This window comes from Saccostrea echinata, unplaced genomic scaffold, assembly GCF_033153115.1.
Source record: "Saccostrea echinata isolate AGI-Se365-2 ecotype Australia unplaced genomic scaffold, CSIRO_AGI_Sech_v1 ptg000038l, whole genome shotgun sequence".
NCBI classification, from domain to species: domain Eukaryota; kingdom Metazoa; phylum Mollusca; class Bivalvia; order Ostreida; family Ostreidae; genus Saccostrea; species Saccostrea echinata.
In genome coordinates, this window is record NW_026889787.1 from 724,851 (window position 1) to 778,798 (window position 53,948).

Below are 53,948 nucleotides of genomic sequence, written 5' to 3' on the forward strand. Positions count from 1 at the left end.
TTTTTCATTTTCTAATGAATGTAAGTGTTCATAATAAAGTTTGAAAAAGTGCTTCACGTCTGGCTATTTCCACCGGAAGTATGTTTCGTCCAAACCGGAAGTGGTCGAAAATTGAGTATTTTTAACGAAACTTTTAGGGATGATTCCTACAAGCTCGATGTGGAAATTTAAGTCGTTTTGAGCACTTCCGTTCACACCGGAAGTGAATTTAGAAAACCGGAAGTTGTTAAGAATTGATAGACCTCACTCTTTTTTGTGCTTCTAAACATATTTTTATAAATTCATGTGCCTCTTTACCTCATCTTTAGTGGTCTTCTCGAAAAACCGGACGGAAGACCTACTCGTTGCTCGCAACGAGAGATCATATAGTTTTATTTCATTTTTTGCTTTTGTTTCGGTATAATAACACAGTTAAAAAGTATATAATTGATGGGGTTGGCAACTACCTCAATGATATAATTTAACTGTATACTAACCTTTGCAACCTTCCATACTTACGTTTGCCAATTTGTCGTGGTCGGCCTGATTTATGGCGATTTTCCAAAATTTATGAATTTTGAAATTGTCTTATCACCCTGTAAATAAACGACAAGGACTTGTTTACCGCCTGTGCTACATGTATGTCTGCAATTTTTTTCACCATTTCTGTAAATCTATACCATGACCTCTTTCAACGCTATCGACAGTTCTTCATTTGCTCGACATCAAAATGTAAACAATATATGCAGTAGACGAAAATATGACGTATGAAATCACATGACCAAGTCTTGATCTATTTGTGCCTAAAGAAATCCCTATGACGTTGACGATAAAGAATAAAAAATAAAGCTTTACGATAGGTCAGACGCAGCAAAATTTCTTCGGGCTCCATGATTTTGTCAGCATTTTTGTCCCCCCAACTGTATCTATTCAAAGGGAAATCTGACTACAAAGCCATCTTTCCATAAGAAAAAAATATTAAATAGCTATTTCTTCAGAGGACTGAGGTAGAGTTACTATTTAACCAAATGGGGAAGGGGGGGGGTGAGGGGGGTAACTCTGGGGAAAGGTTAGTGTAGATCACAAAACATTTGCGAAACTTTATTTTTGCGAGATTACCATTACATGTATAAGCGGGACATAGTTTTCACAAATTAATTTTTTATGCTATATAACCTTTACTTATACAAATAAACGCGAGAATTAAATTTTCGTAATTTCATAATAAAGTTCTCACGAATAAAACATGGTTTATAGTACTTAACATCACTGGTACTGTTGTTTTGTTAAGTAAGCTTTTTCATATCGAGGTTCAACCTTGCATTTTCAATTATTATACACTTAAAGTATATTAATGAGGGAGTTAGCAAGATTCCAGTTCCCCAAGGCCAGTCCTGGTCGAGGGGAACTCGAATCATGCTAACTCCCTCAGTGGTATACTTTTTAACTGTTTTATTATACCGATACAAAAGTAAAAAAAAAAAATAGAGGATTACGAATGACGGGGAATTAGCTTTCGGAGCGTTTGACTAACGCACGGGGATTAGTCCATTAACATATTATACCAATACAAAAGTAAAATCTGGAGGACTACATACATGTTTAACCGGGAATTAGCTTCCGAGGCAGGGATTAGCTCATTTGAGTTACGCACGTTGATTAATCCATTCACGGCGAATTCTAGGGAATTATTCTCAATTTAACATGTAATTTTTTATAGGGAAAAAAATCAGTATATTAGGTATAATAAATGTGTTTAAATAGTATTTTACGAATTTAATATATGTTTATTTATTTTAACACGTTTTCTCTCTTGTAGACTGCATAGGTGCACGTGATTATAGCTTGTGGATGACAAGGATATCAGGTGAGTATACATTTACAGTCAGAAAACAAATCAATATGTTAGTAATGGTTACATGAGGTGTTTTTCTTTTCTCAGGTAATCTGATTAATCACCAGGATGTTATATCTTTATGAATATTTCAGTGTTTTTATACTTAAGGTACAATGTTTCGATATTGTGTATCATTTATAATGAAATGATTAGATCGCAAAGATTCCACAAACATTACGTTAACAAGGGTGCCTATTCAAAAACTAATTAAAGTCACGCGCGGATCAGAAAATGGGGATGGTGTTTAGAAAACCTTTATCATTTTCATAGTTAAACGGTCCTAAATCAAACCAAAAAAAGACCTTAGAAAGCCCTCCCAAGAGAAACCCCTTAAAGTGGTAAGGAGTCATATCTGAAGTGTGTGCATGTGAGAGAGAGAGAGAGGGGTGGGTGTGTGTGTGAGGGTGTGTGTGTGTGTGTAAGGGAGGGTGAGGGTGTGTGTGTGAGTGTTTGTTTTGTTTTGTTGCCCCCCCCTCCCCCTCTTTTGGCTTGACATCTGTTATAAAATGGATGTTGACCCCGTGGAAAAATTCTTTGAATTCTGCCTATTTGTCAGGGCTCAAATACATTGCATTTGTGTATGATTACCGTATATACTCGTCTATAAGACGGGTTGCTTATAATTAGGTTGATTTTTTCAAGTTATTTTGGAGACCTTTTCCAATGATCCTCTTACAAGTCGGTACATTTTTTTATTAATATACATGTTTTTCATTTTTTTCCGGGGGCGGGGGTGACATCGGTAATTGATCTTTTATTAACAATTTGATTAAATATAAGATCGATCATTAAAGATACTTATATGCATAAACTAACCCTTAGTCTTCATTTCTTGAATAAAATAAAGATAAAAACCTACAAAATCCACTATAGTAACAGTTTAACCTGAGCTATTTATCAAATTAGTACGACTTTCTTATCAAAGCAAAAACATTATTTCAAAGGATTCATATTGTATAAACAATACTGTTTTAGCACAATGTAAATTAGAAAAAAGGACACTAAAAACATTTTTTTAAACTGATATTTATATGAATTTATCAATGAAATACTACAGATGATTAATGATTCATAAATTTTCAGCAAAGTTCTCCACGGCACACTCAGGGGAACAATTATTGATAATAAGTTTTTAAATTCTATAGATGACTTCTTTACACTGACTGATGAAGAGATGTCCGTCTTATATTGTTTTCTGTGTTCTGACTCCGGTCCTCCTGACTTCACTGACACAGAGTGGCTGGACTTGCTTAATGAGATACGTAAGGAAGTGTACGGTAAATATACTAATGTTACAAGTGAGGAAGCACAGCAGAAGCTGGACAGACTGAAGTCACGTGATTTCCTTTGGGAAGATCAAGACAAGATAACGGAGGACACAAAGGATGAGACAATGTATAGGATAGCGTCAAAAGGTTGGACTATGCCATTCTATTATAGTAGTTATGACACAGCCAGTGTGTACCTGAGATCAGGAGGATACAGCAGAAAACCTGGAGAGAAGTGTGTCATAAGTAATAGAAGTTATTGTGATTCCTTACTGATACGCCGTCTTCAGATGAACGTACTGACTCACGTCACCATGGAGGACACACGTATATATGATGAGATATACCAGATATGTAAGTCAGTGTAAAGTAATCTGATTATTTTTCTATTCGGAAAATGTTTCAAATGAATGAATTTATTAAATTCAAAAGAGTGATATAGTTATTAATTACACAGAGTGATTATATTTTTTATAGCTATTATAGATATTGATTCATTGGTCGTACACTTAAGTTAAGATTTGTAAACTAAATATTTTTTGAAATATTTATGTAGGTTTATATTCGATCTTGTTCGTGATAACAATTACTTTCATTTATAATTGAGTATACTGTTTATAAATTTATAACACATTATACATCTTCATCTGCAGTGAATGTCTCAAACCAAAAACTAGAATACAGTGACGATAAAAGAGAAGAATTTCTAATGGATCAAAGAAGAGAAGGGGAGGCTGTACATTACAGAAAAAAATCACAGGACAGTGTAGATCACGTGACGTGGCTCTGGAGATACGGGAGACCTGACATCGTGAGATCCTGTATAGGTCTCCTTCCACACAGGGATATTTACATCATCGACAACAAAGCTTACAGAAAACCAAGTAAGAAGAAAGATATAATGATGTTTTATCTAATATACATAAATATTAGGCTTAACTCTTTACAAGTTTACACGTACACTTTACATAGAAACTCCTTTCAACTGTTTCAGTATTACATGACAATCATTTTAAACTTTAGTTTCATAATTAATATCGGACTAAGTGGCGATTTTTCAGGTCGCTAGTTGCACTGTTTACCACTTACCAGTTATTATAAAGAATATGTTCGATGTCTGGTTCCTTGTCATTTTGGAATCAACAAGCTTCATGTATTGTGGTTATGGTTCTTACACAAAAAGGGGGGTGAATTAGGTGTGTTGGAAAACACCAAACCTGGTAACACACAATTTCTTAAAATTATACCATAATTGTACCATATTTTTGTATTACAGAGGTATAAAATAACTTCAGACAGATTTTCAGACAGATTGTTGATTTCGCAGTATTTGTTCATAGAAATTAATTTGCCTATAAAAGAGTGTTTATAATGCTGAAGTGATATGTGAATGAAAAAATCAAGGTACGTTATTGGTCGATTTTCGTCGAACCTTGAAATATATTGATGTTTACCTGGTGCAAAAGTAGAGAACATTATGTTTCTAACGATATATGACTTACTTATGTTTGATTACATATAACACATCGCAAATAGTGCTGAAAAGTGATGTTCAAGCAATGGTAACGTCAGTTCCAACGTTCCTTTTGCTAGACGACGTCAATGACGTACATATCTCCAGTCGCTTGCGTCATATAAAGGTCCTGCATATGTGTATAGAAATGAAGTACATGTAAGATTTTCTGCACACTAAAGATCAATCCATACAAAGATATTTTGAGAACTTTATTTGCAGTTAAGTTTACATTTTGACATTTGGGCCATGGCTGAGATGTCGTGGGGATGACAGGTTATTTACATGTGTAATGTATATAAAATCGTCAGACTGCCTGCATGTGACAAAAAACAGACTCATTACTTGAACTCTTTCTAGGAGCTCGACTCGAGTTACTGTTTTCTTATCTCTCTCTCTCTCTCCCTCTCTCTCTCTCTCTCTCTCTCTCTCTCTCTCTCTCTCTCAATATTTCATTAAGTACACCGTTACCTATATTCCTACGTACATTCTGTACATAGTTTTTTCCCTTTATTAAATATATATATTAATTTTGTTTTTAATTTCAACTATAGTTTTAATTTAACGTACATTGTATCATTTACTCAATGTGATGTGGTTCCTTTATATTAGAAAATAGACTCTATTTCTAATTAAATGCGTGTCTATGAGAAAACCATGCAAAATCCAAATTTTATTATGAAATGCATTGCGATCATTTTGACTGATTTTATTGTTTCTGATTAGCATCATGTGTCCTCTAATAAATCCCAGTATCAAAACTGTCAGGTACCTTTGGGGATCCCTATTATAGCCCTATATTCTATTTTTAGCACATTTTATGAAAATATTTGTGAAAAACACCCACAGAGAAAGAGAAAAAAATTGCAGGAAAAAATGCACTTTTATTCAAATGTTACATATTAAATACATTTAAAGGAAGTGCTCTAACTAGAAATATTTTATTTAATTTCATTTATCAACACTGATTCTGTAAAAGTGGGGTCTAAAATTAGATTAAATCAATGTGTTTAAAATACCAGTATCTTTAGAATGCTGTAAAAACCCAAGAAACGCTTAAAACATTATAAATATCAGTTTAATTGCAAAAATCCTTCAAAATCAATATATAGTTAAAAGGAATTTGGTTGCAAATGACATTATGCTAATTTAAAAATAGATTGAAGTTGGCTGAAACTATTAGAAAAATTATCTCCCTTAGTGGAACTCTCCTTATTTAAAGGAATTAAAAGTATGGTGTCTTAATGGCAGACGAAAAGATGAAGTGTTGATTTGAGGACAATATTATGATGAAAGATCTCTAGCTTTGTTGAAAGATTGTAAAATAGATTCAGCTGAATACACAAGGTATTTTAAATGCAGCACAGAAGACATTTCTGTCCCTGAAACACTTCTTATCGTTAACCATCTTGAACCATGCATCTGTTATGGGACTTGCACAGGTACTTGGGTCTTGGTTTATAAATATGTATGTACCTTATTGATATGTAAAAAAAAAAGTAAAGGTATGCAGGCTCCGTAATGGCGTCTGCTCAACTCGCTTGTTTACATGGCTTGTTCTTTGAAAATAACGCTGCACCTACCGATTTTTATGCACCGGACGTCTCGGAACACTGATTACTTATTGTAAAAACCCTCACATCTTGCAAATAATTCCTAAAACATGAGTTTTAAACACATTTTCAAACTTTTCGTTAACGTGCCCGGAACTAAGTGCAAATACTAAAAACCGATTCAAACCGACAAATTCCGGCCATTCAGACACTTCAAAAGTCCAGAGGCGTTCCGGGAAATTTAAATATAACTTCAATTATCCCAGAACTATTTTTAGTTTTCTCGGAACGCCTCTAGAATTTTGAAGTGTCTGAATGGCCGGAATTTGTCGTTTTGAATCGGTTTTTAGTATTTGCACTTAGTTCCGGGCACGTTAACGAAAAGTTTGAAAATGTGTTTAAAACTCATGTTTTAGGAATTATTTGCAAGATGTGAGGGTTTTTACAATAAGTAATCAGTGTTCCGAGACGTCCGGTGCATAAAAATCGGTAGGTGCAGCGTTATTTTCAAAGAACAAGCCATGTAAACAAGCGAGTTGAGCAGACGCCATTACGGAGCCTGCATACCTTTACTTTTTAGCTCACCTGAACCGAAGGCTCAAGTGAGCTTTTCTGATCACATTTTGTCTGTAGTCCGTCTGTCCGTCTGTCCGTCCGTCTGTCTGTAAACTTTTCACATTTTCGACTTCTTCTCAAGAACCACTGGGCCAATTTCAACCAAACTTGCCACAAAGTATCCTTGGGTGGAGGGGATTCAAGTTTGTTCAAATGAAGGGCCACGCCCTCTTTCAAGGGGAGATAATAAAGAATTAGTGAAAAATTAATAGCATCTTTTAAAAATCTTCTTCTCAAGAACCACAAAGCCAGGGAAGATGAAACTCATGTGGAAGCATCCTCAGGTAGTGTAGATTCAAGTTTGTTCAAATCATGACCCCCGGGGGTAGGGCGGGGCCACAATGGAGGATCAAAGTTTTACATAGAAATATATGGGGAAAAACCTTTAAAAATCTTCTTCTCAAGAACAGCAAAGCCATGATGAGTCATATTTATATGGAAGCATCCTCAGGTAGTGTAGATTCAAGTTTGTTCAAATCATGACCCCCGGGGGTAGGGCGGGGCCACAATGGAGGATCAAAGTTTTACATAGAAATATATGGGAAAAACCTTTAAAAATCTTCTTCTCAAGAACAGCAAAGCCATGATGAGTCATATTTAAATGGAAGCATCCTCAGGTAGTGTAAATTCAAGTTTGTTCAAATCATGACCCCCGGGGGTAGGGCGGGGCCACAATGGAGGATCAACTTTTTACATAGAAATATATGGGAAAAACCTTTAAAAATCTTCTCCTCAAGAACAGCAAACCCATGATGAGTCATATTTATATGGAAGCATCCTCAGGTAGTGTAGATTCAAGTTTGTTCAAATCATGACCCCTGGGGGTAGGGCGGGGCCCCAAAGGAGGATCAAAGTTTTACATAGAAATATATGGGAAAAACCTTTAAAAATCTTCTTCTCAAGAACAGCAAAGCCATGATGAGTCATATTTATATGGAAGCATCCTCAAGTAGTGTAGATTCAAGTTTGTTCAAATCATGACCCCCGGGGGTAGGACGGGGCCACAATGGAGGATCAAAGTTTTACATAGAAATATATAGGAAAAATCTTTAAAAATCTTCTTCTTAATAACAGCAAAGCCCTAATTGATCATATTGATATGGAAGCATCCTAAGGTAGTATAGATTTAAGTATGTCCAAATCATGACCCCTGGGGGTAGGGTGGGGCCCCAAAGGAGGATAAAAGTTTTACATAGAGATATATAGGAAAAATCTTTAAAAATCTTCTTCTCAAGAACAGCAAAGCCCTGATTGATCATATTTATGTGGAAGTATACTCAGGTAGTGTAGATTCAAGTTTGTTCAAATGTTGCCCCCCTGGGGTTGGGTGGGGCCACAATGGAGGATCAAAGTCTGAAATAGAAATATATAGGAAGATTTCTTCTGATGAAGAACTGCAAAGCCATGATTAGTCATTTTGATATGGAAGCATCATCAGGTAGTGTAAATTCAATTTTGTTCAAATGATGACCCCCGAGGGTAGGGTGGGGCCCAATAGGGGGATAGAAAATTTTACATAAGAACACATAGAAAAAATATTTCTTCTCAAGAACAGAAAAGCTATGTTTAGTCATATTGATATGGAAGCATCTTCAGGTAGTGTAGATTCAAGTTTGTTCAAATGATGACCCCCGAGAGTAGGACGGGGCCACAATGGAGGATCGAATGTAACATAAGAACATATAGAAAAAATATTTCTTCTCAAGAACAGAAAAGCTATGTTTAGTCATATTGATATGGAAGCATCCTCAGGTAGTGTAGATTCCAGTTTGTTCAAATGATGACCCCTGGGATAGGGAGGAGCCACAAGGGGGGATCAAATTTTTACAAAGGAATATATCAGAAAATTTTTTTAAAATCTTCTCAAGTACAACAAAGCCATTTGTTATTTTGACATGGAAGCATCATCAGGTAGTTTAAAATTCAAGCCCCCCCCCCCCCCCCCCACCCGGAATCTTTTCAATACTGAACTGATTTGTGCTTTTGCCTATCCACTGTGCTCAGGTGAGCGATGTGGCCCATGGGCCTCTTGTTTTACATATCAATAAGGTACATACATATTTATAAACCAAGACCCAAGTACCTGTGGGGACTTGGACCGTCTAATTTCTGTAAACACTGGTAAACATACCTACATCAGTGTACATGTACATGTATGTGTCAAACACAGAAATATACTTGGTCTACACTGGAAAATGAAAAAAAAGAACATGTTGTCACCCATACCTGATAGGGGAGACGCAATTATGCAAACCCGTTAACCGAGAGGGTCAAGCTGAATGAGGTTTTGCCTGTTGGAACTGGTAAGAACATTATGCAGTTTTTGTGTGTCCCTCAAGGAATTAAAAACTTAAGGAATTTTGTTAAACCATTGAAATTAACTTAATTTCTGACCTTAAAGTTTTCAGAGAGACACTGTACATGTACATGATATTTGGGTTGTCCATAAGAAATGAAACAGATTTTTAAAAAAAAGCATGTTGGGGGTTCCTCCCCTTAACGAGGGTTGAGAGGGCAATACCAGAGTAATTGGGGAATTATGTCATTATAGGTGAAGAAATTCCCCAGCCCCACAGGTCTTAAGGACAACCCTATACATGTAAATATAATATCACAAAGTTATATCATAATTGGAAATATTTACCGACTTTGTCTTTATAGTTTGTGAAAACCTATTGATATCAAGTTTATACAACTTACATGTCCAATCTATAATGATTTATATTTATCAACTTATTTGATTCCTAATTGTTACAGGTATATGCAAAAGATGTATAGAAACACACACTAAAAAATCAGTATGGAAGTAAAGCTGAAGGAAGAGCTTAAAGGTACATATACATATACTGTGTGTTTATAATTATATATGTAAAAGTTTTATCAAATTATTTCTAAAATTCACTCAGTAGCTTATACATCAAGTTTCACTTATGAAGCAAAATTACCTGCTTTTATTATTTTATAGCTGAAATACATGCAAAAAGTGAAAACTCTTGAGCAGCAGTCCACTTGTTAATTCTTGTTCTCATTCAATTATATTTAGTACTCACATAAATTAAGGATTCTACAGTAAATGTTGATGAATGGCTTTTACACTCAATAGTTTCATCATATTGATAGATTTCACATGTAAATGATCCAATCCTGTTTGGAAATAAAATTTCAATTGCATATTATTTTGAATTAGTTCTAAAAATAAAATCTCAAGTGTGATTTCTGTTTCATTTTATGTGTACATAACTGGTTATAAGTATTCATGTAACTATGAGGATTATTAAGTATTGTATAGTTAATATTAAAATTAATGTTTATTCTTTAGCAGAAATGTGTTCCTATTGACAAGGCAACAAATGAATCAAACCAAACAAGTGATCACTTACTGTAATATAATATAATATTTTTAAGGTACTACATAATGATAAAGATAATGTCAATGTTTAATATCTCAAAAAATAAAATTAACAAATATGTTTCCTGTCCACACTGAAAAATATAACTAAGTGGACATTGTTATCATGCAGTTCAATGACATGAACCAGAGTTTGTACATGTGGTTAACATTTTATAATGTATACATAGAAGTTACTGTAATCATGATACTATACATGTAACTGCTCATTCACATTATTGATAAGTAAAATAACAAAGAACAATTTATGTGAAGTTAGGTCCAAATGGTGAAGATGCCTGAATATTTTACTGATATACTGAAAAGTCCAGTCCATATAGTTCAAGATTTGAGCTTTCAAATTATTTAATTATGATTCATTCATAATGTTTCAGCATTAGCATTTAAGCATTAATTGTAATGTATAAGGGTATATATACTTCATGGCTTTTTCAATTATTTTACAGAGCAAAGAGTGGAGGAAAATGGAAGAAGTCATGGACCAGAAAACATATGACCTAATACCTGTGGGTAACAACCCCCCCCCCCCCCCAATAAATGTTTTTCAATTATTTATAAATAACTTGTACAGGCAAGTATGTGTGTTTTTATGTAAACAGCTTATTTCGTTGTCCCTTTTTTGTTGTACTGTAAGTGGGGATATTAATTTTGGTCTGTCCGTTTGTCATTCTGTCTATACATGTATGTACTATAACACTTTAATTTGGGAACATCTGCATGTTTTTTTTTTTGTCCAGTTCTTCCATCCTCATCTTTTTCCATAAGTGGGGGCCACAATTTTCTGAATTAGCTTGTTTTATATTTGGATCATTTGCAGGTTTGCATTAAACTGAAGTAGCCATTTAAGGCATTTGGATCTCTTACAAAATAGGAAATAAAGGTGATTCAGGCTAGCATTGCCAAGGTCCCTTTGTTGTAAAATTGAAATTATTCCCTAATTCCCAATGTCATTTAGAACATCAAAATACATGATCTTTTGCTTTTGGATATAAATGAAAATTTACTGTACTAAAATGTCTTCTTTGATTATTATGATTATTGCAGTATCAATTATAAACTGTAATTCAAACATCAATTTGTCATTGCTTTTACAGATTTTGAATTCATATCATCAATGCATCTAAATTGGTCAAAAGATGAAAGATCTCAGCATAAATTGTTCAATCATGCAAAACATATCCTGTCAAATGGAGATTACCCTCCCTTAAAGTGTCAAGTATCTCAGAAACTGGACTATTTGCAATACTGTACAGGAATATTTTACATACATCAGCACATTCAACAATAGGGCCTGTTGCACCATGCCAAGGTACAGAGTTGATGCTTCAAGCTGTCGACAGCATTCCAAAGGAAAAGGATCAAACGGTTTTTTAGCTCACCTGAGCTGAAGGCTCAAGTGAACTTTTCTGATCGAAATTTGTCTGTTGTCTATCGTCGTCGTTGTAGACTTTTCACATTTTCATCTTCTTTACATGAACCACTGGGCCAATTTCAACCAAACTTGCCACAAAGTATCCTTGGGTAAAGGGAATTCAAGTTTCTTCAAATGAAGGGCCACAACATCTTCCAAGGGGAGATAATCATGAATTTGTGAAAAATTGATGGCATCATTTAAAAATCTTCTTCTCAAGAACCACAGTGCTTGAAAATATGAAACTTATAAGGAAGCATCCTCAGGTAGTGTAGATTCAAATTTGTTCAAATCATGACCCCCGGGGGTAAGGTGGGGCCACAATGGGCGATCAAAGTTTTACATAGGAATATATAGGAAAACTCTTTAAAAATCTTCTTCTCAAGAACAACAAAGCCATGATTGGTCATATTTATATGAAAGCATCAATCATTTAGCGTCAATTCAAGTTTGTTCAAATCATGACCCCCAGGGGTAGGGTGGGGCCACAATGGGCAATCAAAGTTTTTCATAGGAATATATTGGAAAAATCTTTAAAAATCTTCTTTTCAAGAACAAAAAAGCCATGATTGGTCATTTTTATATGGAATCATCCTCAGCTAGTGAAGATTCATGTTTGTTCAAATCATGACCCCCAGGGGAAGGGTGGGGCCACAATTGGCGATCAAAGTCTTACTTAGGAATATATAGGAAAAAGCCTTTAAAAATCTTCTTCTCAGGAACAGCAAAGCCATGATTGGTCATATTTATATGGAAGCATCCTCAAGTAGTGTAGGTTCAAGTTTGTTCCAATCATGACCCCCGGGGGTAGGGTGGGGCCAGAATGGGCGATCAAAGTTTTGCATATAATACATAGGAAAAATTTGTAAAAATCTTCTTCTCAAGAACAGCAAAGCCATGATTGGTCATTTTTATATGGGTGCATCCTCAGGTAGTGAAGATTCAAGTTTGTTCCAGTCATGACCCCTCCCCCCTCCCCCCAGGGGTAGGGTGGGGCCTCAATGGGCGATCAAAGTTTTACATAGGAATACATAGGGAAAAGCCTTTTAAAATCTTCTCCTCAAGAACAGCAAAGCCATAATTAGTCATATTTAAATGGAAGCATCCTCAGGTAATGTAGATTCAAATTTTGTTCAAATCATGACCCCCCCCCCCCCCGGAGATTAAGGGGCCCATAACAGGGGATCATAGTTAGAGAAAGGAATACAAATGACATATCAATAAAAATTGTCTTCTTAAGAACAGCATAGCTATTATTTGTCAAATTAATTCAAAAGCATCCCTTTGAAGTATAGATTCAAGTTCAAATCAACCCCCCCCCCCCCCTCAAACCACTTTTATATCAAAACTTTTCAAGACTGAACTGATTTCTGCTTTTTCCTAGCCTGAGTGCTCAGGTGAGCGATGTGGCCCCTGGGCCTCTTGTTTTTTTTCATGACAGTTTTGGGACTCCTTGATTTTCCTAGACACTAATTAATGTTTCATATATTTTGCTTTCTTTCAGTGTAGTAGCTTCAAACATGTTTTTATTTTTTGTTTTTGTTTTTTTGACAATTTAAAATTAGAGATCATCTTATTAATAAAAATTTTTATAATGTTGCTGTCTTTAAATTTTCTTGTAAAAGTAACATGTACATGATACATTTGGTATTTTTCAAATGCAGTTGAAGGAACTTAATTGAGCATTGTCAAATACTTCATTTAAATACTGGTTGTGTTTTTATGACTTTATGGTATTAAAAAAGACATAAACTTTGTTATGTTCATTCATTTGTATAATTTTAGGGCAAACAAAATCAGCATTTGTATAAAATGTGTTGCATGTTTAAAAACAACTTTTGCAGTGAAGAACTGTATGAAATTTGGACAACACTGTGAAAAAGTGGATTTTATTTACTGATGTGTTCACACTTTTGAACACTCTCTCTGTTAAACTTGCAATTTTATGTATTTGCAGTTTTTGCAATGTGCATTTTCATGCTAAGGGATCCTGTAAAATGAGCCCGAGAGCTACATGTACAGCCAGTTCATTGCTATAATACATTAAGCCTTGTCAAAAACTCATGATTTTTAGCTCTACTGGTTAGAGACCAGAAGAGCTTATGCGATAGTAAGGTGTTGGTCGTCTGTCTGTCTGTCAACAAAAGCTACTCCTCCTACAGTTTTGGTCTGATTTCAATGTTACTTGGCACACAAGTAGACTACACTGAGATACATAATTTTTTTTTATCAGATTTTGATTTTGATGAACAGTGTTGCCATGGTTACTAAAATAGAAATTTCTGTAAAATTCTTTTAAAATCTACTCCTCCTTTAGTTTTAGTCACAGTTCCATGAAAAGAGACCAAATCAAGGATCATTATTCTATTTGTTGCTGTTGCAAAGTTTCAAGTCCAACTGCTACTTATGTTGTCCTTTATTAGAAGTACAAACCAGTAGAGCTACAGTCTCAAAAAAAACTTCTGGTTAAACAAATATTCAAATCATGCATCTTTGTGACATTCTGGATAAATATAAGCTAATTTCAGTCATGAAGATTGAAGGTCATGTGCCTGAAATGATTTAATGTTCAAAATGTAATCGCTCCAGTAGTCCAGTATGCCTTTCTACCCATATACCGGGTATAGTTTAATTTTGCTAGGGTGAAAAAATCAACTAATTCAAATGTGCCACCAAATTGCCTGTTATTTTTACTAAAATATCTTAAAACAAATACTTCTTGATAAAAAATATAATCACTGAAGTGTCTCTTGAAATTCTATGCCTGTTTTTTCTACAGAATATCCCTTAGAATTATTGTGACCTTTTTGCACTTGCAGTTCTGCACTTAGAAGAGTGAAAACTCCATTAATTTGAATTTGCAACCAAAATCCCATTAATACTAAATAAAATATTTAAAAACAATCACTTTTTAAAAATATTAAATCAATGGAAGCGTTTCTTGGAATTTTATAGCTGTTTTTCTGCAGACTATTCAAATATCTTTATGCCTTACAATTATCGTGACCTTTTTGCACTCGTAGCTCTTCACATTCAAAAAGGTATGTGGAATAAATTCTGTAAATATTTTTTTCAAAGGTTTTAATTCCTTAAATCCATTAATTTTGAAGATATTATGGAAATTTTTTATACACAAATAGAATATGCACAAAAGGTGTCATTTTTCCATATTGGGTATAGAAATAGGCCGACGATAAACTAATTCTCCTTGTATCCATGGTAACAAATCAAATGACGTCACCAAACTTACGCAGTAAGTAAGTGACCTTGATCTCACTTTGTATGCAAAGTTTCAAGAAATTTTGAAAAACTTGCTTTCATAGCATTCTGCATGGTTTTTTCGTAGACACGCATTTAATACTAAACTTATATTGGTTGTTCGGTATATATGTATACATGTTTATTTTAATTTTTTTACTGATTACATATAAAACATAAAATTGGAGCTCGAGGTCAGGGAAAGCGGAAAACAATAAATGATAGTAACTATAATACTAGTACTTGAAATTAATTAAAGCATATCATAAAGACAGTTTTAATACCGATAATACAAATAACATAATTTCAGAAACAGTCAACATTCATTCCTGCCGTTGGACTACGATTCATAAACAACACGTGCAGTATCATCAAAATGGTCCGCTGTTTCCAATGTATAATTATTTTGATATATTCAAAAGATACAATTGGACTTGAAACTCAACCCCAACTAGTATTTAAGAACTACGCACGCTAACTCTCGATTTCCGCTTACATTTTAAACCCATTTAATTCAATACTAATGGCATATTGTCTATAAAATCTTTTTGAAATGAAAAGAAGAGTTCAATGTTAATTGATTTATTATTTTGATAACAGTGTCAAATAGTAAATTACAATTAATTTCAACTCTTTTTATACGGGGGGGGGGGGGGATGTTAGACGATGTTTTCCATTGAAATCAGACACCAGACATTAAATATTCTTAGATATGGATAAAAGTCTCTTAAATCTTTTTATATATAACTCATGTAAAATTAAACAAATATGATTGATAAAATACAATGTTTTAGTTTTAATCCCCTGTCCCCTTTGAAATTGGTGAAAAACTTATCTTTTTTTTTTCTTTTTCTTTTTTTAATTTTTGGTCTCTAAGCATACACCCCTCCCCCTCGAAACAACAAAAGCTTTGGTATGCATTTGTTAAATAACAATTTGTAATACCTGTTAAAAGGAAATTTTGTTTCATGGGGGAGATGTGGGAGATTTTTTTTAAATTCCGTTTTCCATTGATTTCTATAGTGGAAAACACTTCTTTTTTTAGCCAAAATTATAGAGTTATCTCTCTTTGTTTTCCTTAATAAGTTATGTTTTGCGAAAATCCATATAAACATTTTTATAAATATGAAAAAATCATGCAAATATATTTACTTTTGAAAATTTACTTTGAGGTAGGCGGCAGAACAATACTATTATTCACAGTTCTTTAGTGACACTAACAAAATTTACTCATGGTACGTCAATTATTTTTATTTTATTTGTTATAATTCTTTTTAATCTTTTTTTCTTCATTTTGTTTTTCATTTTAAACTGTTGAATAAAATAACTCTATGTACACACAACTCGATAGTCAATCTTACACGCACGTCAATTATTTGCATTCATTGAAATAAAACTTTCAGGTTATGAATCGCAACAGGAATACATGTAAAGACCAATTCTATATTGTAAGCAGGCCCGTGGTACTGCCCCCTTTTTAGCTCACCTGAGCTGAAAGCTCAAGTGAGCTTTTCTGATCACATTTTGTCTGTAGTCCGTCCGTCTAGCTGTCCGTCCGTCTGTCTGTAAACTTTTCACATTTTCGACTTCTTCTCCAGAACCGCTGGGCCAATTTAACCAAACTTGCCACAAAGCATCCTTGGGTGAAGGGGATTCAAGTTTGTTCAAATGAAGGGCCACGCCCTCTTTGAAGGGGAGATAATAATGAATTAGTGAAAAATTAATAGCATCGTTTAAAAATCTTCTTCTCAAGAACCACAGGGCCAGAAAAGATGAAACTCATGTGGAAGCATCTTCAGGTAGTGTAGATTCAAGTTTGTTCAAATCATGAGCCCCGGGGGTAGGGCGGGGCTACAATGGGGGATAAAAGTTTTACACAGAAATATATAGGAAAAACCTTTAAAAATCTTCTTCTCAAGAACAGCAAATCCATGATGAGTCATATTTATAAGGAAGCAGATTCAAGTTTGTTAAAATCATAACCCCCGGGGTAGGGCGGGGCCACAATGAAGAATCAAGTTTTTACATAGAAATTTATAGGAAAAATCTTTAAAAAATCTTCTTCTCAGGAGCAGCAAAGCCATGATGAGTCATATTTACATGGACGCATCCTCAGATAGTGTAGATTCAAAATTTTACAAATCATGACCCCCGGGTGTAGGGCGGGGCCACAATGGAGGATCAAAGTTTTACATAGAAATATATAGGAAAAGTCTTTAAAAATCTTCTTCTCAGTAATAGCAATGCCCTGATTGATCATATGTATGTGGAAGCATCCTCAAGTAATGTAGATTCAATTTTGTTAAAATGATGACCCCCGGGGATAGGGTGGGGCCACAATAGGGGATCAAAAATTTTACATAGGAACATAGGAAAATATCTTCTTCTCAAGAACTGAAAATCATTTTAGTCATTTTTATATGGAAGCATCCTCAGACAGTGTAAATTCAACTTTGTTCAAATGATGACCCCCTGAGGGTAGGGTGGGGCCCAATGAGGGATCAAAAGTTTTAATAAGAACATATAGAAAAAATATTTCTTATCAAGAACAGAAAAGCTATGTTTAGTCATATTGATATGGAAGCATCCTCAATTAGTGTAGATTCAAGTTTGTTCAAATCTTCCCAAGTACAACCAAGCCATTTTTTATATTGACATGGAAGCATCATCAGGTAGTTTAAAATTCAAGCCCAAGCCCCGGTAATCTTTTCAATACTGAACTGATTTTTGCTTTTGCCTAGCCAATGTGCTCAGGTGAGCGATGTGGTCCATAAGCCTCTTGTTTAAGACAAGTTTTCCTGTTGATTTAGTATGGAATTTTTCATCCAAAAGCCGTTCCCCAGCCCTATATTTTTTCATTGCATTACGATCGATTCTAACCCCTCCACCGTTTATATGCTCCGGCTTGAAATCTGACGTTGAAAATGGCGGCTGCGTTGCTGCGACGGCACAGGCGGCGCACTGGACTATGCTCAAATGTTCTTCACTTGAATCCACTCCTTTAGCAACGCATGAGCATTAACTAAATGTCTACGTCGTAGCATGCCACGGGGGTGTGTCTATTGATTTTCACTTTGGAAGTAAAATGTACACAAAATCCATAACTTGCGACGGTGAGATGACTGGTACAGTGTACTACATGTAAATATATTTTGGTCCTCAGTATATTAAACGACAGAAGCGGTTTTTCTAAGTATGTGAAGAAGTGAAACTAAAAATTAGAGCCCGGTCGAAAGAATCGGGGAGAAATCGTTGTGCGTGTAAAACTGAGATCGTGCTACTCCATTAGAGGGGACAGCCAAGAAAAAAAGAAAAACCTTAGAAATATAGGGAATATTTAATCTTTATTATTGGATACTTGCATGTGTACAAACTCTGTGCGCATTTTTTGATATTAAATCATACCTACCGTACATGTATATATTAAAAATCAAGATGTTTCACATTATATCTTTAATCATTCTGTTGAATCAAAGAATTTGATTTGGTAATTAAGGTATTTCCAACCGGGACTTGTTTCGTATAGAGGGCACCCCCTCCTTTCTCTTTTCACAAGGTGTGTAACTTAATTTCACCCCCCGCTCCCAACACTTCAAGCTCGTATTAAATTATCAATTATAAATCTTATTTAACATGAACTCTGTAATTCTTCTGTCCCCCACCCATCACGTGCACATGCCACATAGTTTTCTGTAGTTTGCTTTGAGAGACTTTTTTCCCTTTCTGTTAAATTGAATCGTTCCAGACGTCTATCGTCGAATTTCTTTATTGTATGTAAACTACTCATTTATTCATCGAATATTACCTCAAGACATTTTAAGGACTTTACGGAAGGTACATCAACTTCTTGTAATGTACATGTACGATAAAATTAGGGACTTTCGAGCTTTTCATTTTGAGCAAAATAAATGAGAAAAAAAAAACCTTTGCAGAAAGATGGAAAACCTATTTCTTGGGGGAGGAGAGGGGATAGTTATGACAAGGTACTTTCCTAATTCAATTTTCTTCAGACACATGACTCTTATTACCATGTTACAAGGGGTTTGTGTTCCCTTATGGGGGGGGGGGGGAGGTTACAAGGTTCATTTTTCGTTCCTTTACATAGAAACTTGATTACGCGGAAAATTCAACGGGGGGAAGGGGATGGGAAAAGGACTCTGAGTTAAGAGGCGGATCTAATGCCCTGTTCAAAAGGAGAGTTTTAATTCGAAGTAAATTAATACAAAGTAAAATAATGCGAATTAATCTAATGCAAAATATTTACATTTGTAAATGTTTTCCCATAAATAACACTATTTGAACAAGTCATTTTTACACCTGTGTAAAAACAAGTTCGTCATGTGACCATTAATTGATTGTTTAGTCATAAACGATCTACGTAATTTCATAGTGACGTCATAAGTGATCGACACGTTCAACGCATTCAATTGATATCGTTGAGGTTTGAAAGAAAACATTAATCAATTTATGGGTTTAAAACTATAGACCGAACTATTTGTAATAAATCACAGTAAATATTAGTAATAATGTATCGTTTTAAAACTTTTATCGGGATGTAAATACGGGTTGACACGTGATCAAATCTACCATATCGAGCTTTATGGGATTTTATCACATGACCAACCCGTATTTATAATTACATCCCAATAAAAGTTTAAAAATGATACCTTATTTCTTAATTAAATTGCGTTTACACGACAGCTAATGCGAAGAGAACTAATGAAAATTAAAATTTTATTTCTACAGTAAGGCTTTCAGTAATGCTATTATGACGTTATTTGCAAATCATGTAACATTGTGCAGAGCTGAAATACATTTGACATAATATCATAGTGTCTGTACACATTAAGTGATTACCATAATTTCCCTTTGTTTTCAACTCAAAAATAGCACAAGTACCTATATCTGACAACCGACATGTGGCCTTTGACTTAATTCTGCCCTTACGCATGCGTCAAAATTTAATTCGAATTAGCTTCGCTTAGCACTTTTTCACAGGAGCTTATGCAAAGTAATTTAAATAAGAAATAAGGTATCATTTTTAAACATCTCTCGGGATATAAACACGGATTGGTCACGAGATCAAATTCCATAAAGCCCGAAGGGCATTATGGTAAATTTGATCTCGTACCAGCCCGTATTTATATCCCGATAGATGTTTAAAAATGATACCTTATTATTAATATTTACATTTGTAACTTATTTATGATTTATATTTGCCTGATTTTAATTTGTACGGTGTGAAGTGTTCTATTTTTCAAACTCAACGGCACTTGTTTCATCCATTGATTGCGTGTCGACCCTTTATGACGTCACTGAGAAATTACGTAGAGTGTTTATAACATAAGGAACCCGTGTTTATACGGACATAGATACACATTGCTTTCAGTAGTGTTATATAAAGGAAAGTGTTTGCAAATGTACATGTAAATATTGCGCAGTTAATTAATTCCAATTAAAATAATTCACATTTAATTCTCCGTGTGGACGCGGTTCAGATTTAATTCGCAGTAACTTACGTTTAATTCGTATTAAGCTCTCCCTGTGAACAGGACATAAGTTTAAAAAAACATCTACAGTTAAGGTTTTTGAAGCTTATGAAATTATAATGTGTCATGTTTTATACATCATACACACCTGCGACATCGATGAGAATTTGTCATTTAAGCTTCTGAATCGGGTAATTCTTCGGCAAGGATAGGATCTTATAATATTATTTATCTTTTTTTTCCCTTTGTAATATTTCGAATGACTGATGAGTTTTCTCTAGTGTGAATTGTGCAAAGTACGGCGTTAAGGTAAATCTGGAAACGCTGGGTGATTCGAGACACCGTAAATGGCACTTTTTCAACAATCATTCGGACTACTTCCATCACAAATAAAACTGGTAATAGTTACTTGTAATAAAGGGCCTTTTTACTTTTAAATGAATGATAGCATAAAAGATTATATGAAAGATGTATTTATCATTTATCAGGTCACCGTCAAATGCACAATATTGAGGAATGATAACGCTGTACGTAGCACGTTCTGAACAATGCAACAAATGAAGTCCCCTACACGGAATGGGTCATTCTTAATTATAATGGATTTTTTTAATAAACGATAAACAAATCGTTCTACAATATGCTACAAATGTCTCCCCTTAAAAAGGGCACAAACAAAAAAAACTTTATATTTTAAATTATGAAAGGATTTGGATTTTATCCTGTATGAATTTGTTTTTGTTCACATTTAAAAGAAATACAACAGCTGTTTATTTGTGTCCTTCGTAAAAACTGTGTGAAATCATGTACTACGCTTACGTTGCATTTTTATTTCCGGACTTACTATTTATAAAATATAAATACTGTTCTCACTCAATAACCGACACAAATTTAATAATGGACAAAGGTTTTTAGCTAACAATTTAATACACATAAAATATAAGAGTGGTTAATGCATGGGAAAATATTTAATTTAATGAAAGTTTACTGATTTTCCATGAAAAATAAACGGATTTTGCTGATCAGCTGGTTTTTGGCGTGGTTTTATGACCTCACTTTTACATATTGCGTCATTTTTATACAAGTTGACATTAGCTGTGATCTCAATTTAAACAAAACATAAAGGACTTGCACAAAAAACCGTAGTTGGAAAATCGTAAAATTTCTCGGCCGAATATAGCCGATAACGTACTTGGTTCTAACATAAAATGGATGCTTTATGTTTGAAATTAACGATTTCGTGGAAGATTTATTTTATTACATGTAGATCTTTGGAGTCAGTTAGCTTACTTTTATATTGATATCAGTTCTCATCCAAATTTAAACCTACTAAGATTGCTGTATTTTCAATAATGAAAACACAATTCATTCAAATAAACCAAAGATTTCCAAAAATGTCCTGAACAGATCCAATTATATCTACAAAGTATTTTTGAATACTTTAATACTGGTTTGTGATTATATAATTTTTGGGAGGTTTGAAAGAGGTCTTTAAAATTAGAATCATCAAACTTTGTATCCCTTAACTCACCTGAGTCTAAGGCTCAAGTAAGCTATTCTGATCAAAGTGTGTTCGTTGTCCGTCAGTCTTTTTGTCGGTCTGTTAACTTTTCACATTTTCATCTTCTCCAGAACCCTAAGCCAATTTTAGCCAAACCTTCCAGAAAGCATCCTTGGTCAAAGTGATTCGAGTTTGTACCAAAAAAGGGCCGTGCCCTTTTTAAAGGGAGATATTTCATAATAAGTGAAGATTAATGGTTTCATTCAAAATCATATTCTCAAATACCACTGCAAACTGAAAATCTAATACTTCAGTGAAAATTTCATAACATAGTGTAGACTCAAACCTATACTTATACCCCACCTCCCAAGGGCCAGATGTATGTCCAGTGTAGGATGTTTTATCGATATTGTCGGCATTGCTGTATATATACCTCTTAATTCATAATACACATTTACACATTACTCCTCATTCAACTATGAATGTTACTGTCACTTTTTAAACATCCCAATGTTGGATGACATCAAGTCAAAATCGTGTCAACATTGCACTCTCTTTTTCTGATTACATTGTCGATAAAGCAATGTTGGACAATATCTTTGTTAACCTTCAATGCAGTGTTAAATGATGTCGAGTGGACATCTTGTCATCATTGCCTTCTTTTTCTTGTTTACATCGTTCACATCGTCGACAATGTATGTTGGACGATATCGAGTCGAGATTGCGTCAACGTTGCATTCAGTTTCATGTTTACATCTTTCACATCATCGACATTGCAGTGTTGGACGATATCGAGTCGACATCGTGTCAACATTGCCTTCTGTTTTCTTGCTTACATCGACTTTGCAATGTAGGACGATATCGAGTCGAAATCGTTTCAACGTTGCACCTTGTTTTCTTGTTTACATTGTCGACATTGCAATGTCGGTCGATATCGAGTCGACGTCGATTCAACATTGAACTCATTTTCACATCGTCTTAATTGTAATGTTGGACGATGTAAACTCAAATCAACATTGTTACATTGCGATGCCAACGATGTAGACATAGAAATTATAACATTGTAGATGATGTACACTCGATATCAAATCAGCATTGTCTATATTGTGCTGTCGACGTCGACGAAGTTGACATACAATGTAGAAATAATTACAATGTAGACGATGCAAACTCGATATTTATGTTATTGTTAACATTGTGATTTCGACGATGTCATCATAGTGAATGAAAACAATGTAGACGATGTAATCACGATATCGTGTCAACATTGTCGACATTGCGATGTTGGCAATGTCAATTTAGAAAGACTAACAATGCAGTCGGTCTAAACACCATATTTTGTTCACACTGTCTACATAGCGATGTCGACACTAATGAATTGACAAATTGAACTGGACATGAATGAAGGGCCACACAGGGCAATTAAAATTTTAAATAGGAGTATATAGGAAAAAAACTCTAGCTTAAGAAACTTCAATCACAGCATAGGAATATTTAAACGATCAATATGGAAGCACCCTCAGTTAATTTCGATTTACTAGTGAGTTTATTCAAATCATAGCCATGAAGTTTAACAAAGAAATATTTATTTTACACAAAAAAATCTGTTAATCAGAAATAGCAAGGCCAAAATGACTAAGGCCTAGGTAAGCATTATGGGTCATGTGCCTCTAGTTAGTTCGCTTGAGCTAAAACTATTTTCCGATCAAAATATGGGTTCGAATCCCACTGTAAGACGTGGAGACCGGTCCTTCGGATGAGACCGAATAAACTGATCGAGGTGCCGTGTCGCAGTAGGTGCTGGCACGAAAAAGATCCCTTATTGCTCAATGGCCCTGAGTGCAGAGTATAGGTCTAAATTTGCAGCTCTCCATCGGCAAGTGGTGGCGTCTCTATATGAGTGAAAAATTCTCGAGAGGGACATTAAACAACAAACAAACAAAATCCGATCAAAATGTATCTGTTATCTGTCGTTGTCGTCTTTACCTTCTACCAACAGACCAATTATAGCCAACCTTCGTCAACAGCATCATTGTGTAAAGGAAACTTAAATTCTTCAAATGAAGGGCCACGTCCTCTATAAAAATGAGGAAAATGAAATGGCGTTAAAAAACTTCTCAAGAACCACTAGGCTGTAAAAGATGAAATTTATGTGAAAGCTTCATCGCGTAGTGTATATTCAAGTTTGTTAAAATCATGACCCCCGAGGGTACGACAAAGGCAATCAAATATTTACATGGGAAATTATAGGAAAACTTTATCTTTAAAAATCAGAGGAACAGAGAAACCATAATTATACATATTAAAATGCAATCAACATCAGATTGTGTAGATTCAAGTATGTTCAAATCATGATCCCGGGGAAAAGGGTGGAGCCAAATGAGAAAGTCAAAGTATAACATTAATATATATGGGCGAATATCACTGAAATTTTCTCATCAAGAACAGCAAAGCCGTGATTAGTCTTACTAATTTGGAATATTCTTAGGTAGTGTAGAATCAAGATTCTTTAAATAAACGCCGAGATATAATATGGACTTAACGGGAGATCAAACTTACGTAGGAAAAAATCTTTGAAAAACTTCTTCACGAAAGCATCAAAGAAATGATTATAGTCTTATTACTCTGTAAGCATCCAGAGGTAGTGTAAATTCAAGTATGTTTTAAACATGAACCCCCATGGATAGGATAGGGCCACATTAAGTAATCAAAGTTTTACATACGAAATTATAGAAAGAGAATCTTTTAAACCCTCAAGAATAACAAAGCCATGATTATTCATAATAATCACGAAGCATTCACAACAAGTGTAGATACTAGTTTCAAACAAACTGTTGGAATCTCAAAGGGAACTAATTGTGATCCTTTATTAGCTGACCTGTTTTTATATTCCAATGAAAAAATTTCTACATGAGTAGAGGAAAACACACTCTGTGGCCTTCAATTGAACATTCAGATATTTCGACGATTTTTTTTACAGTTAACAATACATGTAGTTATTTTCATTCATATGTCGACTCGATATATTCTAGTGAACTTGAAATAAAGGAGACCACAGATTTATATTTGGGTGGTTTACTGATTATAAACGATAAGGGCAAACTATATTGTATGAGAAACGAGATGACTTCAGCTTTTCCATCGTCAACTTTCCTTATGTAGTAATATTCCACTGTCACCTGCTTATCATGTTTATGTCTCACAAATTATTCGCTACTCAAGAGCTTGCTCTGAGTGCAGTCAATTTTTAAAGCGAGGCATGCTACTCACTAAAAAGTTGGTGTTAAAGGATTTAAACAACCTCGTTTAAATTAAGTCAGCACTCCATAAACATACACACGTCCTATAAATAGCAGACAGTTTGAAAATATTTATATCAAATTCTAAAAAAGATTTTTAAAAAATTAACCGTAATATATATAATCATACTAAGCATTAAATTGGCAGCAACTATCCACGTGCTGATCATGATTCCTTAACGAGGCCGAGTCTAATTATTTCTATCCTAGATATTTTGATAAATTTTCTTGTATGAATTTTTATTATTATATTAATTGTTTTAAGATAAAAAAAATCGAATGTTTACCATCCCGATTTCTTAGGGGGCCATCTCAAAAGTTGTAAAATTTTACTATTGGACCCTATGGGAATTTGATGGAAAAGCGTCAAAATTATCACATTTTCCCCATATTTTTTGTATTTCTGCTCTAGGGATTTCTTTTTCATGAAAGTTATTGGTAAAAGTCACCAAATTGTGAAATTTCAAAAAAGTTGACCGTCTAGGTTGGTCTAGGAATTATTACAAACTTAAGTTTTTTTTTTTTCAATGCCAAATACCTTCTAAATATGCCATATTGCGATACACATGTGTATATATCGGCGCAGATGAATTATTTTGATTTAAAAAAACAATATTTAGATTGCTGATATGTTTCTTTTAATGTTCTGTCAACAGTTTTAAGTAAAATGTGCATATACGTCTTGAATACTCAAGCGAGTCATGCTTCAGCGTCATGCATTGCTTACAAACCCGGATAACTGTGATGTCGTTATAGCCATTTCAGCGTTTATTCCTACTCATTGTCTTGAAAACACATTTTCAGACCCATAGACGTTATAAATACTGTTAATTTTGTATTAAAGTCACAAAAACTAGGAAATGTGTAATGCCATACTTACGAAATTAATAAACTGCGCAAAGTCATGCGCACTCGAGTTAGACTCGGCCTCCTTAAATCATGCCGATGACTTCTACAGATGATGCATGGTGCGTTGATAGCGAAAGAAACATTTCGTTGTGTCATTTGCATCTGTAGCATTTTTTGTACTAATTTTAGTAGAAGTGTAATAATCCGAAAACAATTCGTAACCAATGGCATTTTTGCATCATTAAGTTCCAGTCTGTTGAGCACTTATTGTATTAAAAAAAACAAACAAACAAACAAACAAACTTTTGGTTAAATTCGTAAATAAACATATGATAAATATATAAATCTAATGTTGTTAACTTTCGTTTTTTTTAATTTATTTTTAATTTTTTTTCTATCAGGTACATACCATACATATCCGCCGGATGTAAGGTGTTTACTGTACTCCTTACTGTTAAATGAGAAATATCAGTTAAATCTCAATGAACAATCACAGAGAATCATAAGGGACAAAATCAGAGACAGATATTTCACTGATATCACTCATGAAGGCTGGGTAGATCTTCCTGCTGGAATCACAGAAACACATAATGGTGTGATAACCCTAAAATCAGACGATATCCGACATGACGTCATGTACGCCTTTGTTACGGAGTGTTTGGTGGAGGATAGTGATCTGGAGTTTTTCCTGACCACGGCGTCACGTGACGTGATATCAGAATACTGCAGGTCCTGGAATTATAAGAGGAGTGATGGAGAGAGATGTCTGTATGTACTGCGCAGACCAGAGAAGATGTACGACCTCTTCATAGACAGACTACAGCTGGACATCATCACACACTGTACCATGTCTGACAGGGGAATTCATGGCAGTATCAGTAAACGTTGTAAGTATTTCTTTAGTTTCTTTTTTTTTTTTTTTCATTTCTCCAAATGTGTATGACAGCTCTTTGTCTAGTATGTTCATTCTGTTTGTTTGTTTGTCTGTTTGTCTGTCTGTCTGTTGCAACTTTAACCTAGCCCATAACTATTGCGCTGTCAAGGGTAAATCTTTAATATCTGACATGAGTGTTCATTATGACAAGACCTTTCCATTGGTACAGAAATTTTTGATCATGTGACCTCAACTGTGACCTTTGTCCTACATCTGAAAAACTTTAACATTGGCCATAACTATTGCACTGTAGTCCACGTCCCACTCCAGAATTGTGTTACCATTGTGAGCATAGTGTTTCACAAACACATCTTGTTACTATGGATTTCAGATTGTTATATTTTATTTTTTCTCAATATATACTTGCAAATGTTTGATATTAAATGGAAATATTATTTTTATATTCAAATTCTTAGATCCAATGGCAAATTTTACAGCATTGGTATAGAATTTATAAGATTTAAAGTTTCGAAATCTCAAAAAAATGTTCTAGTGTAAAGTTTCATAGTAAATCAAAGTATCAAAGTATTTATTATAGTTAACTATAGTAAATTTTTGTTAGGGCTCCTTCCCACAGAAACTGGATTCGGCACATTTGTGATCGGCTTCGGACGATCACAGTTGAGGCCTCTGTTAATGTAAATATTTGCGTACACATGACGCACTGTACTTCTTTGTTAACTGTACAGTGAGAGCTTCATGTAAAGTTTCATAACAGGTTTTAAGAAGTAAGGGGCATTCTTTTTGATGAATTGACACTGAAATGCAAAACTTTATCAGTTTCATGGTGCATAAAAAATACGTTTTTCTTTATATGCTTGAGAATTTAATTCGGAGATACACTTCCCAAATGTTTACTCGTTCGTTGTTGTTGCGCAAATCAACAAAAATATTCACGTTTCATCGAATTCAGAAAGTGTGACATATTCTGTTTGGTCAAATTATAGCAAAGTGGACTTTAAGCATATTTACACATGCAAAGAAGTTTCATATCTCATCGATTTAAGTTTAGATGTATTTATTTTGAATTATATCGTTATGATAAAAAACAATGCGCTTGACAAATCACCTAACATGCAACAACGATGGCGAAATGAATCCAAAGCTAGTAAATTTTATTTGGTATATATATCTGGTGTTAATAATAGTCTAGCTTTAATAATGGGCAAGGTTTCCTTAAATTCGTTTTCCATGCGTGGCAAAAAAAAGAAGAAAGTTTCACTGGTTACAGAGGTTAGATCTTCACAGAAACCTTTTAATAGGATTGTTCTTTACACATTATACTCATTTGGAAAATAATGTGAAACTAGATGAAATCTTGTTGCGAACAACGAGTAGGTCTTCCGTCCGATTTCTCGATAAGATGAGATGTGATTTTGACTAAGATATTCATTAAAAGATAATGACATTTAGACATCACTCTGTTGGTTAAAAAAAACTATTTTGGACAACTTTTGTTCAAAATTGTTCATCAAAATGTTTCAACTTTTCGAGATATCAAACTTTAAAGATTTAGCATTCTGGCACCTTATGGCCCACATTTACGCAATAAATGATTTTAAAATTTACAATGTATTGGTGCTTTTGGTAACCTTAAGCATTTGTACTACAGTAATTTGAATAAAAATTGATCATTAAAAAGGTATAGATGAAAGCATTTTGCCCCCGAACCCCCCCCCCCCCGACCCTCTGATTTTTAGGGGTCAGTCCCTTTTTCCTAATGTTAAATGAAAGATATTGTGCCTTTGAAGACTTTTTGTTCATGATCAACCATTATTCAGAGGGTTTTTTTTTTCCTTTTCGAGCTATACAGAATAGAAATATTTAAGGACCAGCCCTTCAAGTCCTTAATGGGTCTGTTTTGCACAATTGAAAGTCTGCATATTGTTAAGAACATAAATCTTAACATCTTCTGTTTAATATTGAATTCCTTATCAGAATACTTCCCATTTTTGGGTTATAAAGCGTCAAAGATTTAGCATTCTTGCTCCTTTTGGCCCTTTATTACTAGTACATAGTATATCATCAAAATTCTATTCTTTATAGTTGCAAATCGTTAATATGAACATTTTTCTTTTTTGCTCCAGAAATGCATTACAAAATATAGATCGTTCAAGACTTAAAGATGAAGGAATTTGGCCCCTCTGAGTCCCTAATTTGACTGGTCAGCCCCTTTATCTTTATAACAAATTGAAGTCTTTTTGTTCAACAATTATCTAGTTCAGAAGCTTTTCTTCCTTTTGGAGATATGCAGAATAGAAATATTTAGGAACCAGCCCTTCAAGTCTTTAATGGGGCCCTTTTCCGAAAATTGAATGGTTGTATTTTGTTTAAAATATTATTCTGACCATCTTTTGTTCAATATTGCTTATCACAATATTTCCCCTCTTCGAGATATAGAGTGTCAAAGATTTAGCATTCTGTCCCCCTATAACCCCTAATTACCTAATATTTGTCAGAATTTTAGAATATATTATTTCAGATTGTTAAGAAAAACATTTTTGCTTTATTTCAATACAAAATATTAATGTTAAAAAGTTATTTATGAAGTCTGTTGGCCCTTCTGAGCCCCTAATTTGAGGGGTCAGCCCCTTTTTCTTCATGTCAAAAGAAAACTCCTGTGAATTTGAAGATTTATTCAGAAATTTCTTTTCGTTTTCAAACTATATAGAATAGAAAAAATTAGGGACCAGCCCTTCAAGTCCTTAATGGGGCCGTTGTGCAAGTTGTTTATTGTTTAAAATATTATTCAAAACATCTTTTGTTCAATATTGCTTATCAAAATATTTACCTTTTTGGAGGTATGAAGTGTCAAACATTTAACATTTTGTCCCCTTATGGCCCCTTATTACAACCAGGTTCATTGTATGATATATTTAAATCTGTGCTACTTGGAAAACACTCTTTTAAACTCATTAGTACCCGTTGAATACTACAGAAAAAATATTTCGAACAAGGTTGCACTATTAAAAACAACAATTGAACAGAACACAAAAAGAAAGGTCAAACGAGTTAAAGGTAAAGATAATGACACGATAATGAATAATAACATAGCCAAAAGAATCTTTTTTTTTTCGTTGTTCAAATAAGATAGTTTAAAAATGGATGCAGTACTGACCGTTTTGATAAAAAGAATGATTTTGAATAGCTTGAATTATCAAATCTATCGAAATACGTGATCCTGAAAAAATGTAATCATTGATAGTTATTTTCAGTGGTAGTCCCAGAAGAAATACTTGTATGGGACCAGGAGGCCAGAGAGCGGTATGTCGAAAACGCTAAGAGAGGAACAAAGACTGAACATCACGCCCGGGGAATGATTGTAGGATGTGCCGGGGCAGGAAAGACCACGCTACTTAACCGTCTTCTCGGTTATAGTGAAAGAAAGATTGAGGAAGTAAAATCTACTGAAGGATTGGAGGTGCATGAGGAAATATTTGATGTAGATGATAAAACAAAATCATTAAAAGGTAGAATGTTAGTAATTTAAATGTAATCTGCTCTAGATCTTTGGCAAATATGAAATAATATGACCCTTTTCTTTCTTCCCATTTAAATGTAAACATGAGGGGAAGAAATTGAAAAAAGTGAGATCCGACAGGAAATATTGACAGGAAATATTTTTAAATAAGATGTGTTTGGGAAACACTGATGCCCCCGCATGGCAGATCATGGCTAAGGTAAAAGTTTTTCAAATGCAAGTCAAAATCAAAGGTCAAGATTCAGAATGCCTTAGCACTACCCGTTCAGAAGTCATGGCCAAGGTAAAAGTTTGGTAAAATTTTGCAAAAGTGGGTCAAACTTTATGGTCAAGAGATAAAATATTTTGGTACTAAAAGAAAATTTTTGTCGCAAGGAATACCCGTGTGAAATATGAGAGCCATAGCTCCAACCATTCAAAAGCCATGTACAAGGTTTTAAAGTTTATGCGGATGAATAGACAGACAGACGGACCGACAGAGCAAATACTATATGCCCCCGAATCTTCGATTACGGGGGCTTAAAAATTGAAGACACTCATTGATCGGTCGTTGTGGTAAACAGTCTTTTTTTTCAATTTTAAGATTATGCCAAGAGGAAAACAACTGTAATGTTAATGTTGAAAAGGAAAAGTTAATTTTCACTTCTAAAAATATTGATTTCCAGAAATTGGTAAAAAAAAAAAAAAAAAAAAAAAAAAAAAAAAGGAGGGGGTCCTCTATAAAATTTTTAATTGTACTGTGAAAATTCAATGAAAATCGCTCTTGGATCAATTAAAAACAATTTTGAAACGCATTGTAAACGACTATTAACAATTTCGTGAAGTCACTTAAATTGATTAGTATAATCGCTTTATATATGAGTAAAATATTTAAGTAATTTCTAATGTTGATGTTGATAAAATGCATATTTTTCGTCTATTTGTTGCCTTATTCATTCGTTGTGTAAAAGCTAAGTGACGTCATCCTTTGTTTCACACAGAAATAGATATGATGTACTCCTGAAAATAATATTTGACTATAGCTAGTACATTCTTTGAAATATGAGATAGAAACAAAAGAATGACGCCACAAAAATGTTTTAATTTCACAGAATCTTTAGTACATATTGTCATTGTGCACCACTTAAATATATTTCATTTTTTGATCGGACACATATTTAGAGTTTCCCACAGCAAAACAAAGACACTGACGTTCTTTCTTTAATATTGAGGGATACCCATCTCTTATCCACAACTCCTCCTATACCACTTAATAAAATAAAATTATACTTTCAAAGAATCTTTGTTACAAAGTGTCATTGTGCATCTCCTATTTTACTTTCGATCGGACACATATTTCGGGTCTCCCATAGCAAAACATGGACTTTGCCATTATATACATATGGGAGCCGGGGGTATCATTTTGTTAGCTCAGTGCTCTTAGTATCTCTAGTTTAGTTAGCTGGCTGACTAAAATGATTACTTTGTCGGATACTTATTTATTAAAATCAAGGTAACCAAAAATTCTGCTGATGCTGGTAATATTAAAGGTAGTAGAGATAATATTGATTTTGATTTTCGGCACTCACAGTAATTAAAAATCCGATTCATCTATACTTTTAGTTTTTATGAACAAAATACATAAAGCTTGGAATGGATTTTTGGTTTAAATGTTGGTACTGCTGGTGATTTATTTCTAATTCTAGTTGTGGTGTATTTTCGAACAATGCTGACTGATTCCCAACTAATGATATTGCAAGTAATTTTAATGCAGTTCATTAAGTAAGATAACAATGATTGAAATAACAGATAATACTTGACAACAATTTACTGAATGCCTGAATATGTTTACAGTGAAAACAAGATATATGGATCACAGAAATAAAGAAGTAAATGCAACAAATGTTGAATCAAAGACTCTGACATTCTTTGACTTTGGAGGACAGTGTGCGTACTACGCCTGCCACCAGATTTACCTGACCAGGAGAGCTTTCTATGTTGTGGTGGTGGACGCTTCTAAACGTCTTGACCAGAAGGTGGATAAGGAAGTGTGTGATCAAGATGGAAGCGTTTTTTCTGGATGGACATATGGAGGTATGAATTTTGCAGATCTTATTTTTTTTTTACATTTATTTTATACCTATTTATAAATGTATGTATGTCTTGCACCAAATTCTTAAAATGTCTTCATAATAAGTATTTAAAAAGTTAATCCTTTCTATAACAGGTCCAGAAAGATGCATGTGCATTTAGGAGGCAAAAGCATTTTCAATTTGTTGTCACGTCTCTTTTTCTCTTCTACTTGCGCGTTGTGTTTCTTAAACAGCAAAGATTCAGTTTTTGAAATGCAGCACTTTTGTGGTAGTTTTATTTTCAATGGTTGATTTTAAAATGTTTTTAATCTGTTAACGTTAATAAGAATATAAACTTTAACTTCTCACATATGCCTGTGTAGAGAAACCCAAGTTCGTATCATTCCTTAAATTTTCTTATTGACAGCTCTTTCTAAATTGACATCTACATGTATTTTTAATTCTACTACAGTTATTGCCCAATATCAAAGATATACCGCGGACATTGTTCTTCAATAAATCACGAACGTCATTTAACAATCATCAGATCAGAAACACACATCAAACCTGTACAGTTGAAAAGAATAAGATATTTCACTGTAGAATCTGATACTTATTGAGATCATATCGATGTTTCGTCTTCCGCTGTCTAAGTACTGTGTATTGCCGAAACAACTGACAAATGTCGTTTTTTATAGCTACATGGTCCTGTTCCACGGACCTCCCCAAAACATTTACAATCCGTAAATTTACTAGAAATAAAGCAACAAAATAGACAACTTATTTTATTATTTTACATTCATAAAAATTTATAACTATATGTTGCAAACAAATTTATAAATAATTAAGGGATATTTTTAACCCAACGAAAGTTCAAATCGTAGGCATTCTATTGCGATCGATACACAAGTAAACAAACAAATTGACCCTCTGGTGTTAAATGGAACAGCTTAATCGAGACATGGTGACCAAATTCGTTTCTTTACAGAGGAAGCGATCAGCCGTATTTAAGAGCTGTTAGTATACTGAAACGCAAAAGAAACGCAACAAGCAGTAATATACAAATACTTGAATTTTTTATCTAATGATATTCAAAAATGAATACACTATGGTAAAACTCGATTTAAAAACATCAGAGATTTGATAAAAATGTGAAATGATTATCATTAAATTTTGGAAAGTAGCACATGACTGTTAAAACACCCCCACCCCACCCCGGCCATTCAATTACAGCATGCACAACAGTTGCAGCTTGATTTCTAAGATACAATAGGTTCATCAATCTCGAGATCTGAGCGAAAGAAATATTCTTTGCTATGTTTGAATGCTCGTTTTTCAGATGATGAAGTCGAATTTTCTCTAGTCAAGCGCGGTGTGGTAACCCTTGGAATTCCCGTCCAAGGACTGTCATTCATGCTAATGATATGTAAGAGCCTGTTGAGGCGCGATGTGGGTCATATTTGCATCTGCAACTCTCAATCACCTTTATTTTGAGAATTTCCAGCTAGAACAATGGAAATGCGTACTTAAGTCATTTTCAGGAAGCCTTGGCATCGCTTACGGAAAAGAAAGGGGAATTTATTTTTCGGAGCATTGCTGCATTACTTATAATAAACAGATACAAATCCTTAACACCCGATATTATTGCCAAATGTTTTGTTAAACATGCAATTTTTGATTTCTGTTAAGCGGACTCAAACTTTACTTCTGGTAATGGTATGAAAATCATTTAACAGTTAAATTACCGATATTTACAAAGTTGAAGATGTCCTTACTTTTTAGATACAAAATTATATCTTATATGTAATATTTTCCCCTAAAATATGATGTTGCGTTTCTTTTGCGTTTCAGTATAGAATATTTTTATGAATGATGCAGGATAACCTCCGAGGTCGAGAAAATCGAGAAACATTTCTCGACTTCAGAGGTTATCCTGCATCATTCACGATCCGTCCGTCCGTCAGACCCGATCTTGTCATCGCAATTATATATATGACGTCAAGGACATGTTAGACTGCAGCGTAAAGAAGGGGAGGGATGGATCAATCGATTTCACCATTTTTGAATATTTACATCATCGTTTAAAATTCTTAAAGATTTTACATAAAATGTTTAAGCTCAATAAGTTGAACAAAAATTATATAAATACAGGTGATTATAATAACGTTTAACACCAACATTAACGGTGACTATGACGTAGTCAATTGAGTTATGTGACATGTGTCCTGTCTCCCCTTAAACTGCCAAGGGTTTGTTTTGCAAAGTAGTTCAAAGGTCAAGGTCAAGTAGATTGTAATGCTGGTATTTTTCATGATGTCTTATGACAAACAATGCTCATGCTATATAACAAAGGCTTTAATTCTTAAATGTAAAAATGTGCTGTATACCCGCAATATGAATTATTTTGTAAAGTAGGTCAAAGGTCAAGGGTCACGAGATCCGTAACTATGGTTATTTACAAAAGTCATAGTGACAAGCAATATATGTGCAAAATATCAAATCCATTCCTCTTACAATTCTCGAGAAATAGGCTGTGACAGACAGACAGCTAGACAGACAGACAGGCGCCGGATAAAGTAGTCCTTAAGTGCCGCTCTGCTCTGCAGATCTTCTTCTCAAGAACAACTTAGCCACCATTGGTCATATTTATACAGAAGCAACTTTTGGTTTTGGTAGAATCAAGTTTGTTCAAATTATGAACCCTAGGGGTTAGGAGGGGCATAACAGAAGGTCAAAGTTTCACTTAACGACGACGGACCTAATCATTTCTGCAATAATTTTTTTTAATTCAAATTTTAAAATGAGGTAAAGTGACTTATGTTGAGTTAAAATCAATAAAAAAAAAAACATATGGTCATTGACGTAAATTTTTAATGGGGAGCGTTCCAAAAGTTAGCGATGGAAATCGATAATTGCTATAAGAAGTAATGGAAAATCGCCAGTGTAGGGTATAAGATTGATCATTCAAAAAATTCTGCAATAAAATTTTTATTCATATTAAAGGACAATGTAAACAAGACAATTTACTAGCAAATTATGCCAAAAAGTAAATGGGTCATCGGCTTAGATTTCTCAAGAGGGCATGTCAAACTCAGGTAAAGAGCACATTTTGGGAAAGAGCAAGAGCCACTTAGGGCTTTTTTTGGCCCTGAGAACTTCTGAAAAATCGAAACGACTCAGTTTTAGTTGAAAATGCAGTATTTATAACTTGGACACTTGGTGACCGTGTATCTATTGAACATGACGTAATTTTCTCTCTAGTCAATGCATTATGACGTCATAAAATGCGTCATTTTTCCCATATCCTGTAAATTCCCTTAAAAATGGCCAAAAGTTGAGGTATTTTTTCAATATTATATATAGAGCACAACCTCTGATCCAAAATATGCAATTACATAATAAAAGATCTGTTTCTGAAGATCACAAAACATGTTTTAATTTTTGGATCGTGGGCTGTGCTATATTTTAATTCTTTGCTGAAGGTAGTCAAATACGCATGTTTTCTGCAAAATTCAAGAACATTGCATTTTCCCAAAGCTTGTTTTCCAATACCTGGATTCTCAAAAAGAAATTTTGTGATAGGAAATGAAAGCACTAAGTCTCTACTCTATTTTGATGTATGAAATGGGATAGAGGTTGATAGTCGATTAATTGATATAAGGATAGGGCCATTTTATGCATAAAGTGAACCTAGCTCTTTTTCACTAAAAAATACCTTGGCCAGTAAATCATTTATTTATAAAATCAACAAATGAATATAAATCGAAATATTTATAATATTTTTGAATTAAGAGGAATTCTTTGAATATCTCTAAAAGAATTAAGAATGTATATTTTTTAGCTCACCTGAGCTGAAGGCTCAAGTGAGCTTTTCTGATCACATTTTGTCCGTCGTCCGTCCGTCCGTCTGTCCGTCTGTCTGTCTGTCTGTCCGTCCGTCTGTAAACTTTTCACATTTTTGACTTCTTCTCAAGAACCACTGGGCCAATTTTGACCAAACTTGGTACAAAGCATCCTTGGGTGAAGGGGAATTTAAATTGTTAAAATGAAGGGCCAAGTCCCCTAACAAGGGGAGATAATCAAGAGAAGAAAAAAATAGGGTGGGGTCATTAAAAAATCTTCTTCTCAAGAACCACAGGGCCAGTAAAGCTGAAACTTATATGGAAGCATCCTGGGGTAGTGTAGATTCTAAATTGTTCAAATCATGACCCCCGGGGGTAGGGCGGGGCCACAGTAGGGAATCCAAGTTTTACATTGAAATATATAGGAAAAATCTTAAAAAATCTTCTTCTCATGAACCACTGGGCCAGAAAAGCTGAAACTCAAATGGAAGCTTCCTGGGGGTAGTGTAGATTCTAAATTGTTCAAATCATGACCCCCGGGGGTAGGGCGGGGCCACAAGAGGGAGTCCAAGTTGTACATTGAAATTAATAAGAAAAATCTTTAAAAATCTTCTTCTCAAGAATCACTGGGCCAGAAAAGCTGAAACTTATATGGAAGCATCCTGGGATAGTGTAGATTCTAAATTGTTCAAATCATGTTCCCCAGGGGTAGGACGGGGCCACAATAGGGAATCCAAGTTTTACATTGAAATATATAGGAAAAATCTTAAAAAATCTTCTTCTCAAGAACCACTGGGCCAGAAAAGCTGAAACTTATACGGAAGCATCCTGGGGTAGGGTAGAATCTAAATTAGTCAAATCATGACCCCCGGGGGTAGGGCGGGGCCACAGTAGGGAATCCAAGTTTTACATTGAAATATATAGGAAAAATCTTAAAAAATCTTCTTCTCATGAACCACTGGGCCAGAAAAGCTGAAACTCAAATGGAAGCTTCCTGGGGGTAGTGTAGATTCTAAATTGTTCAAATCATGACCCCCAGGGGTAGGGCAGGGCCACAATAGGTATATTAAAAGGGGGAAATCTGGTAAAGAACAGCATGGCCAAAGTTACTCAGGTGAGCGATGTGGCCCATGGGCCTCTTGTTTTATCTTTTGCAATGCATAATTAAGTCAAACTGATTCAATGCATATGCGCGGTTTTCTGCGCAGTGGCGCGAAATTTCGAATTAGGTCCGTCGTCCTTAAGAATATACAGGAATCATCTTGAAAAAATCTTCTGCTCAAGAACAGCAAAGTCATGATTTGTCATATTATTACAGAAGCATCCTCAGGTAGTGTAGATTCAAATTTAGGGCGGGTAGGGTGGAGGCACAATGCGCTATCAAAATTTTACATAGGAATACATAGGGAAAATGTTTAAATTCTTCTGCTCAAGATCAGCAAAACCACGATTAGTAATATTGATATTGAAGCATCCTGTGGTAGAGTAAATTTACGTTTGACCCCCCCTCCCCCCCCCCCGTAAACTTTTCGAGACTGAACTAATTTCTGCATTTTCCTAGCGATGTGGCCCATCTTGTTTTTATTTCTCTCAACTAGATTGGAACGCCCATCCCGACCTTAAATAACACCCTAGCGTGCGACTTGGTTTTGTATTTACGCAGGAACAAAGCTTGTCATCACTAAATGTTATAGTATTAGTAATATAAGTGTTTTCTTAAAGATTTTTTAAATATATTTGAAGCATTTTGAGAAGGACTATTAGTATTTGTTTATTTTAGACTACTTCGTATTCTGGATAAAGTCTATACACACCTACTGTGGTTCTGACAATGTCAACGATCCAAAGCCCATAGTTCTGATTGTAGCTACCCATTGGGAAGAAAGAAACAGACAGTTTAAGGTGGGCATATTTCTTATAATGAAACTATCATTCAAAAGACAGCATCATATGGATTTTTTTTTCTCATTTAAGTCAACTTTTTTTCTTTTAATTACATGTTGCAAAAGAATCATCAAGTGATCTTTAATGCAAAAGATAAAATTATTTTTTCTTTAGCACTTATTAAATCAATGTTATAAGCCAGGTATCTTTGAGATATTGGTATATTATTATTACAGGCATTTGAAGGCCACTTTTTTATACTATCATGTTAACAGAATCAATTTCCCTCTATGTTTGTGATCGGAAGGTTTGTGTCTTGTGACCTAAGTCGATAAAAAATAGGTAGCAACTGTTCCTTCGCCAAGTGCTAGGAACATTGGAGTGAAAGTTGCAGGTCTTTCTGATGAGACCTTAAGGTAATGATCCATACCACGTAAAATAACGTTATATGACGTTATTCACGTCAGTGACGTTATTACGTCAGTACGTGCCCGACGCTTATTCTATCAAAATGGCAGACGCCAATATCATTTACCGTGATAAGAAAGGTAAATTAATTTCCAAAATAAAAGGCAGAAAAACTACGATGTACGGTTATTTCCGGAATGCATGATCGAAGGAGAGTTTAATTTTAGATGCTTTGTCAAACCGAAAGTTGATTGAAATGATGGAAGGTTGACTCGAGTACAAGATAACAAAAAGACTTCGACAATCAGGTCGCCTTTTTCTTGTCTCTGTAAGTTGAAGAAATACAGAGTAACAAATAAATGGTTCTCTTGTCGAATGTCATTATCGTTTGCTTACATAACCAACCACGGCTAAGTATTGACGTATATCAGTATACTTTGCTTCAATATTCCGACTTTAGAATTTCTGTTTTTCTCTTCTTGATTGTTGGAATTATAACATCGTCCTCGAAAATCGTCCTCAGAGATAGACTCAGGTTTTGAAAAAAAAACTGAGTAATGGAAAACTTGATTTGCAATATATAAAAGTGCACAAATATAAATGTTCTGTTATTTGGTATCCTTGCACTGAATCATTGAATATTTCTTGATAAAAACAGTAAATTTCATCTAAAGTAGGAAAGGACATGCATTTTTTTTTTACATGTATATTGTTTCCTTAATAGACACAACATACTGAAGATTTTGAAAAATACTTTTTAAAGCTAGTGCACATTAGCCTTACCCGTTTTGTTGTGCTGTGGCTAGTGTATTAGTGCACCTGTAGACCATTATTGTTTAATATATATATAATTAAATATCAAATTAACAATGGAGAAATTGCATGGCTGGACCAGGGATCGAACCCAGGACACCTGTTTTACTATATTAGATCTAAACAATAATGTTTCATAAGTGATATTAACTGACTTGGCAAACCTGTCTGAGTGTCTTAAATATTTCATGAATTGTATACGTTTCCTTATAAATTCATCTCTTTCTCCACTAGGTATATCTAAGCAAATTTTAAAAAAGTTTCCGAATTGTTTCTGAATTGATGATCTAGATTAAATTACAAATGTGTCATCTACATATAATTAATGAGAAAAATGTCAGAACAGACCCAGGGGTCTATATCGGAAAGGGGGGGGGGGGGTCCTGTCCTCAAGCACCTGTGAATGGTATAATATATTACAGTAGATACTAGTAGCTAATAGGACAATGGGGATCCCTAGTGTACTATTCTAGATCATAATTTTATGTATAATTATAAGTGTGGTCGGACTTGAACCCACAAATCTCAATATATGACAGTAACAAAGAAGAGATTAGATAATAAATAGGAATGGTATGAGATCATAGTGGGTAATTTAAAAAAGAATAAGTAAAAAGTGTGATGAAGGGATAAAATTTCAATCAGATAAATTCAACTCTCTTTGACATTCTGAGGGCTTATAATGTTATAATTATATAATTAGGTTGTTCATGCATGGTTCTTAATCATTAAAAAAAAAAAAAAAACAATAAAATATGACTTCATTTTGATTTAGATTTCATGGATTTATGTCAAGAGTGTGATTTTTTATTTGAATGAAAAATTATTAATATCTCATAAAAGTTATTTCAAAAGAATAAAAATGCTTTATTTAAGGCAGAATTTATGGCAGTGTTTTGTTTCTCGGAAGCAACTTTCATCAATTTTCATTTTATTAAGTAAAAACCATTTAGTTTGATGATTTTTTTAAAAATTATTTTTGAATATACAGATATTTATCTGCACTTATTATTATTATTATATTAAGATATCATTCAGCATAAAAATTAAAATACAAAAATTAAAAATCACTACAAGTGCATTTGTTTGACCCCTATATACTTCACACTAAAGAGTTCATATTCCATGGTACCATCATACAGGAAGAGTGATCTGCCGTCAGATCAAACTTAAATCAAAATCTACATCATATTACTCTATATGAGCTCAAGCATTTTTAACAATTTATTAAGCGAAGAATAATTATTTGCATGTATTTTCCATCGTTTAAATAGGCAACGGTGATTTGTGTTTATTAATACTGCACTATGATCTATCTTTGATTTTTTTATGCCCATATATTGACTTGTAAGATTCGGGGGTATATAGTTTTTGCCCCGTCTGTCTGTTAATTTGTTTGTCCACAAAAACTTTAACCTTGCCTTTAACTTTTGATTGGTTGGAGCCATAATGGCTGTAATATTTCACATGTATTCCTTGTAACAAAACTTTTCTTTTGGTATAAATATATTTGACATCTTGACCTTGTCCTTAGAGTTTGACCCCCTTTTGCAAAAAATTATAAACAGGACACCTTAACAGGGATGGGCAGAGCATAGGGAGTTACGGTATAAAATTTCATTGCAAAGGCCCAAAAGCTTCTTGGAATATTGCTCAGAAATGAAATTTTTACACACAATCAGAATGTATGACCTTGACCTTTGAACCTCAAAATCAATAGAGTTCTTCCTTAGGCCATAGGGAGTTGTGGGATAAAATTTCAATGCAAAATCTCAAAGGCTTCTTGAGATATTGCGCAGAAACAAAATACCTTGACCTTTTGACCTCAAAATCAATAAGGGTCTTCCTTGGGCCACAGAGAGTTATTAAGTAAAATTTCATTGCAAAAGCTCAAAGGCTTCTCAAAAGTGTTACAGACAGACAGAAAGACAGACGGACAGATGCACAGACCCAAATTAATATCCCCACTTTCAGTGAAAGCAGGGGACAATTATAACAGGTTTATTTTGTGCATGTTAAACTTGGTTTTAGATACTTGTAGAAAAATAACATAACCTACCCAGTGATGACTCAGATCTTTAACATAACCTACCCAGTGATTACTGATCATTACTCAGATCTTTCTTTTCCTATACAAATATTTTTTTTGATATCATATTAAGCTAAATATTATATACATTTATTCTGCACTGTGCAACACAATTCCTTCCAAAAGGAGGTCCGGTTGACCTCAAAATTTACACAGATCTGGAAAGGACACATACTTAGTTAAAATTCTGAGAAGTTTCACAGAAATCTGTAGCTTCGTTATTTTCAAAGCATGGTATGGATCTTTACCTTAAAAACCGAGGCCACGTGTCACGGTAGGCGTTGACTCGATAAAGAACCCTCACTGCTCAATGGCCCTGAGTGTCGAGTGAAGGTCTAAATTTGAAACCTTTAACCGATTTATGGTGAGATCTCTATATGAGAAAGAAAATGTCGAATGGGACATAAAACAACACACAATCAATTAATCAATCAATCCATGTTGATCACTAGTAAACATGAAGATCAATGTCATTAAGTGCATTTTTGGAAGGCTTTTTAATTGTAACAATTCAGAAGCTTTTTCAGGGGGAGAAGAATTGTTCTTAACAACGGATACTCATAATTAATTCCAAAAGATGTAAAAGAAAGCAGAAACAGTCAAAATGATATAATCACTTAAAAACTAATAGAAAGAAAATGTTTTATCACTGCAGGATAAAAAGGAATTGATGGAAAGCATGCAACATCAATTTCCAAAGTCATCTAATTTATCACTTTACATCAGAGACGATGAAGTTTACTGTACAGAGTTTGCTACACCTCTCCATGATTTGGAAAAACGTCTCTTCAACATAGCCTCCGATCAAAGATGGAACAAAAACATTCCAGTAGAATGGTCTTATTTTGGAATAGAAATCAATCAGAAAAAAATCTCAGAGCGAATCATGAAAATATCGGAAATAATTACGAAAGTTCCAGAAACTACTGCAAAGGGACAGAAAGGTTCCGATGGAGCTGAAATGGGAAAACATGATATGCTGCGTTATTATCATGATGCTGGAAAAGCTCTATATTTTCATGAAAATGGTTTGAAAGAAGAAGTAATTATTGACGTGCAATGGTTTATAGACGCTTTTAAGCATATCATCACAGACGAGGTACATTTCAAAGGTATTCCTGTAATTCAAGGGGACTGGGATGAATATTACAAAACAGGAAATCTGCGAGACCGACTTCTCATAGAGATCTGGAAACACAAAGATGGGGAGTTGTATGACAACCTTTTTAGAGGCGAGTCTTTTGAGCAAGATAAACGATATGTACAATATCACAAGGAATCACTTCTAAACTTTATGCAAAGACTTGGTTTACTGGCTGTTGGTTCAGAATCACACTATGTTCCGTGCATGAATCGTAAAGAAATAGAAACAGAACTTCTAGATTTCATCAAAGAATCTGAAAGTAAATCATCTGTTCTTGTGTATCAATTTGATTTTCTGCCATTTTTCTTGTTTTTCCGCCTTGTTGTTGCCTGTATGCAAGAAGATGGCTGGAATGTCCTACGAAATCAAGGAACATCTTGCCTCTACAAAAACGCTGCTTTGTTTTCATGTATGGAAAACAACTTCGTTTTATCCGTCACAGAAGAATCTATACAACTTCAAGTATTTTGTCCGATACCAGGAATTATTTTGGAAACGGTAAAAACATACAGGATTCAAGGAAGAATAGAAAAGATGTTAAATGATTTAGCAGGAACATTTCATAGAAAAATACAGTTTGTCAGAGGCTTTAGATGTCGAATGGACAAAGAAAAAACGATTTCTTTCGATATAAAGGGGCATTTCTTGCCAGAAAAAGACATTCCAAAGGAAGACCTTAAATTGTTGTGTCCTCTGCATTCAATTAATGATCGGCATTTCATTGATACCGCTGAATTTACTAGATACTGGAAATTATAGACAAAAAAAGATATATACCAATTGGAAATAAGTTGAAGAATTACAAAAGTTACATTTTCTTATATTTCAATATGGTTGGAAATTATACATTTTGTTTACATGAATGAAAAATTCAATTAGTTTTTTTTTCTTCTATTTTGTCTAAAGTCTAAAAAAAACTTCTTAAACGCCTTACAATTTTTTTGTCATTCAACTGAGAATGAAAACATGCTTAGAACGTACATTTTATATATATATTGTCGTGTGACATACAGTGTATTTAGAATATCATTAGCAAACAAATCTCCTATTACTTTTCACTCTATAAACACGCTGTCCTTTGTAATTTTTAAGTCTTCTAAATCAGCCAAATGTGCTTACCCTTGTATGCTTGAACTCTTTGTTATTCTTATTTACTATTGTACAGAAAGTATTTTCATTAAGGTAAAATCTGCCTGTGTGCAATGAGTAAACTCGGAACTGAAAAAGAAAGCTATAATGAAAAATGAGTATTTTTTACAAATAAAATATGAAACGCTTGCACCAGCGTGTATGCTCACTCTTCTAATTATACAGCACGTATAAAAAGGGTTTTGTACGTAATCTATATTCATATATCATTCTCATAGTTGTTATCGTAAGTTTTATTAAAAAGCTGCTTTCGCTTTTGATAAACACTCGTAAAATATAACAAAAAAGTACGACTTGAGAATGGTTGGCGAATCTAAGATACTGCAATTTTTAATAAAAATTACAACAAACAATCATTTAATAAATGATTACATTGACGTCATTAGCATAATGCATTCATATATGTTTAGTACAAATAAGACAATAAAGAAGTAGGTAAGGCATTTTGCTTCATTGTGCCCTGAAAATTTTTAAGTTTTCAAGAAGATTTGAAACTGGCTTAAAAATTATTTGAGTGCTTGACTGTGATAAATCATGAAAGAATACGGCATGAAGGATGAACAATTCTGGAAATATGACGTCATTAATTTAATACATTTTCTATTTCAAACAGAAAAAGCCCCCAAAATAACCAATTTCAAGGGTTTTTTCCCTCAAGGAAATAGCGTCCACAGCCGTCGCCCACTTTAATTCTGGGATATCTTGTCCAAATTCTTTAAAACATCATATTTTTAAAAATCTTTGTTGGTGATGCATGTGGTCTGTATTACCTGAAAGAAAAAATTCCAGCAGAAATTGATGTCTTTCGGCAACTTTTTAAAGAAAATACGGGAAAATGCAGAAGTTCATGATGTCAAAAATAGCATTTAGGGGGTAACGTGCGAGAAAAAAATTGTATGATCTTCACAATTAGCATTTAGGGGGTAATGTGAGGGGAAAAAAATTGTATGATCTTACTGTATGATTATCAACAATTCAATTAGCACAAGTTTTATTTCTTATATCATTTTCATATATAAGAAAAACACAGGGCCAGATATGTACTGAAAACGTATTTTGTTATTTGTTTTCAGATTCGCAATTGTTCTATAGCCTTTTAAAAAATAAAATAAAGATATTTAATCATTATTATATATCTAGTGTATCTGTCCTTATATAAGAGTTTGGACTTCGCAGGAGGTAACTAAACGAATTTTTTTTTTTTTTTGGTATTGTTAACAAGGCTGAGGTTAGTTGACATGTTATCATAGAAAGCATTGTCCGCATATTTGAAACCATAGAAACTTACTAATATACCATTTATAGGTCACCTAAGTCACTCGGGTGACCTATTGCCATCCGTTTTCGTGCGTCGTGCATTAACATTTGACCATTTTTAGCTTCTTCTCTGAAACCGCTCAACTAATTTCAACCAAATTTTGTATATAGCATCTATGGGTGAAGGGGAACAAACATTGTGAATTTCATGGTCCCTGCCCCCCTGGGGCCTGAGGGGTGGGGCTAAAACCACCCAAAATAATGCAATCTTTAAAAATCTTCTTCTTTACTCTTGGACATCAAGCAGTCAAACTGTTATGATGCATGTAATAAGCATTGAGCCCGCTACCAAAATTGTGAAATTCATGGCCCCAGGGTAAGGGGTTTTGATGCTAGGATGGGGCTATATAGATTATATAGTGAAGTGCATTATTTCTTTGAAAATCTTCTTCCCTGCTCCTGGGTACTAAGTAAACTAACCAAGTACATAGTTGTGAAAAGCAAGAGTGCTTCTTCCAAAATTGTGAAATTCATGGCCCCAGGGTCAGTGTTTCTGGTGTTAGGGCGGGGCTCTGTTGATTATATAATGAAAATGACTTAATTCTTTGATAATCTTCTTCTCTACTCCTGGGTATTAAATAAAGTAATTATGTACGTAGGAAGGGTGATCATGCCCCCTTGGACTTTTCACAGATACTTTAAGACAATGGTATAATGAATTGGTAATGAATTACGTTAAGTGACTCCTGGTCTCCCAAATGACATATCATACCACAATAGGCTACCTTATCGATATACCTCCTGTCTCCTTGTTGTTATAACAGAACAGGTATTCCCCTTGAATATTAATGGAAGGGAGATGCTGAACTCGAATCACCACCCCACAGATCTGCAAATGGGGGAACAAAACTAACTAAACAAAGACTTACCAAAAATAGACCTAGAAAACACAGACTCCATGAAAATTTTTTCTAAGAATCATATACATATATATGAAGATAAGCAAATTGTCCAAACACACCCGCACAATTCCGACGAAATAAAGTTAGTGATTATGGAGAAATTGTGTACCTCTTTGGTTTTGCTTGTCATTAAAGTCAAGGTCTGAGTTTGGAAGTTATTCTACATATACCACACGTTTTAACCTATTGTCTCCTTACAGCATTAGGTGCCCTTTTGGTTTCCCCAATGATCTACAGCATAAGGTGACTTCTGGTCTCCCTAAAAACGTAAAATATAAGGTGACCTCTGTACTCCGCATTTACATACAACTTTATAGGACTTCTGATCTCCGTAATTATGTACAATATAAGGTGACTTCTTGTCTCCATATTATATCAATATAAGATGACCTCTGATCTCCATATTCATATACAACTTCATGTGACCTGTGGTCTCCTAAATGATGTTCAATATAAGGTGACCTTTGGTCCCCCTAATGATGTACAATATAAGGCGACCTTTGGTCCCCCTTTTGATGTACAATATAAGCTGACTTCTTAAGCCTCTAATAATATGCAATAAAGGTGACCTCTGCTCTCCGTATACAACTTAATGTGAACTCTAGTATCAGTAAAGATGTACAGTTTAAAGGGGACTCTAGTTTTTGTATTAATATTTGATTTTTTGTGACCTCTGAACTCCCTAATGACGCACAATATAAGATGACCTCTAGTCTCCGCATTCACACAATTTTAAGTGATCCTTATGATGTACAATATGGGCAAACCTCTGATACCATTATTTATATTCAACTTTATGTGACTCCTGGTGTCCTTATGATTAAAAAAAAAGCTGTATAAGACCAAAGGTTGTATATAAATACGGAGACTAGAGATTACCTTATATTGTACATTATTATGGAGACCAAAGATCATATAAAGTTGTATATGAATACGGAGACCAGAGGTCACCTAATATTGTACATCTTTAAGGAGACCAGAGGTCACCTTATATTGTACATCATTAAGGAGACCAGAAGTCACCTTATATTGTACATTATTAGAGAGTCCAGATGTCACCATATATTGTACATCATTAAGGAGACCAGAGGTCAACTGATATTGTACATCATAAGGGAGACCAGCGGTCAAATAAAGTTACATATGAATACGGACACCAGAGGTCACCTTATATTGTACACCATTAGGGGGACTAGGGGTCACCTTATATTGTACATCAAGAAGGAGACCAGGGGTCATATAAAGTTATATATGAATACGGAGACCAGAGGTCACCTTATATTGGACATCATTAAGGGGACCAGAGGTCACTTTGTATTGTTCATTAATAGGGAGACCAGACATTACCTTATATTGTACATGTATATTATTAGGGAGACCAGAGGTCACCTTATATTGTACATCATTAGGTGGACCAGAGGTCACCTTATATTGTTTATCATTAGGGGGACCAGAGATTACATAAAGTTGTATATGAATACAGAGCAGAGGTCACCTTATATTGTACATCATTAGAAAAACCAAAGGTCACCTAATCTGGAAACCACATTGAAGTCCTCTGGTTACTGTTTTGGACACTCTTCTTTCACCTGATCCAATATCTTAAATTTAGGGATCTGTTTATGCCATGTTCACAAATTGTTTTTGTTAATAGGATTTTTGAGATCAATTCCTGTTTGGTATCTAAACCTTTTTTTTTTCATTGTTCAGCATATGGTTCTGGCTGAACATCTAGTCCAGTCAATCTAGCTCTAAAACACCCTAACCTTAAACAAATTGCAACAGAAATTATTCCGGTGGAATTTTATTATTTATAATGTGCCTTTTGATGTATGAAAACTCTAGAAATATATATTTGTCAAAACATCTTTTTTCAGTTTTCAAAAATCCCAATTTTTTTTCAAAACGACCAATAAATCACTGATTAAAGAAACATTCTATATGTGCATAAAAATAGTTTTGCCATCTATATGATCTTAAATTTTCTTGACAGATCATGAAGAAATGCGTCTGCAAACTGAAACTGGTAATTATTTCATTAATTGCTATGGATTCCTGTTCCCATGGTAACGGAAATAATTGAAAAAAAAACCTATTCCAAGTCCTCAGTAATGTTTTGTGTATGTAGTGAAGTAGGAATGACAAGTTTTATTAGTTAAGGAAATTCAAACAAGCCTTCTGAGAGTATTGCATTAGCAATACTAGTCCCCTACCGGCAAGTGTAATCTGGTTCCCGTTAAAAATTGAAAATGCCATAATTCCGTCAAAAATCAATGAAGCGGACGAAATGCAAACTTGATCTATAACTCACATACTAAAAATCAGCTCAATATATGCAGGCGTTTAGAAAAAAAGTGCGGAAAACCCTGAAAAATTGAAAAGGTCGTAATTCCGTCAAAAATCATTGAAGCGGAACGAAATGCAAACTTGATCTGTACCTCATCAAGGTACACTCACATACCAAAAATCAGCTCAATATCTGCAAGCGTTTAGAAGAAAAGTACGGAAAACCAAGTGGGACAGACTGACAGACAGACAGAGGGACATACGGACAGACAGATGGACGGACAGACTCAGAGGAAACCTATAGTCCCCTCCGGTTTCACCGGTAGTGGACTAATAACAAATTATAGGGGACAATTAAGCAAACACGTCAGCGGAATTTTTTATTGGGGGGGGGGGGGGGGGCATATCAATTCTCACAGAAGTCTCATAATTTTTTTCACAAGCAAAAATGAAAAAAATTAATAACCAAACAAATAAGTAAGAAATAAAAATAATTAAATAAAGTTAATTACTTCAAATTTATAAACCCTTTTTTCTTGGGGAGGGGGGTTATTTTTATAAGTTACATGACTTTTGAAGAGGCTCCTGGGGAATGGGCTCATGGACATGTCTTTGTTACTTTTACATAGAACCTTTTAACTCCAAAAATCTCAGGGGGAGGGGGATCAGCCCCCTCCCCGACATATCTTTCTTTATAGCAATGCATGCAAAGGACATTCATCTGAAATTCGTCATACCTATGATTAAGTAACACTTGAAGGAAATCTTAAAAGTAAGATTTTTTACCGTTGCTTTTATTTGAAAGGTTAAAAAAATAAAAGAAAAATCGTAAAAATCCACTGAAAATGACACAGAATCCTTAAAAAATAAATTAATGATAATCTTGAAATTGGAACTAGTATTTCACGTAAATGTTAACCTCACTAGTATTCGAATAGCTACTTGTTTTGTATTCAATATAATGTTCATTGCTATTTCTTTTTATCTCTTTCTGGATTTATTTTGTAACTTGTATGTGTGTGTGTTGGGCGGGGGAGGGGGGGGTATCACATTATCAAATAAGTTCTCTACACTTTGAAATAAAAGTTGCAGGTCTTTCAGATGAGACCTTAAAAACCAAGCCCCGTATCACGGTACATGTTGGGGTTGACATGATAAAGAACCCTCCCTGCTCAATGACCCTAAACGTTGAGTAAAGGTCTAAATTTGAAGCCCTTCGTCCGTAAATGTTGACGTTTTTATATAAGTGAAAAGTTCTTGAACGGGTCGTAAAACAACATACAATCAACCAATCTTAGCGCTGTTTATAGAGCCTGGCTTAGAGTTATTCTTATGACAATTAAATTACACATCTGATCATTGATAACCGTGATAGGAATATAGTATTTTTAAAAACTTTTCTTATTTATGCAGGTGTATTTGAGATGCTACTTGGAAAAAAAGTCAAAAATATTGTGTAGTTTAAAAAAAAAGAAGTAAAATGCACCAATCTATTACATAATAGGATATGTTTAGAAGAAATTACAAAAATCCCACAATGCGGCTTATTTCAAAGATTTCCTATAAAATTAAATCCCTTGTGTGACCCTTCTTGACTCCGGGGTTAAATTAAGAACAAAGCAGAAGCGAAATGTGAATTAAAGTAACACAACTATAACGTTAAAGAAATATGTTTATGAATTACAATAAAATATACTGTACATAATAGGCATCATTTTTATACTGAATACCTACACGCACAAATTAAGAATAAGGCCGTTTTTAAAAAAAAAAAAAAAAAAAATGTTTGTTTGCCCTCTCCTGATTCAGGGTAAAATTATTGGGTCGGTAGGTAGGCGAGAAAATCTTTTTTCCATAAAAAAAAATTCAATATATTTGTTGACGAGATAAAAGGAATAAAAAGAAAAAAAATATCGTGTCCTGGAATGTAAAAAAAAAAAAATGTTTTGAGTTGGGCCATTTTTAGTGAGGCGGTCGGGAGAGGGCAACCAAACAATTTTTTAAAGCTGACCTAATCTTTATTATTTTACTAACGAAGTATATCTCACTTATATGATCAAATTCAAAAGAAAAAATCTTTAAACAGGGTCATACAAAAGTATTACTTTTAGGTAATAAAATATTTTTATGTTTCAATAATACCACAATCGACTCTTCATAGATTATTTTCCCTAATGATTTAACATTTAATAAAAGATATGTAAACACTACTTTATATATGTGCAAGAGTTAAGAGTTATTATTAATTTGAAGTTTGAATTTTCACAGAATTACATAACTGATATATAATTTTTGGAGATTCATAGACCCATATTTTGAAAGATAGGTTCCTACATGCTTAAAAGTGATACAAATATTTAAGATTTCAACAATATATATTTAAGTTGAGATAAGATTCTCAGATCTTATATATCTTCAGTGCATTGGTGAAATTTAAACCTAAGCATGCATACAAAAAGAATTATATTTTTTTGTGCTTGTTTAAGAAGAAAAGTGGTTTGTTAATGGTGGTTAAAATTGTCTCCCTTGGTGCCTATGGTAGCACATTTTTGCAATGCATGTTTTATTAGACCAGTAAATATTTATGTCTTAAAAAACACATCTTTCGCCTTTATATATTTTTCTAGAGTTTTTATATGTTGATTATAGTACATTTTGCTAGTTATAAATAAAGAAAAAAAAATCTGTTGCAATTTGTTCAATGTTTATGACAATTTAACTGGACTAATCAGTTGTAAAATTTGTTTTGAAATAAATTCAAGATATTAAAAACTCCAATTTCTGAAACGAGGCGAAATATTGACAGGCGGGTTGGTGAAACAGGGATGACAAGAATCTAGTTTATGGTCATCATTTGGCAGGTTCTGTGGACGATACAATGACCTTGTCGGCAAATACAATCTATCATTAAGACGAATGCTGGCTGACGTTTTTTCGCGCTGGTTGTTAGGCCAATTTAAACACTAAATCGTCAACGATTTTTTCCGTTTGCCCGATTATGAAAATGAGCACACGGCGGATGTAGCCAGTCGGATGGGGTGCTTGCTCCTCCTTTGCGCCTGGCCACGCCTCTGATGATTTTAGGAGGTCTTCTGGTGCTCTTCTCCAAATCTGTATTGTCTCAATGGACTTTAAAATTGATTACTGTTCTTGTATTTTTTATTTCTTCACATAATTAAATGTTTAGATGCTGATTTTCATACTTGTTGCCTTTAGTTTGTTTTTGAAAAGTCTTTTATGCCCTGTTCACACGGAGAGTTTAATTCGCAGTAAATTAATTCGAAGTAAACTAATGCGAATTAAATTGCGTTCACACGAGAGCTAATGCGAAGTAAACTAATGCGAATTAAAATTATATTTCTACAGTATGGCTATTCTGTAAGTCTATCATGACGTCATTTTCAAATCACGTCACATTGTGCAGAGCAGGTACATTTTACATAATGTCATAGTGTCTGTACACATTTTATTGATTAACATAATTTTCTTTGGTTTTCCACTCAAAAATAGCACAAGTTACTATATCTGACCACCGACAAGTGGTCTTTGACTTAATTCTGCCCTTACGCATACGTCAAAATTTAATTCGAATTAGCTTCGCTTAGCGTTCACACGGAGCTAATGCGAAGTAATTTAATGCGCAGTAAATTAATTCGAATGAAACTAATTCGCATTAAATTCTCCGTGTGAACGCGGTTCAAATTTAATTCGCAGTAACTTACGTTTAATTCGAATTAAATTCTCCATGTGAACAGGGCACTAGTTTATCTAAGTCCATGCAGTTTCTTAAATGACTGATGATAATACTGAACGAATAAAAAAAAAATTTAAAACAAGACTCATTTCCCCATGTGTACTTTCTAACAAAATTACAAATAGTCGGCTGCTCCAGTTGCCGATAATAATATTGTTTGAAAAAAGTTAAGCAGTTAAACATTGAAGAGCTTAACCTTATCAACATTTAAATCCTAATCTAAAATAAAGGGAAAATTTGTTAATTAATCAAAATTTATTTATGAATCAGATCTGCGAATTTGTGAAATGCCAGGCTAGGATACTTAAAACAATTTTGAAGGGACACAAGAAAAGAATTTTCTTTGTTTTTATAGTAGAGAATGTACTGGAAATTATTGAGGGGGGATCCTACCCAACAGCTTCTTATAGCCCTGACCTATCAAAACCTTGTCGTCGTGTGTTTAAACGTTAAAAACATTACTTTCACGTCTGTGCTGTTCTGATACAAAATAGATAGATGTAAAGTTATTAATATGATTGTATTTGAGTAAACTTTCGAAAACTATGTCTATTAAAATTCAGTAAAAATATAAGGTGACTTGCAGTAATCGTACTGATATAGATGAATTTACTTTTGTGCCTTTAATGCCTGAAGAGTTCATATGATATTTTATTACTACGCAAAATAACAAACTATTTGCGGGTGACCCAAGGTCCTAGTATCCTCCTGAATGTTGCTTGATTTACTCCCCCCCCCCCCCCATTGTATATTTCCTAACATGAGATGATTGTTCTTTAAAGAAATGCATTTTCTGTTTGTTGTATTACATTTGTAAAGGCTTTCAAGTAGAAGAATTTATTTCTTCTTTCACTTTGCGGTTGCAATGCACTATATTTTGTAGCGGAGTAAACAGAATTGATAGTTGTGAATGAGCAGGTGACTTTAGGTCCTAGTTGAACGTACATTTTGTCCTTCTGTGGATCGTTTGCATTAAAGTGGTAAATTTTCCCTTCTCCTGCCTCTGGTGGGCTTAGCTCTTTGAATGACACTTTTTGAGATTTCTTCTGAACATTGATTGTTGCATAGTGACACGCCCAGCTGTTCAGAAAGGGGAAAACGGTTAATTTACTGTAAGTGCAAGTTGGAGTGGAAAAGCCAGTCTGCACTTAGAGGGAAAGAGCCCTCGATCTCACGTAATTTCTCACATTCATTCGAATACCTGTATTCTATAAATATAATAACCAATCAGATTGGCACTATACATAAACACCGGATAAACACGTGTTCGATCGATACACGTGTTGCATTAACTTCAATAGAAAAAAAAAAATACTGTAATTATGTACATATTTGTTGCAATACGAGAGATTTACAGAAAAGGGGAGTCTTTCACTCACTCGCAACTTCAAAAATTCCCAATTTCAGCAAAATTTGGGTTGCTAGTCTCAGAAAGTGGGGTGTCTTAAAACATTGCGACGAATATTGATTTCTAAAATTTAAAGAAATTGACGTGTCATTATGTAACAACAAACTTTAGATTTAAGCTGAACACTTTTCGTAAAAGGCATTGAATGCTCCTCTTTTATGCCGTATTCTTTCATGAATTATCACACTCATATACTCATGTGCAACTCATAGTTATGCCAATTTCAACACCTTTTGAAAACATCAAATTTTTAGGGCACAATAAAGTCAAAACTGTACCTTCTTCTTGAAGAGGAAAAAAACTATAATATGAATGGTACAATTGCAATTATTCTTTTCGTTTAAATTGACAACGCATATAAAAAAGCCTCTTGATTTGAAATATATGTATATATGTGTAGTATTTAGATAAACATAAATTCATAAATAAGGATCCACAGGTATACGAT

General features: G+C 34.1%; 1 protein-coding gene across 1 annotated transcript; it reads left to right on the forward strand.

Annotated features, from left to right (window-relative positions):
• The first annotated feature begins 3,048 nt into the window (after positions 1-3,048).
• LOC133200274 (uncharacterized) lies at positions 3,049-43,657 on the forward strand. Its single transcript, XM_061336086.1, has 7 exons — positions 3,049-3,498; positions 3,798-4,028; positions 26,440-26,925; positions 30,188-30,442; positions 32,287-32,526; positions 38,127-38,248; positions 42,196-43,657. The coding sequence occupies exons 1-7, from the start codon at positions 3,051-3,053 to the stop codon at positions 43,441-43,443; spliced, it is 3,030 nt and encodes a 1,009-aa protein (XP_061192070.1). The 5' UTR covers positions 3,049-3,050; the 3' UTR covers positions 43,444-43,657.
• Positions 43,658-53,948: the final 10,291 nt, after the last annotated feature.

What these genes read in the sequence shown, in the direction of transcription:
- LOC133200274 (XM_061336086.1), top strand. Translation starts at nt 3,051, where the DNA reads ATGTCCGTCTTATATTGTTTTCTGTGTTCTGACTCCGGTCCTCCTGAC. An exon ending in CAAAGCTTACAGAAAACCAA is followed by an intron (nt 4,029 to 26,439) that starts GTAAGAAGAAAG and finishes TTTTTCTATCAG; the next exon opens with GTACATACCATACATATCCG. An exon ending in TAAAACAAAATCATTAAAAG is followed by an intron (nt 30,443 to 32,286) that starts GTAGAATGTTAG and finishes ATATGTTTACAG; the next exon opens with TGAAAACAAGATATATGGAT.